Source organism: Anomaloglossus baeobatrachus, chromosome 10, assembly GCF_048569485.1.
Source record: "Anomaloglossus baeobatrachus isolate aAnoBae1 chromosome 10, aAnoBae1.hap1, whole genome shotgun sequence".
In the NCBI taxonomy this organism is placed as follows: Eukaryota; Metazoa; Chordata; class Amphibia; order Anura; family Aromobatidae; genus Anomaloglossus; species Anomaloglossus baeobatrachus.
Window position 1 is genome coordinate 57935513 of NC_134362.1, and position 72089 is coordinate 58007601.

At 46.8% G+C, this 72089-nt stretch overlaps 1 protein-coding gene across 1 annotated transcript; it reads right to left on the reverse strand.

The window, feature by feature from the left end:
* Window positions 1–23618: 23618 nt before the first annotated feature.
* Window positions 23619–54440, reverse strand: LOC142254342 (protein spinster homolog 1-like). Its single transcript, XM_075325387.1, has 9 exons — window positions 54252–54440; window positions 52208–52350; window positions 51964–52116; window positions 51652–51841; window positions 51376–51441; window positions 50949–51047; window positions 46690–46861; window positions 26415–26493; window positions 23619–24333 (listed from the first exon to the last, which is right to left on the reverse strand). The coding sequence occupies exons 1-8, from the start codon at window positions 54438–54440 to the stop codon at window positions 26456–26458; spliced, it is 1050 nt and encodes a 349-aa protein (XP_075181502.1). The 3' UTR covers window positions 23619–24333; window positions 26415–26455.
* Window positions 54441–72089: the final 17649 nt, after the last annotated feature.

A 72089-nucleotide genomic window follows, 5' to 3' on the forward strand; every position in this document is an offset into this window, starting at 1 on the left:
TTTTCTTTATTATTATAGCGTCATTTATTACATGGCGCTTTACATGTGAAAGGGGTAAACATAATAGGGACAAGAACAATAATCATAAACAATACAAGGCACAGAGAGGTACAGGAGGACTGAGGTCCCTGCCCGCGAGGGCTCACAGTCTACAAGGGATGGGTGAGGATACAGTAGGTGAGGGTAGAGCTGATTGTGCGGCGCTGTATTAGACTGAGGGCTACGGCAGGTTGTAGGCTTGTCGGACGAGGTGGGTTTCAGGTTCCTTTTGAAGCTTGTCAAGGTAGTCGAGAGTCTGATATGTTGTGGTAGAGAATTCCAGAGTATGGGGGAGGCACGGGAGAAGTCTGGGATGCGATGGTGGGAAGAGGAGATGAGAGGAGAGCAGAGAAGGAGATCTTGTGAGGATTGAAGGTTACGTGCAGGTAAGAACCGGGAGACTAGGTCACAGATGTAGGGAGGAGACAGGTTGTGGATGGCTGCTTTATATGTCATGGTTGGTGTTTTGAACTGGAATCGTTGGGCAATGGGAAGCCAGTGACGGGATTGGCAGAGAGCAGTGGTCGGGGAGTAATGGGGGGAGAGGTGGATTAGTTGAGCATCATAGTGTAGAATAGATTGTAGGGGTGCGAGACTGTTAGAAGGGAGGCCGCAGAGCAGGAGGTTGCAATAATCTAGGCGCGAGATAATAAGGGCATGTACTAGGGTTTTTGCAGATTCTTGGGAAAGGAATGTACGAATCCGGAAAATATTTTTGAGTTGGAGGTGGCAGGAGGTAAAGAGGGGCTTGGATGTGTGGCTTGAAAGAGAGGTCAGTGTCTAGAGCAGGGGTGGGCAATTAATTTTCCCATGGGGCCGCATGAGAAATTGGGATGGTTTTAGAGGGCCGGACTAATATCATTAACTCAGTCTTACCCAATACTGTATATAGCATATATACTATCCCTTCATATACAAACAGTAAGTTATGGACTGTGTGACCCCTCATGGCCCTGCACGCACACATGCAGACATGTCCGTTTTTTCTCCGGCAGCACGGGTGTCACACGGATTACACACTGATGTGATCTGTGTGACATCAGTGTGACAAGTACCAGAGAAAACACGGGTCTTTTAAATAAAAATATTTTCTATATTTACCTCTCCTCAGCGCTGCTGTCTCTGGCTCTGCTGCCTCCCACTCCTTATCGCCGGTAATTATAGTCACTGAATATTCACTGCAGTGAGCAGCTGGAAGCAGGGACAGTGCTGGGGACCGCATCGCTGGGTGAGTATACAGGTGTGTGTGTGTGTGTTGAGAAACTGGGGAAGCCGGAGCATTTCGGGGACTTGTCACAGTTCCCAATGAACTCTGATGAACCCGTGAAGCTGTAGCGTGGGTGTCGCAGGGGGTCCTCAGAGTTCATTGGAAACTCTGATGACCTCCTGGAGGTCATTGTGCTTGCAGAATACTCACCTGTCCCCGCGGTGATGTCCTAAGCGGTGCTGTGCCCGGCGCTGTCACCGCGATGCTCCGGCTTCCAGGTCCTGAGCGTGGTGAATAATCAATGAATGAGCAGTGGTCAGGAGCGGGAGGCAGCAGAGCCGAAGAAAGCAGTTAAATATGGAAAATCTTTTTATTTCACAGACTCATATTTTCTCCGGTACCTGTCACATGTATGCAAACAGGCACCGGAGAAACGCAATCAGGCCCTGTAATGGCGGCACGCCGCTGCAGGGGGCGGGGAGGGAGCGCGTGGTACCCGATGTAACTCCAGTACCATTAGCAGTTTCGGGCTTTTCTCTGCGCTGATTCTAGGTTCCAGACCCGCTCTAGTTATGTCTGAGCTCCATACGGAGCCAATGTCGGGAGCTCCACAATCAAGTGTCTGCTCTCAGCAGCAGGGGCGGACACCGACAGCTCCTGTGCAAGAAATTGTATCTGCCCCCCCTTCTATGGCGACAAAGCTGCATATATTATAAACACACACACACACACGCATATATATTCATATATTTATATATACATACACTATATATATATTTATATATATACATATATTATATATGTATACACACACAAATATATATATATATATATATATATACATACATATAATACATATACATACATACATATATATATATATATATATATATATACACACACACAGACACACACGCACTATATACATATATACACAAACAATCCCCATATACTACATCACTACACCCCTATATACTGTACCTGTAATATACATCACTACATCCCTATATACTGCACCTGTAATATACATCACTACACCCCTATATACTGCACCTGTAATATACATCACTACACCCCTATATACTGCACCTGTAATATACATCACTACACCCCTATATACTGCACCTGTAATATACATCACTACATCCCTATATACTGCACCTGTAATATACATCACTACATCCCTATATACTGCACCTGTAATATACATCACTACACCCCTACATACACCTGTAATATACATCACTACACCTCTATATACTACACCTGTAATATACATCACTACACCCCTATATACTGCACCTGTAATATACATCACTACATCCCTATATACTGCACCTGTAATATACATCACTACATCCCTATATACACCTGTAATATACATCACTACACCCCTATATACACCTGTAATATACATCACTACACCTCTATATACTACACCTGTAATATACATCACTACACCCCTATATACTGCACCTGTAATATACATCACTACACCCCTATATACTGCACCTGTAATATACATCACTACACCCCTATATACTGCACCTGTAATATACATCACTACATCCCTATATACTGCACCTGTAATATACATCACTACATCCCTATATACTGCACCTGTAATATACATCACTACACCCCTACATACACCTGTAATATACATCACTACACCTCTATATACTACACCTGTAATATACATCACTACACCCCTATATACTGCACCTGTAATATACATCACTACATCCCTATATACTGCACCTGTAATATACATCACTACATCCCTATATACACCTGTAATATACATCACTACACCCCTATATACACCTGTAATATACATCACTACACCTCTATATACTACACCTGTAATATACATCACTAAACCCCTATATACTGCACCTGTAATATACATCACTACACCCCTATATACTGCACCTGTAATATACATCACTACACCCCTATATACTGCACCTGTAATATACATCACTACACCCCTATATACACCTGTAATATACATCACTACATTCCTATATACACCTGTAATATACATCACTACACCCCTATATACTGCACCTGTAATATACATCACTACACCCCTATATACTGCACCTGTAATATACATCACTACATCCCTATCTACTGCACCTGTAATATACATCACTACACCCCTATATACTGCACCTGTAATATACATCACTACACCCCTATATACTGCACCTGTAATATACATCACTACACCCCTATATACTGCACCTGTAATATACATCACTACACCCCTATATACTGCACCTGTAATATACATCACTACACCCCTATATACTGCAAGTGTAATATACATCACTACACCCCTATATACACCTGTAATATACATCACTATGTCGCGGGCGGGGAGGAGGGTGTCGGCACTGCGCTCACCCCTCTGCTCGGGTCCGGCTGCTGCTTCTCAGTGGTGGCTCGAGCGGTGGGCCGGATCCCGGGGGTCTCGAGCGACGCTCCTCGCCCGTGAGTGAAAGGGGATTGGGTTTTGGGATAAAGTATATTGTCCGTGACGCCACCCACGGTTGTGGTGATCTGTTGACACCACCGCTGCTCTGTATGGGGATCCCGGGAAGGATGGTAAGGAGCAGCCAGTTGTTGTGTTGCCCCTCCGTGGGTAGGGGTTGGTGATCCCGGGGCCCAGTGTGGAGGTGGGAGATGCAGGGCTTGGTGGGGTGCAGGGACGCAGGGGCAGCGCTGTGCCTTGCGGCACTGTGGTACTCACTCAGCCTGAGACGTTGACACAGTTTTCGGTAAAACACACGGCTGGAAAGACGGTTCCCACGGACGGCTGCACTTGCTCTCCCAGTAGGTGACGGTGATGTCCCTTTGTCCTGCACCTAATGTTCCTGTGTTGGTAGCGATGGGTTCCCACCGGTAACCCGCTCCCCGGCTTGGATATGGGCCGGAGGAGCCCTACTTTGCCCGCAGACGCTGGCCCCGAGCAACTGGTGCCCTGGCGGTGGCGGTGTTCCTCCTTAATGGTTGGACTGTTGTCTTCAATCGGGACTTGGTTGTTTGGAGACAGACGTCCCCTTCACTGACGGATTTGGCAAATTATGGCGACTCCTAGCCTTGCTGGGGTCCGAGAGGCCCCTGCCCTGGTGCTGACTGTCCTTCGTATACTGCTCCAGACCGCCGGGCCACTACCCGTCCGCGGTCCTTCCAGCAACCTCCGAGCAGTCCCCCGCCAGACAATCACCGCCGTTGCTGACCTTGCTGACACTGTCCTGCACACAGCCGGACCAACTTCAGGCTTTACTACTCTCACTTTTACTCTTTTCCTCTTTTCTCCACTACTACTTCACTTTCACTTAGCTCCTCTACCACCTCCTTCTACTTCACTCCCCTAAACTTATCTGCCTGGTTCTTCCCGCCTCCAGGGCTGTGTACTCCTCGTTGGGCGGAGCCAACCGCCTGGCCCACCCCCTGGTGTGAACATCAGCCCCTGGAGGAAGGCAACAAGGATTTTTGTAGCCTTGGTGTTCCTAACTGGGGTGTAGGGTGTGGTGGTGTGATGACCTGTGACCCCTGGCTTGCCCAGGGCGTCACAACTACACCTCTATATACTACACTTGTAATATACATCACTACACCCCTATATATTGCACCTGTAATATACATCACTACACTCCTATATACACCTGTAATATACATCACTACACCCCTATATATTGCACCTGTAATATACATCACTACACCCCTATATACTGCACCTGTAATATACATCACTACACTCCTATATCCACCTGTAATATACATCACTACACTCCTATATACTGCACCTGTAATATACATCACTACACTCCTATATACTGCATCTGTAATATACATCACTACATTCCTTTATACACCTGTAATGTACATCACTACATCCCCATATACATCACTAGACCCCTATATTATACACCTGTAAAACTACATTCCCACATACTACATCACTAAACCCAAATATTAATCACCAGTCACTCCCCTCCCCCCATTGTCCCCTCTGGTTACTAGTCACCACTCACCTCTCCCTCCTAAGGACCTCCGTACGGGATCCCACTGACATCCTTCTTCTCTTGTATGGCCCCCCACTGAGCTGCTTCCTCTCTCCATAGCGGCCCCGGCTGCTGCAGCTTCTTCTCCTGCCGGGTGGGAACTTTTCAAATGACACACGCGCGCCGTACTGACGACATCAGGGCGCGTGTGTGTGTCACAAAGAAAGTGCCAGCAGGGAACAGAGGAGAGATTCCTGCGTTCCACTGCCTGCACTGACTGTGCGGAGCTGCAGGATCGCTCCCTACCCGGCACGCAGCGTGTTATGAGGGTGATCTGACCACGGGTCTTCCGGAGCCTAGAGCTCCGGACAACAGGTCAGATTGCCCTCATCACTGATCGGCCAGCAAGGACGCCCTGAGCCAGGCGGGCCGGTCACAGAGAGTAGGCGGGCCGGATGTGGCCCGTGGGCCGCCCCTTGCCCAGGTCTGTCTTTGACGGTCGTTGGTTTCTGCCATTTTTTGATAGCAGTGACCTTTTCAGGGTCTGGGGCCACACCGTCCGCACTGACCACATGCCCAAGATACTGAACCTTCGGCTTCAGCAAATGGCATTTTGAAGGCTTTAGTTTCATACCAAACTTTGACAATGCTTCAAACACCTCGGCCAGGTGCTCCAGATGTTCCTCATACGTCTTGGAATACACAATGACGTCATCAAGATATATCGGTACAGTCTCAAAGTTTCGGTGCCCCAGGCAACACTCCATCAGTCTTTGGAACATGCCTGGTGCATTGTAGAGTCCAAACGGCATGCTGTTGAACTCACACAGACCCATCGGCGTCGTGAATGCGGTCTTCTCACGATCTTCTTCTGCCACGGACACCTGCCAATACCCACTGGTAAGATCTAAGGTGGAAAATAAATTAGCAGCTTTCAGTGCAGCAAGTGATTCCTCAATGCGAGGCAACGGGTAAGCATCCTTGTGTGTTATGCGGTTTATCTGCCTATAGTCAACGCACATCCCCATTGTACCATCTTTCTTTTTTACCTGGACAAGTGGGGCTGACCAGGGGCTACAACTATCTCTAATAACCCCAGCCTCCTTCATTTGCCGTAACATATTTTTAGCACACTGATAGTGAGCTGATGGTATAGGCCTGTATCTCTCTTTTATAGGTGGATGGTCTCCCGTGGGTATGCGATGGTGTACCCCTTTTATCCACCCAAAGTCTAATGGATGCTTACTAAAGACCCGTTCATATTCTTTCACCACCCGATAAACTCCATGTCTTTGGTAAGAACGGGTGGAATCAGTGCCGACATGAAGCTTCTGACACCAGTCCTCCAGCTGTCCCTTGGAGCTGTTGTCCTCCTCCATGTTGGACGGGGTCAAGGGTTTCACTGCCTGAATTGAGTTGTTGTTGACAGTGAACAACTTGTAGCATATCTGGGCAGCTTTACCTCTTCCTCTCCACAGTTTAAAACTCGTACAGGTACCCTCCCTTTGCGTACATTAACTACCCCCCTGGCTGTCAGGACTGTGGGCCTACTATCTGAGTACATGGGCTCTACCATTGCCTTGTAATCCTGCCCTCTGAGGCCTATCGCTGCCCGTCACCAAATCATTACTTCACTTCTTGGGGGTAACACAATGGGGAATGGGTCGCTTACCCCTACACTGCCGATCTCCCCACCAGACAACTCTACCTGTTGTTTCTGCAGGAGGGCCTTGATCTCTTTCTCTAGGACCCTCTGCTGCTCGGTGCTGGCAGTTTCTGCAACCTGCTGGAGCAAGAAAAGAACTTCTCCTAGACAATTTTCAATAACATTAGTGCCTAGTATCATTGTTGGATTTCTTTCACGACAATCAGTATCCACCACAATAAGTCCTTGGCCCTTTAGTTCCTCCCTCCCCACCTTTATCGTTACCTCCTTGAACCCTACTTGTGATACTGGCTGTCCATTAGCAGCATATATAGTAAGGTCTGGGTCTGGGCGAGTGAGCTCAGAATCGGGCCAAAATCTTTTGTAAAGGATATGCGGGATTGTTGTCACCTGCGAGCCAGTGTCCAACAGAGCAAGTGTGGGAATGCCATCTAGCACGATAGATAGGAATGGCCGTCCTCTCACATATCTATCGCGCCAGTTCGACGGGCCTGGTCGTTTTACTCCTGGGCATCGGCCCGCTGCCCCAGGGGTCGCTGGTTTAAAAGACATGACCTGGCAAAGTGGCCTGCCTTGTTGCAACGGCGGCAGATAGGCTGTCCTGACGAATCGTAGCGGTCATTGGGTCTTCCTCTGAGCGGCGGGTTTCTCCTTCCTCGCATCCACGGGACGTCCTCGGGGCTGTCAGCCAACTTGATCCTCCCCGACGACTGCGGTTTCTGCTGGAGTTGCATGGCCTTTAGGAGCATGGCCACATCGTTTGTCAGCTGCTGTACCTGGGAGCGCAAGTCATCAGAGGCTCCAGGTGTTACAGTCTGTCCATTGATTTCTGCTAGATTTAAGGAAGGGGGCGCCACCTCTGAGGGAGAGGTGATAGCTTGCCGCGGCTGAGGAGCGTGGTCTGTAGTCACAGGGACTCGCAGTGCTCTAATGGCCCTGTTCTTCAGAGTTACAAAGTCCAGACTCGGGTGCTCCATGACCCATTGACGCAGCTGTGTTTGATGGATTGGTGAATGTAGCCCCTCAAGAAACTATTCAATTAACATTTTATCTTCCTCTCGTGCACTTTCAGGGTCTACCTGCTTTACAGCCGGCAGCACCTCCTGAAGGTTCAATGCATAATCCCGTATGCTATCCTGTGGCCTTTGTTTGCAGTTGTAAAACCTCATTCTTAAGGTCCAGTCACACTAAGCAACTTACCAGCGATCCCAACAACGATAGGGATTGCTGGTAAGTTGCTAGGAGGTTGCTGGTGAGATGTCACACTGCGACACTCCAGCGATCCCACCAGCAACCTGACCTGGCAGGGATCGCTGGAGCGTCGCTACACGAGTTGCTGGTGAGCTTACCAGCAACCAGTGACCAGCCCCCAGCGCCGCGTGGAAGATGCTGCGCTTGGTAACTAAGGTAAATATCGGGTAACCAACCCGATATTTACCTTGGTTACCAGTGCACGGAGCTACACGTGCAGAGAGCAGGGAGCAGCGCACACTGAGCGCTGGCTCTCTGCTCTCCTAGTTACAGCACACATCGGGTTAATTACCCGATGTGTCCTGCAGCTACATGTGCACAGAGCAGGAGCCGGCACTGACAGTGAGAGCGGCGGAGGCTGGTAACAAAGGTAAATATCGGGTAACCAAGGACAGGTCTTCTTGGTTACCCGATGTTTACATTGGTTACCAGCCTCCGCAGAAGCCGGCTCCTGCTGCCTGCACATTTAGTTGTTGCTGTCTCGCTGTCACACACAGCGATCTGCGCTTCACAGCGGGACAGCAACAACTAAAAAATGGCCCAGGACATTCAGCAACAACCAACGACCTCACAGCAGGGGCCAGGTTGTTGCTGGATGTCACACACAGCAACATCGCTAGCAACGTCACAAAAGTTGTTCGTTAGCAGCGATGTTGCTAGCGATGTTGCTTAGTGTGACGGGGCCTTTAGCTCAGCTACAGTGCGAGTTTCAAAAGCAGCTTTTAAATTAGCAAATATCTGGGTTATTGTCCTTTTATCTGTATTTAGCCAGGATTTAACCTCACGCTCTGCTACACCTGTCAGCTGCCCCAGCAAGACTGACACTTTTTGCTTGTCAGTCATAGAGTATATATCCAGGAGATTGCATATCTTTTCTCTAAATTCAGCTATGGTATTGGGTTCCCCAGCATATAAGATAAGTTTACCCAACTGGGATTCAAATAACTACAGGTCCATGAACTAATTTGTTGGTCGAATGCACTGGGTAGCAGACCTAAGAGGCTACCTGTAGTACTCCCTCCCCCCTATTTTTTTCATATATTGTTAGAGGGGAGCGAGTGCGTAAATATTCCGATTGCTGGACATAGAAAAAATCCCCAATCATACTTAACATTTACTAGTGTTCTGACTATGCACCTAGTATGATTGAACCACTTTGACTTCAGCACCAATTATACCCCTTTGGGCTTTGGGTCAATTTTTGGCACACAGTTAGGTTTTAGGGTGTACTAGGGATAGCCAACGTCGAGCGGGGGTGCCCAAAACTGTATGGCGTATTAACCTCCGCGGCTAGGAAGGATACAGACTAGGGATTCATGACCTGGCCCATATTTATACATCATAGCGATATCCCTTTTACGAGTTAAATCATCTTGGGCTATACCTCACCCTCCTAGATTAATACTCCCTTTAAGTACATCTAGTTTTGCACGACCGGGTGTGTGCTCACTGACCGATATAGCTGCATATGAAAAATATGGCTTGATTTAACTATTTTAATATTTATAAATAAAAATTGATTTGAGAGAAATTAGTCTTTCAGTCTATTAACAGTATTTTTCTCTAATTATTCATAAAATTGGTGTTCATTGTTCTGCGTACTCACTCAGTCCAGGAAGAATGACACCGACAGATTGTAAACCAGAATTCTGAGTACCTCTGCAGCCAGGATGGAGCATGTTGGGATCTGTGTCCTTGGTGTTGCTTGTTGGCCCGTTGCCTTTTCCTTGGCACTGTTTTGTCACTGTTGGACCCTCTAGCATAGAACTAGTCGGGTCCCGCTCACCCGTAACGGAGTGAGCTTGCTCTCAGGGTTCACGCTCGGGATTTTCTGGACTGTATGTGGGAAAGTCCTAATCCCATTAGTGCGCTAGTACCCCGATTTTGGAGCAGGTGAGGGATGAATCTTGAAGGCTTCACCCCCATCGGGCAAATTACCGGGCTGCGTGAAGCTACTTCCCAGCCTAGGGTCCACGTACCCCGTCATGCCCTGGCCCCTGCCCGGTGATGGCTCAAGGCCGCCAGCTGCCCTCCACAGCAGATCCGTGCCCCTTGACACGATCCCCTGTGACTGGGGTTCCAGCTCCTACCAGGCCCAGACCAACGTCTGCCACCTAGGATCTAGGAGCCCAGCTCCCACCCGTGACCTCTCCTCTCAAGAGTCACTACATACTGTCCTACTTTTGACACTTCTCACCTCCCCTTACCAATCCCCCAAGTGGGTGGCCCTATTCCCTTCAGGCCCCCCAATGGTGTGTCTGGTGGGTATGGTGTGAAGTGTTTCCCAGGGTTTTGATTGGCTAGGTTGTTAGCAACACCAAAGGACCAGGATCCGTAACCAAGGAGGGCGGATACTGTGCAGAAGGGCAGAGTGCACAATACCCTGTGACGACCTGATAAGCCAGGGCGTCACATTGATGTATGTAGAGACGAAAAGGGACACCCCTGTCTCATGCCATTTCAGATTTCCAGTGGCTCCGAAAGGGCCCCATTAATCTTTACTCTGGCAGTCGGTACCATATATAAAGCTTTTACTCTCATCAACATACGTTCCCCCAGACCCATCCTTTCCAGGACCAAGAACATAAATCCCCACTGCACCCTGTCGAACGCCTTTTCGGCATCTACCGATAACTTCAGGCCAAGGGGTCACAAAGAACATATCTAAACACGGTGCACGGAGGAAGATCCGGGCCACTTAGCAACACCAGAGGGGACGGGTCCCGGACGAGCTCCCCTCAGCAGCAGCGAACCCAGAGACTGTCTTCACCCAAGTATCAGCGTCTGCTTACTGACTACACCCAAGTTAACATCCATCTGAGTGTGTACGCTGCCCTCCCCTGCGTCCGGCCTGCACGACCATCCTTAATCCTCCACCATCCAGAGTCCCGGGGCCTCCCCTACCCGTGGAGGGAACGTCCTCTTTCTGCCCCGCTCCATCTCTCCCAGATACTCCCATCGGCAGCGGCGGTACTCCCCTTACCGCGAACCACGGGTGGCATCACAAACTCTTATCCCCTGTAAATACACCCCTTTTACATTTCAGCAGCCGCAGGACCCCGGGTCCGGAGACCCTCTAGCCACAGCAAACTCCTGGACCCGAGCAGTTCGACTGCTTGCAGGGGCGGCACACCTCAAATTTCTGGCGTCACGAACAGGATACGGACTCGGCCCACTAACCTGGGTGACATGCACCTTAGAATTCAAGCTGCGGTGTCAAGATCCCGTTCCCGCCATTTTCCGCCATCTTTGGGCAAGATGACGGCAGCAAGGGACTGGTCACCAGAGCGCACTGCTCCTGGGACCGTGACCTGGATAGAGCAAGAAACAGAGCAACTCTGCAGGAGGATGTGTGATGCCCTGGAAAAACCAGGTAGTCACAAAAGTGTCCATCCTCCTTGTTACCACCAAAACCCACACTCAGGTACAACACACAGCCATAAAAGCCTAGCGACCCCCTCATGATAATAAGAGCACACCAGTGGGCGGGATCAGGCGGATGAGAACGCCCACCTAGGGGTCCTGAGGTGTCAGAGGCGGGAACACAACAGTCGAGTTTACACAGGGCAAGTTAGGAGTTCAAGTGGAAGTGTGGAGGAGGAGAGAGTGGAAGGAAAGTACAGACTGTGCAGTGTAGTCAGGGGTAGGGGCCCTTGGACTACCCGGCTAGGTGGCAGACAGTGAGCAGGGCCACAGACAACGGAGATCCAGTCGCATGAGACCTAAAGTGGACCAGGGCAGGGTTGTAGCCTGCCGGTTCCGACAGCGGGAATCCGGTCCGGAGGCCGTGCATAGTCGGGGTGCCTGGACCCTAGGACGAGGAAGGTTGCATGCCCCTTGTTAATTCACCAGCAGAGGATGAGGTTTCAGGCCTTGTTCTCCCGAAGCCCAGAGAGCGAAACGGAAGCCCAACACGGGGGATAGGGTGTCCGTCAGAACCCACAGAGATCTCAAGGGTCAAATTTCGCGGGCCACAGCTCCCAAATTCATACAGAACCAGGAGTGGACTTCGGCAGCCGGTCACTGGCAACTTGGTTTACTACTGGACTTGTGTGAAATTACTGAACTGTGAGTACACCATTGTCCCCCGGTCCAACCCGGCGCACCACCTGCAGCAGCTATCACTCCCGTGTACCGACACAGGGCCCCGGGACTACACCTCCCCTACCCATGGAGGGGATCCCATCTAGCTGCCCTGTTCCACTAGCCCTGGGCGCCCCATCACCAGGCAGCGGCGGTGTCACCATCCCTCACCACAACCCACGGGTGGCGTCACAGACAAAATCCCCTGTAAATACCCCCTTTACGACGGTTATGAGGACGGACGGCCGTGCGAGCCCGGGTCCGGTCACCACTCGAGCCGCAGCAGTAACCCGGATCCGAGCAGCCCCAGAAGCGGCAGCGCCCCCCGCCTGCAACAGATGCAGACGCAGTTCCTCTATATCCTGGATCACTAGAGGGAAGAGATGAGGAGCCTGGCAGTGGCAGTGCGAGCCCATGAGATAGAAGTCCCATTCGAGGAGTGGGTAAGCAGCTACCCAGGCCCCGGTTGACCCAGGCTTACCCAGCCGCGGGATCCGGTCAGTCTGCAGGCTGCAGGCCTTGCCACCTGACCAGGTCACGACAGCGGTTGTCCCAGCATCGGCCCGACTAGACCCGGCCGCATCACCGGGCCCATACCCCGATACGGAGCACCTGGACTCTGCAACCCCGGCTGTGGAACAGCCGGTTTCTCTACCCACCATAGTGGAGTTGGAGCCTGTGGAGATGCCAGCTCCGGTGGCTGCCGAGGCCGCAGGAGTTCACGTACAACCGATGCCAGTGAGGCAGGCAAAGCCGGACGCCGACGCCCCTTACTGGGAAAGACATCAGCAAAAGTTGCACCTGGAGATTGCTACTCGAGAACAGCAGCAGCGGGGCATTGCTGACCACACACGCAGAGAAAAGGAGCACCTGAGGAATGCCACATTCTGTGTCAGAGGGCCGCGGTACTGGGGCCTGGTGCAACGTTTTGACCCCGTTCAGGGCTGGGGGTTCAGTAGCAAAGCAGGCCTCCTGGCAGGGATGTTCATCTGCCGGAGAGATGTGGAGGAGAACCTCCCATGGGGCCACCCGGGCCGCAACCTGGAGTAGGTAGATGTGGTGTCGTACTGTCGGCACTGTGGAAAGCGGGGCTGGTACGCCCTTAGGTAAAGAGGCTGGTGATGATCAATGAGGTTATGCCGGCCTCTGCAGTGAATTATGAGCACTAAAGGTAGCGGAAGCCGGCTATCTAGTTTAGCTGTGTTTTTCCTTTGTTATTTTTCTAAGTTTGTTATTTTTTTGAAAAGGATAAGTAATGTTTATATGCTGCAGTAATAATATGAAAAATGCTGATTTACATGTTTTCTAATGAACCGAATAATTCACTTGATTCACAGTGTTTGCACCCGGTGCATGGACTCCGTTATATTTTCCCCTTTTAGTATAAAAAATTGGACCTTGGCTGCGGGACTGGCAGCAGCCAGCATGAACTTGTGCCTTTTGTATACAGTTGCACCTCTTGTGCCTACCAAAGTTGTCCTTTTAAACATTCCGGGACTTTAACCCTGTCACGGACCCAAGTAGGAATGCGGCGGGTCAGGTTTGATTGGGTGGCGGGTTGAAGGGATCTGGGATATTGGAACTGGACTGTTGCAGGTAGAGGCTGCAACGGAGTAGGTTGAGCCTCCCACTACCACCACAACTAGTAGCATTCCATGGGTTTTAAAGATGAACTCTAAGGGGTACTTTGCACGCTGCAACATCGCTAGCGATCTCATTAGCGATGTGAAATTCTAGATCGCAAGTGCGATCTTTTGAGATCGCACATGCGTAAAATGACCTATGTGCGATCCCGAAAGATCGCACTTGCAATCTAGAATTTCACATCGCTAACGAGATCGCTAGCAATGTCGCAGCGTGCAAAGTACCCCTAAGAGTTTCTAGTTTGTAACATTAAAGTGATGTGCCTCCCCTGTGAGGGATGGAAACTGTGATTTAAAAATTGTTACCTTTTTTTTCTATTTCAGAAGCAGTTAATAAACCTCTATGTGTACTGTAGCTCGAGGACGAGCTACGTTTAACCAAGGGGGAATGTGATGCCCCTGGCCTATTCAGGGCATCACAGGGTACTGCACTCCTTTTCTCTCTTGTGCAGGACTCAACCCCCCATGGTTCTGGGATCCTAACCTCGGTGTTTTTCCCATCAGCATTCAAATCCTAGCCGCACCTCACACCACACTCTGTCAGGCACATCAGTGGATTGCTAAGCTGGAATAGGGCTGCCCACCTAGGGGTCAGGCAGGCTGGTGGGAGGGACATAGTCCAATCTGTAGTAGCCCTCAGAGAGTGAGGAGCTGAGGGAGTTGGAGATCCCTAATGTGTGACCGAGTCTAGGTCGCAGACGGTTGTCTGGGACCGGAGGAGTCAGAGACCCGGTCGCAGGGTATTGAGGCTGGGTGACTAGATCTAGTCTTGGAGGACGGTCAGCAGCTCGAGTCTAATAACCAGTCCGGGACCGAAAGCACGGCAGGGTACTGGACCCTAGATCAGGGAGTAGCTTCACGCAACCTAATAATTAACCTGGGAGGATAGTATCTTCAGTAACTGTCCCCACGAGCTCAGAGATCGAAGGCATCAACACAACGAGGGGTTAGGGCTTTCCAGCTTATGCGGCCCACTGAAATACCAAGTGTCAGCCATCGAGAGCACAGCTCCACTGCTTAACCTCAGGGAGAGGGACCCCGACAGCTTCAGGCCAAGGGGTCACAAAGAACGTTCTAAACATGGTGCACGGAGGAAGGTCCGAGCCACTTGGCAACACCAGAGGGGACGGATCCCGGACGAGCTCCCCTCAACGGCAGTGGTACACAATGACTTGGTTCATCTCTGTGTCAGAGTTTGCTTACTGACTGCACCCACGCTAACACCAATCTGAGTGAGTACGCTGCCCTCACCTGCGTCCGGCCTGCACCACCATCCTTAATCCTCCACCATCCAGAGTACCGGGGCCTCCCCTACCCATGGAAGGAACGTCATCTGGCTGCCCTGCTCCATCTCCCCCAGGTACTCCCATCGGCAGCGGCGGTACTCCCCTCACCACGAACCACGGGTGGCATCACAAACTCTTATCCCCTGTAAATACACCCCTTTTACATTTGAGCAGCCGCAGGCCTCCGGGTCCGGAGACCCTTGAGCCACAGCGAACTCCTGGACCTGAGCAGTTCGACTGGTTGCAGGTTCGGCACAGAGACCAGGGAAAGATATTAGAAGCAAGAAAAGGAAAGAGAAAACAAAGAACAAATAGATAGGGTACAGTACCCTAGTTAAAGGGTGTGCGTTGGACAAATGGCATTGAACCGCCATTAGCACAAGAGGGATTCAAGGAAACCGAAGACCCTCCCCGCCACCATGTTAATAGCTAATTTTTAATAAGTTTAGATCATTCTATATAAAACAAAACCAGGAAAACTAGATATATTATAATATAATACATAAACCTTTAGGGATTAGAATTTTATTTTCATTATAAGCCCCTCTAACTTTGCAAATAAATTTATCTTAATTCCCAATATAAATTGTTAGGTAGCCTATTTCCCCTGGAGAGGAACACAGAGGCTACAGACTGCCCAGGCCATAGGCAGGGAGAAAACACCGCAGAAAGGGAAATTTCCTTGGCGCACCCTCCTCCCCAGGACACTCGACCAGCCCCCACCCCCACCCTCATCCAGGGTCGTGCCATGGAACTTTATAGATTCTAAATGAGATACCCTAGAAAAAATCATTATAACCTCAGTAAAACAGAAGTAAGGGGTACTTTACACGTTGCGACATCGCAAACCGATGCTTGCGATGCCGAGCGCGATAGTACCCGCCCCCGTCGCAGCAGCGATATCTTGTGATTGCTGGCGTAGCGAACATTATCGCTACGGCAGCTTCACATGCACTTACCTGCCCTGCAATGTCGCTCTGGCCGGCGAACCGCCTCCTTACTAAGGGGGCGGGTCGTGCGGCGTCACAGCGACGTCACACGGCAGGCGGCCAATAGGAGCGGAGGGGTGGAGATGAGCGGGACGTAAACATCCCGTCCACCTCCTTCCTTCCGCATTGCAGCCGGGATGCAGGTAGGAGATGTTCCTCGCTCCAGCGGCTTCACACACAGCGATGTGTGCTGCCGCAGGAACGAGGAACAACATCGTACTGTCGCTGCACCGGCATTATGGAAATGTCGGACCCTACACCGATGATACGATAACGATGCTTTTGCGCTCGTTAATCGTATCAAAAAGGCTTTACACACTTCACACACGCGTCACTTTCGATTTGACCCCACCGACATCGCACCTGCAATATCGTAGTGTGTAAAGTACCCCTAAGTCCTCTAGGACTATATTAATATTAACCATCAACTATAACTGTAAGGGACCGATGAATAGTCCCTGTATCAATATATAAAGGTACACTATGTATAAGAATTAGAACCTGTAATGGATTGGATCCAAAGTCAGGACCCATACCCGGAGTCCATCCAGAAATTTTAGAGGTTTTGCCCATTGTGGGCCCCTGAACCTTAAAAGGATAGACACATGAAACCAAACGTCCTGTTTCAGGTTTCAGGTTCCACCTCCCTGGGCACTAACAGATTTCTGTTTCCCAGACGTGAGTCTTACAAGGAGAGTCCACGGGTAGATGAAGGCTCACTTGCCACTCTGGCAAAGATATCATGGGGAGTTCAAATACGCTCAGGAACCTCGCCAGGTCCCCCAGATTCCGGAAGATAGACGATTTTCCTTCTTTATAAGCTGTCAGCTGAAAGGGGAAACGCCAGGGCTACGGGATATTCCTCTCCTTTAACTGGGTCAGGAGGGGGCGCAGGGCTCTTCTCAGCTGTAGTGTGCTGTCCGGCACGATCTGTATCTGTGAACCCATAAAGGTAATAAGGCCTGATTGTATCCTGCAAATCACGTCCCGTACTCTTGTACTTTGGGCCGGTCTGGGGCCCAGAGCCCTGTGTATATGATCTAATTCCACTGGACCTTGGCTTTTATCCCCCAAAATCTGGGCAAAGAGCTGCTGTACTGTAGCATCTATATCTGGAGTACTCACTGTTTCGGGCAGGCCACAGATCCGTACATTGTTTCGCCTATTCCAATGCTCCATATCCTCTAGGCTTGAGGAGAGCTCCTCTAATCTGTCAGCCTGTCTGTTCACAGTTTCACACTGGAGAGCCATATTTGCAGCCATGACCTCCTGTGTTTTTCCCACTTCCTCTACTCTGGCATTGAACTCTGTCTTCAGCATTTGCAGCTCTTTTTTGTAGGTACTTTCCAGCCTGTCAGCAAATTGGTCCCTTTTTGTCGGCTGTGCATTGATGGACCTGCTGCTTATTGCCTGGAGACTGAGATCCCCTTCACCCTCATCTGCACTGGATAATTCCTGCTGTGAGCCATGGCTTATCAGCGGTGACTGCGAGATCTGCATCGTGGATCTCTCTCCCTGAGAGGACGCCGCCATCTTAGCTCTGGTGTTGTGCAGCGTCGCATGAGTGCTCTGGCTGAGGAAGCGATCCATGTCTCTGGTCGGTCCTCCTGACTTCTCCTGAGCTCCGGTACGTTTCCTGGTCTTGCCCATGTGTCAGTGAGTCTGCCACAAGAAGATAGTGGCTATTTGGGGGAAGAGTTGAAGCAGAGCTCTCTGTATATGTGTCCTGCTCTGCCATCACTTAGCCACGCCCCCCTCTCAGTGTTACTTTGGTATCAGACACATCTACCTCTCTGCGCCACCCCTCATCCCCACCTTCAACCTCATTATTTTAGGCCTCGTTCACATGTCCATGTTTCCGGTATGTGTGACATCCCTTTTTTTCACAAATGCCACCTATTTCCATTATAACCTATGGTGATCTTCACATGTCTATGTGAACCACACAGATACATATCCGTTTTTTTCTGGCAGCATGAATGACAAGGGCCAGTGTCGCGGGCGGAGGAGGGGACGCTGCGCTCTCCCACTGCTCGGGTCCGGCTGCCGCTGCTGCTGCGGCTACTGCTGCTCGGTGGTGGCTCGAGCGGTGGGCCGGATCCCGGGGACTCGAGCGGCGTTCCTCGCCCGTGAGTGAAAAGGGGATTTTTATTGTGGGGGTTTTGATTATTGTCCGTGACGCCACCCACGGTTGTGGTGATATTCGTGACACCACCGCTGCTCTAGACGAGGATCCCGGGAGCGGTGACAGGGAGCAGCTTAGTTGTTAGTTCTCCCCTCCGTGGGTAGGGGGTTGGTTGTCCCGGGGTCCGATGATGGGGTAGGCTGGATGGCAGGCGGGTTACGGAGCCTGGCGAGGTGCAGGGTCGCGGGGGCAGCGCTGTGCCGCACGACACGGTGGTACTCACTCAGCCAATGATGAGGACACAGTTCTCGGTAAAACACACGGCTGGATGGACGGGTCCCACAGACGGCTGCGGTGTTGTTTTCTCCCGGCAGGTTGATGGTGACTGCCTTTCCCTGCACCTAGATACGGTAGATGGTTCCAATGGGTTCCCACCGGTAACCCGCTCCCCAGCTTGGATATGAGCCGGGGGAGCCCCTTTTGCCCGCAGGCTCTGGCCCTGAGAAACGGTTGCCTTGGCGGTGGCGGTGTCTCCCTCACTTTGGTTGGACTGTTGCCTTCTGTCGGGACTTGGCTGTTGGGAAACCCAGGAGGTTCCCTTCACTAACGAATTTGGCAAATTCACGGTGACTCCTAGCCTTGCCAGGGTCCGTAAGCCCCTGCCAGATGGTGCTGGCTTCTCTTTGCGTACCGGTCCGGTACCGCCGGGCCACCGCCCGCCCACGGTCCTTACGGTACACTCCGATAGGCCACTCCTGCAGATGGTCACCACCGTCTGCCAACCTTGCTGGACGTGCCCGGGCTCCAACCTGGACACCTGCAGTAGCTCAACACGCTTTTACTCTCTGCACTTAACTCTGCTCCACACTCAAGCTCTGCCTGAGCTAAACTGACTACAGTTTCCTGCCTCCAGGACTGTGAACTCCTCGGTGGGCGGGACCAACCGCCTGGCCCACCCCCCTGGTGTGAACATCAGCCCCTGGAGGAAGGCAACAAGGGTTTTGTGTCTGACTTTGGTGTGCCTGCTGGGAGTGTGGGGTGTTGTGCTGTGTGGCCCCTGGCTTGTCCAGGGCGCCACACCAGCACAAGTCTACACGTACAGCACAAAGATGTCATCCATGTGCCGTATGTGTTTAACATGGAAAGTATAGAAGAAGCTGTGTAATATTTTCTTTAGCCATATCAGAAAAACACATGCCACACGGATGACACATTGATGGCACACTGATTGAAAACACTGAGTACACCGGTACTAGTATTTCAGGTATGTGTTATTAAGCATGTGTGAAGGGGACCTTACACATAGGGAGCAGTAGTCCAAAAATGCAAAGCTTTTACAATATCTCCCAGAGTAAATATTTTTCCGTGAACTCAAGCACTAACGTTCTCTAACTAGTTTGACACGGATAGATTCTGGTTGTCCTGGAGCAGACAATGCCACAGTTCCCACTTGTATGACGTTCATTTCTTAATCAGTGGTGGTCTGACTGCCAGCATCCCAAATTATTCTCAGAAGAAATGAGGTACAGGACTAGTTAAGTTGAGTAGCACCTTAAGAGATTATGACAGCAGGTAGACCGCTTCCCCACTGTGCATGGATCTGTAACTGTTTTATCCATATAAACAGTCACATTTGCAAATAAACCCCATTGCCATTATTTTCTGTATCAGTGGGACCCCCCACATCCCATTCTATAAAAATCTAAAGGGTGCTTTACACGCTGCGACATCGCTTGCGATTGCTAGCAATGTCGCGAGCGATAGCACCCGCCCCCGTCGTTCGTGCGACATGTGTTGATCGTTGCCGTAGCGAACAATATTGCTACGGCAGCGTCACATGCACATACCTGCTTAGCGACGTCGCTGGAGACACCGAACAATCTCTCCTTTAAGGGGTTGGTTCGTTCGGCGTCACAGCGACGTCACTAAGCGGCCGCCCAATAGCAGAGGAGGGGCGGAGATGAGCGGCCGGAACATGCTGCCCACCTCCTTCATTCCTCATTGCCGGTGGACGCAGGTAAGGAGATGTTCATCGTTCCTGCGGTGTCACACATAGCGATGTGTGATGCCGCAGGAACGACGAACAACCAGCGGCATGCACCACCAACGATATTGTGAAAAGGAGCGATGTGTCAACGATCAACGATTTTTGACGTTTTTGCGATCGTTGATCGTCGCTCCTTTTAGTCACACACAACGATATCGCTAACGGCGCCGGATGTGCGTCACGAACACCGTGACCCCGACCATATATCGTTAGGGATATCGTTGTGTGTAAAGTACCCTTTACAGTGGGAATATCATTGTCTGATGGGACTGCAGCATGTAGACAAAAGTTATGCTTTCTGTAGATGTAGCATTATATACAGCTGATGGACAGCGGCAGTGCATATTATATGAGCGGGAGCAGGAGATCAAAGGCTCCCTCCCGCAGCTTCACCAGCTCCCAGCACCGCTCCAGAGCTGCCCCCATCTCCCCTTGACCCTGCAGTATATATATATATATATATATATATATATATATATATATATTATATATATATATATATATATATATACCCCCCCGTATATTCTTTTTATAAGATGCACCCCCTACTTTCCCCCAAAATTTGGGGGAACAAAAGTGCGTCTTATAAAGCGAAAAATACGATAAGTGATGCCTGTACCTATAGGCAATATATCATCAGCCGAATCACAACGAGCCAAAGTCTTGGTACACCTGAGCCTGATTGTAAGCACTGCTATTCTTTCCTAGGAGACCAACCACAGCTGATGTACTGCGGAGGTGAACACTAACCAAGGTAATGATCAGTAAACGATAAAATTAAAATATCTCCTTTCTTGAGAATGGAAACCAGCCATACCACACTCCTGAGACCCCACAGTACTGTCATGGCTCTCAAAATATTTAACCCATGTCTTATCCCACCCAACGCATAATGTAATGACGTAGTCAGCAAACGTAGCAGAGTTCAGATCCGGGTCGGGCAGCAAGGTACAAAAACAGTAGGCAGAAGGGTAGTCAAAAACACGCAGAAGTCAACACAGGAATCACCAACAGAATAGGACGTAACAGGAGCCAGGAAAATCAGAACTATATCTGGCAGTGATCATGTTACAGGAAGGGAAATAAGAAGGGTGTGGTGTCTTCCCATTGGCTGTAGCTGAACGCTGGCAACCTCAGCTGAAAGACACATGCCACCCACAGTCAGCCAGCGGTACTGCAGATCCCAAGCTAACCCAGCCCAGTGGATGATCGGAGCCTGCGTCCACTGGTGCCGCTGGCATCGACTTCTCTCCCATCACCAGCACCATCCACGGCAGGAACACGGCGTTGCCTGGCGATCGGAGCAGAAGTCGCTGGAGGAGACTCCGGCGGTGACGTAACAACACTGTAGCTGTAAAAAGCCACGCTTTTGCTGATCAAACCGTTCTCGAATGTAACTCGAGCTGCCGAACTTTTAGCAAAAAGCTCGAGTTCGAGTTCTATCTAGAACACCCCCCAAAATCACTCGAACCGCGAACTGGAGAACCATGAACTACGAACCGCGCTCAACTCTAATCACTACTACAAAATTTTTATTTTGTTTCTCTCACTGAGAGCAATCAATAATGTAGTCTCATAAACATTAGATTTTTACCATTTGTTGGTGCTGTGTCCAACCCAACCCACTGTCTTTTCCACTGCCTGCATCACTTACATTGTACCGGGTGGGGGTCCGAATATTGACAACCCTTATGATGAACTGTTTCAGGAGAATGAAATAAGCCAGAAAACCAATCTAAACAAGGAAGGAATCTACAGCGCTCACACGGGAGCCATATTGCCTGCAAATAGCTGAGCAGAAGGAGTGCCAATAGTCAGATCTTCAATGATCTAATATTGATGGCTTATCCTAAGGACAAACTCTGCACTCGAAGGACTTCACTCTGTGTTTTTGCATAATTTACCTCTTTGTAGATGAGCGGATTCTACTCATAGAGGCTTCCACTTAACAATAAAACCACATATAGTTCACCCAGGAAGACCTAGCAGATTACACATTTCACAAGTTGCCTTGTTATTTTACCTGAAGAAGGCCATTTTTTTAAAGATTTTAATCCGAAACACGTTGTAATATTTTTTAGTAGCAAAATAAAACTTCTTCTGAAAAACTACATGTAGAAAGGCAACACACACTATTGTGCATTGCAGGCGGTTGTTCTTGCTAAGAATTTTTGGTAACAATAACTTTCTTTAATGCGACCTGAACCCATACTTGATTGAGCTCCTCTCATCAGCCTAAGGGCACATTCAGACGTCTGTGCAAATCGGTCCAAACTCTGACCCCAATGCATTGACTGGCCGCAAGTCTCATGGGCATATACAAGATTGCTAAGTTCGGTCAGGAGGCACGAGACCAGTCCGTGCATTGCTGTCTGAGATCACAACAGTTTGCAAGGACGGCTGAAAGTGCACTAAGGCTGTTTATATTTATTGCTGGATACTACCTACCCTTTACATTTATCGCTTCTAGCTCAGGAGAGGCACATCTGATAAATATTAGGTTTAGGGTCCTATTAGACAGAGGTCGTGGCAAATGGACTCTCATGAATTGGCCAATCTGTGCACTAAGTACCTTCATTTTCTAAGTATATTTTATATAGCAGTAATGCACTTCAAATATTATACAATCAATGCTTCAAGACATCTTCGTGCTTACAGAGGCTGCTGTATTCTTTTGTTTGTATATTATGCACCTGATCACACTTGCTTTATTCTGTTTGGATGTACTGGTCAGTTGTTGTTTTTTTAAGCTAAAGTTTTTATTCTTATGACTTTGGGGTTTATTTGACTTTTTTATTGTTTTTTATATAAAAAAAATAGGCAAAGCGATAAACCCCCCACCCCAGCACGTCTCTCTTTTTTATGGTGTACACTACTTGGGATAACCATCGGCACCCCGATTGCAATGTAGGGGCAGTAATGGAGGTATAGAGGAAGCCTCTTCCCTCTGTCCACCATCTAGATGGGACTGTCGCTATTGACCATAGCATCTAAAGGGTTAAACAGTTGGGATTGGTGCTGGCAATTGCAGCTGATACGCACTCATTGATTTAATGGGTTAACCACCACTTGCTTCTATTAAGAGCTGTGAAGATCCATACAGAGGATCAGGTACAAAGCTGTCATTATACTAAGATGTCAAATGTAAGAATTCTCATCAGAAGCCAGAATAATATTTAATTATTTCTTTATAATATTTTTTTTATCAGTATGTCTTTAGAGTGTGGGAGGAAACCGGAGTACCCGGAGGAAACCCACGCAAACACGGGGAGAACATACAGACTCCATGTACCATGTTGCCCAATAGTCGTCAGTATGGCCCTGATCATGATAGCGCCTCATGACGTAGATATAACTTAATATAAAAGTCACTTGATCCGTGAACATGTTTCACCACGGAAAGTCAGGTAATTGGTGAGAACAGAAACCACGCCTGGAATCTGTCTCTTGATGCAGCTGGAAACTCACTTATTCTGTGAGTACTTCTGTCTGCAGAAAGTCCAGTAAATGTCAAATCCATTGATTGAGAACAGAAACCGAGCCCGGAATCTGTCTCTTGATGCAGCAGGAAACTCACTTTGTTCCGTGAATACATCTGACTGCGGAAAGTCCAGTAAATGTCGAATCCAGTGGTTGAGAACAGAAACCGAGCCCGGAATCTGTCTCTTGATGCAGCAGGAAACTCACTTTGTTCAGTGAATACATCTGACTGCGGAAAGTCCAGTAAATGTCGAATCCAGTGGTTGAGAACAGAAACCGAGCCCGGAATCTGTCTCTTGATGCAGCAGGAAACTCACTTTGTTCAGTGAATACATCTGACTGCAGAAAGTCCAGTAAAAGTCATATCCATAAGTAAGCACAGAGACCGAGCCCGGAATCTGTCTTTTTTTCTGATGTGTTGTTGGAATAGTGATCACATCCGGCTGGATTAAATATTCATTGATGGAAGATGATCAAACCTTTCTTTGGAATAGTGATCTGCAGAAAAAATAAATATGAATGATTATGACTGAAGTTGGAACAACTGAATATCATATATAAGTGGCACACAATGTACTACTGGCTATTGATTGATAATCTTGTGGATTCTTAGACCCAGAATGCATCATATTGGCTGGCATTAAGCATTTCATGGATATCTAAGAAGTACAGATCAACCAGCCTCTGAGAATCATATCAGAGAGCCAATATTCGCACTGAAAGCTCCATGAAAATAGATATGGATAATCAAATCAGTGTCATCCAATCCTATTTAGAAAGCATCAGTCACAGCAGGGATAGCAAAGAGAACAAAATTGAAGACCTTTAAAACACAAGTATCGCCAATTAAAAAGACCATCAAAAACCTAAAAACGAACCAAAAGTTTTTAGGTAAAAAAATCGCCCATCTAGAAGATCAGAATCTGCAAAATAACTTAAAAATGAGGGGAATTCCAGGAGGTATCCAAAATGATAGACTGCAAGTAAATCTAAAATATCTCATAAAAAGTGCAATTCCTCAACTGAGAGATTTGGAGCTTACAATAAGCTACTGAGGTCAAGATTTATACGTAATGAACGTAATGTGAAATTGTGTTTGCATTTCTTCCTTACTAAGGACTTACAAATAACTTAAAGAGAAATATGATTTTGCCAGGTCCATACCAAGACATAAGAGTCTTCATGGACTTATCTAAAGAAACTATATCCATAAGGAAATTTTATGGGGAAATCACTACAATTCTCCAACCAAAGGGGATAAATTACTCATGGGGATTCCCCGCTAAACCTTTCCTTTCCTATCAAAGTAAAACAGTCCCAATACTAGCTTCATTATGATGGAAAGAAGATACTCCAGGACTTAAATTACGAGATCCCGTAGAACGCTCCCGACAAGGCCTAAATAAACCTCATATTTTCCATGTATTACAACTAATGATGACCCTTTTTAAGCTTTACATCCCTTCTTGGATCTTACAATTTTAGGAATTTGCTCAGAAAACAGCAATATTTATTCTTTATCTCCTCTACAAGAAGTGAATTGAAGGTGATACCATGAACTTTTGCTTTCATGGGAGAAAACCAATTTTCCAGTCTAGTTGCTTCCTCCAGTAGGACTTCAAGGCGTCTTTTATTTGGTTTAAAATATTTGTACACGTTTTATCTGTTCTGTATTTTAAACCCCTTTTTCTATTTTCATATCAAAAATGTCAGATAAAAACGTTAAATTTCACATTTCAATTTGTAAGATTAATAATAATGTTTTTACATTAGTTAATGTTTTCGGACCCAAAAAGGAACAAATCACCTTTCTTAACAAATTTGTTGATAAAAATAATGAAGTTCCGAAGGGAGAGTTGTTACTTTTTGGTGACTTTAACATTGCTCCAAACGGTTACTTAGACTCAAATTCTCAGCCAGGAAACTTATTCCAAAGATTAAATAATTAGATTCTCCAGAATCCAACCATCATCTCTAGGATCCAACCATCATCTCCAGAGACTGACCATTTCTCACATTTGAAAATGCAAAACCCCGACTGTCGCCCTTATTCATTCTCGTCTGGACTACTGCAACTCTTTACTGATCGGTCTCCCTCCAACCAAACTTCCTTCTCTCCAATTCATGCTGGATGCGGGAGCCAGGGACGTATGTTTGTCCAGCCGCTTGACCGACACCTCCACCTTGTGCCAGTCATTACAGTGGCTGCCCATCAGCTACAGAATACAATACAAACTTATTTCTCACCCATATAGCTCTCCATGGTTCTGCACCACCGTATATCTCATCCCTCAACCCACCCGCCCTCTCCATTCCGCAAATAATCTTAGATTAACATCCTCCATAATGCGAACATCACACTTCCGTCTCCAATACTTTTCTTGTGCTGCGTCAGTTTTCTGAAATGCACTACCCCAAACAATACAATTAATATCCAGCCCCTATGTTTTCAGGCTTGCGTTAAAATACCAAATACCTCTGCAAGGGAGTTCACACACTACTCCGACATAAAACCCTGTCTAGAATTGATGTAAATATGGGTGAAAAGACATGGTGTGAACATTCCCATCTTATCTTACCTTTAAATTTTCCATCAGGTTCAACCGTAAAAAATTCTAATTTATGGAGATGTAACTATCACCTCCTCGAGGACACAATCTATAAAGACAAAATAGAAACAACATAAAAAAAAAATTATATAGAAAAATTAAACAGAAGGATTATCTATATATACACTAAATTATTCAGCAATTAGAGTCACCAATTGGTGAGTCTATGGGGACAATACTCACAAGTTAGATCAAGAGCCAGCACCGGTGAGAAATTAATATAAAACTTAACTTTTAATAATACTTTCAGTAAAATTGCGTGAAATCTAAAAAATACAGTTCAGATTGCCCTATAGGCAGCCAGGGTACCGTATTCAACCCTATATCAGGTAGCCCCTGGGTAATTGCCACAAGGGGATAACAATTATGTGTGTGAGGAATAATGCTCAATCTATTACTCAATGCAGTAACGGTAACCGAGGGGGGGGGGACAGTGGTCCAACAAATGACATACACAGTGTCTATATCAACCCCATATCCGTTAACAGCAGAGTATAGCTTATTGCCTTTTTACTGATTAATAAGGCACATCAAACACATAAGAAAAAAATTGGAATGGTCTCACCCATTTAGATGATCCTCCAAGATTTCAGTCAGCATTTTCATACAGGAGGGGTCACGGCAAGGGCTGGATGTCGGGTTTTAAATAAAGCTTACCCTAACAAAGCCCCTTTGACTCCCGTCCTTACAAGGACGGTCCACAGCTGAACCTATGTCCTCATATATAAACAGCCCCACATGCCTCCCGACGCGTTTCGTCACCAAAAAATGTGACTCCTCAGGGGACCGGGCATACAAGAATTGCGGGCCGGATGTGCTGTGGCACCTGCAGAGTCCCACCACCAAATGCTGCAAACCGTTAGCCCCAGAGACTGGCAGTTTATGTATATACAAACAGGGCCCAGCGGCCAATCCAAAGCGCCTCCACTTAGGTGCACTTAATCAACGTAATTGATCAGTTAAGAATGAACTCACCGCCCCTTGTGTTCTCCTAATCGGGTCCCGCTGGATAACACGTGTCATGGCGTCCCCTTCTCCTTCATACATTGCACACCCGGTGCGTGTATCGCATATCCGGGTTGTGGGCATGAGAGTGAGGCTTGTAACGCATCACGTGGTACATTCGGCACCTCGTGATCAATGACGTAATCCACTATGTCATGCGCAGATGCTGCGCTGTAGGAGTGTTAGACAGAGGGAGGTTTGAGCCTTATCACGTGATGTAAACAACACCACGTGATTCTACACGTGATCGGTCGCGTCAATACTGAGTCACAGTAGACGCTAAGGTTTACAGAGTATCGCCCCCCGATCCACCCAATGGGGCCGGCAGGGGAAACAAGACCACCCGCCATAGGCCGCCCTCCAGAATGCGGCCATATTGCGTGCAGCAAAGAAACGATCCCAGGCGTCCATTTCCCCTGTATAGTGGGAAGGGGGGGGAGAGTCCATTATACTCTACAGATGTATAATGGGGCACCCAGTTCACAAAAACACCACTCCTTACGATAAGGAAAAATCATCCCTAGATCAATCATAGGGGTGGTTTGTACACAGACTGACATGAACGCTTCGCCACCCTTTCAATACATTCCTATAGCGTGGAAGAAAAAATCCATAGGTAAAAACATGATTGGAAATACTACCAATATCCCATTACAGCCCAATAAGCCTTCAAACGGTACCAAATATTAAACCTAGCTATCAGATCCCATAGATATATAGGGCTTCAAAATATGGTTAAGTGGATCCCATATTTACATACGATGTTCCACGAGGAGATATATATACTACTAAGGATATACTAGCAATCAAGGAGGGGGGGGGGGGGGAATTTACACATGTCAGTCAGGTGGAGGTCATCATTTAGGGGTACCCAAAAAGTATGACTTCGTGGTGAATGTGTCAGAGGTTGATGTATTTTTTAGATATATATGTTGGTGAAAAAACTTTTTCACCATATTAGTGTTGGTGGCCATATCCAGACCACATTTTGTCCAGTATAATATTAGGCAGAGAGGGCGGTTAGCAAGAATTTGAAAGTTTGTTACAAAGACAAGGGTGTAAACCAAATGTCCCAGAGGAAGCAACCCAGGGCGGTTTAGATGTAGCAGCCATACAGTAGTTGTTCGTTGAGGCCCCGGGGTGTCACAGTATCCATCCTGAAAATCCACCTGGTCTCGCGTTGCAGGACCAGGCGGTCCCAGTTTCCTCCCCTATTGGGTGGGTCGACTTTATCAATGCCGACGAACGAAATCACACTTTTTTTCCCCCCATGTACATTATTTACATGACGAGCCAGGGGGGTCTCCCTCCTATGTTCCATGTCACCCAAATGGTCCCCAATACGTCGTCTAAATTCTCTGATAGTTTTCCCGATGTATTCCAAACCGCATTCACAGGTGGCTTTATAGATGATTCCTCGGGAGCGACAGTTTATGTAATGACGTATTTCAAATTTCTCATGGGTGACATTAGATTCAAAGTTTTTGGAGGGTTTTACAAATGGACATGCTACACATCCGCCACATCTATAGCTACCCTTGATGTTGGATTTCAGCCATGTTTGTTGTTGGGACGCCTGAAAATGGCTATGGACGAGCCTATCCTGTATGGATCGTCCCTTTTTGTAGGTGACACGTGGGTATTCACCGATTTTATCCTCAAGGTCCTTATCCATTCATAGAATGGACCAGTGTCTTTCCAGGATGTTCCTTACCTCATGAGAACCATTAGAGAAGGTCGTGATGAACCTAATCAATCCTTCATCATTTTTTGTAGGGGCTGGGACCAAAAGGTCTGCTCTATTCATTTTTTTGATGTCGTTATAGGCTTTCCTTAAAACTCTGTCTGGGTAGCCTCTATTTAGAAACCTTTCCCTGAGGTCATTGGCCTGTTGATGGAAGGAGCCCTCATCCGAGCAGTTCCTACGCATTCTAAGATATTGCCCCTTGGGTATTCCCTTTTTTAGGGGGGTTGGGTGATTACTTTCCCATCTTAGAATGGAGTTAGTAGATGTTGGTTTTCTATATGTACTCGTTTTGAGGGTACCTCCCTCTGTTCTTTCGACCAAAATGTCCAAAAAGGGTAAGATGGTATGGTTAGCCTCATAAGTGAAACGTAGTCCAATGGGGTTGTCATTCAAAGAAACCACAAACTTCTTGAGAGCACCTTCCGAGCCACGCCATATTATGAATACGTCATCAATATAACGTGCCCAGAGTTCTACCCTCCGGATGTCCTCAACCTCGTCCTCGCCGGTGAATACCATGGTCTCCTCCCACCAGCCCAGGAGCAGGTTGGCATACGAGGGGGCACAAGGGCTCCCCATCGCAGTGCCCCTGCGCTGGTGGAAGAACCTGCCGTCGAAGACGAAGTAGTTTCTGGTTAGGCAAAACTCGAGTGCTCTCAAAATGAAGGAATTGTGCTCAGTGAACTGACAACCCCTAGTGGACAAAAAGTATTCAACCGCCTGCAGACCTTTTTCGTGCGGTATGGAAGAGTACAACGCCTCCACGTCGATACTTGCCAGCATGCAGTCATCGTCCAAGCATATCCCCTCAATCTTCCTCAGGAAGTCCGTGGAGTCCCTGGTATAGGACTGTAAAGATGTAACAAAAGGACGCAGGACGATGTCTAGATACTGGCCCAGGTTCTGACAGATGCTGTTGATACCTGAGACTATGGGTCTACCCTTTATAGGATCTAGTCCTTTATGCACCTTCGGTAATCCATAAAAGGTAGCAACCACAGGATTCTGTGGTAGAAGAAATTCATACTCCCTTTTATTAATGGATTTTGACACAAGTGCCTGATCCAATAGAGATTTCATCTCCGACAGGAAGGTTTTAGTAGGGTTTTCCCTCAAGATGCCATAGCCCTCTCTGTCTTCAAGGAGGTCAAGACACATTCTGCGATACTTATCGGAATCCATGACCACCACATTGCCGCCCTTGTCGGAGGGCTTGATGACAATGTGGCGGTCCTGCTCCAAACAACGCAGAGCCCCAATCTCTTCCTCGGTACAGTTAAATGATGTAAAGGGGTTTCGCTGTTTCAGTTTCTTAAGGTCTTCAGTTACTAAGTTAACAAAAATGTCAACAGTAGAAACGTCACCCTGTGGTGGCGGCATCTTGGTGCTCTTATTTTTGAGCTCAGTGAAGGGGCCTTCCCCTCTATGATTAGGGTTTTCTGCGGCTAGTGAGTCAAGTAGCCTGACATCCGGTAACATGTCGAGTGGAATACCCAGCTCCTCACAGGTTTTATCATCCTGTCTGCAATAATGTTTTCTCCATTTAAGCTTTCGTGCGAACAAATTAAGATCCTTGACACACTCAAACAAATCAAGATCAGAGGTAGGCACAAACGAAAGGCCCCGTTCAAGAACGGATTGTTCCAACTCACTGAGGGGTCGGGAGGACAAGTTGAGGACCTGCATGCCTATTTTGGAAATTGGCCCCTCCCCTCTGTCCGGCTCCTCAGTGAGTATTCGCGGTCTAAAAAATGAGGCCCCTGTGTAAACTGGTTTCCTCTGCCTCTATTAGAGAAAGAGCCCTTTCCCCTTCGTCCTTGCCCCCCCCTACTGCTCCTGGTGTCACTCTCGGACGCCTCTGTATCAGAGGACGAGGGGTCTACAGGGATCTCGGTTTGTAGTGTTTTATTATTGAGAAAAATGTAGGCTCTATTCTCTCTAAAATCCTGTAGATCGCGAACAAATTGTTTGTGTTTCCTTTCTTTAACGTTGTGCTGGAATCTCTCTATATCGTTTTGTAGTGTCAATTCCTTCTTAGAAAAATCTGCTTCACTAGAAAACTTTTTTGCGGAGTCTATCAAGTCTCTAAGGTTCTCGTTCAAGTGTGAGAGTGTATTTTTTTCCTCCTCTAAGAGAAGTCTCATAAATCTATGCGCACTTTCAGTGGCTTCTCTCTCCCACTTTTTGATGAAATCTGGACTTTTAGACCTATTGCCGGGATTCAGGGTTATTCTAAGACCCCTCGGTACTATGTTCTCTTTTAGGTAATTTTCTAGGGTCTGCACCTCCCACCAAGAGATGACCTGGTCCTTGTACAGTCTGGTCAGATCTTTGAATATTAAACTGTATGTGGGGGTGTATCTCTTTGTTATAGTGACACGCTCAGAAAACACTTCTCTTGCCTCCTCTAACCAGCTATCGGTCTTCAAGCCATCGGTCAAAAAACCTGCCATATTATGTTTTTCAAAATTATTCAGCAATTAGAGTCACCAATTGGTGAGTCTATGGGGACAATACTCACAAGTTAGATCAAGAGCCAGCACCGGTGAGAAATTAATATAAAACTTAACTTTTAATAATACTTTCAGTAAAATTGCGTGAAATCTAAAAAATACAGTTCAGATTGCCCTATAGGCAGCCAGGGTACCGTATTCAACCCTATATCAGGTAGCCCCTGGGTAATTGCCACAAGGGGATAACAATTATGTGTGTGAGGAATAATGCTCAATCTATTACTCAATGCAGTAACGGTAACCGAGGGGGGGGGGACAGTGGTCCAACAAATGACATACACAGTGTCTATATCAACCCCATATCCGTTAACAGCAGAGTATAGCTTATTGCCTTTTTACTGATTAATAAGGCACATCAAACACATAAGAAAAAAATTGGAATGGTCTCACCCATTTAGATGATCCTCCAAGATTTCAGTCAGCATTTTCATACAGGAGGGGTCACGGCAAGGGCTGGATGTCGGGCCCCATTGGGTGGATCGGGGGGCGATACTCTGTAAACCTTAGCGTCTACTGTGACTCAGTATTGACGCGACCGATCACGTGTAGAATCACGTGGTGTTGTTTACATCACGTGATAAGGCTCAAACCTCCCTCTGTCTAACACTCCTACAGCGCAGCATCTGCGCATGACATAGTGGATTACGTCATTGATCACGAGGTGCCGAATGTACCACGTGATGCGTTACAAGCCTCACTCTCATGCCCACAACCCGGATATGCGATACACGCACCGGGTGTGCAATGTATGAAGGAGAAGGGGACGCCATGACACGTGTTATCCAGCGGGACCCGATTAGGAGAACACAAGGGGCGGTGAGTTCATTCTTAACTGATCAATTACGTTGATTAAGTGCACCTAAGTGGAGGCGCTTTGGATTGGCCGCTGGGCCCTGTTTGTATATACATAAACTGCCAGTCTCTGGGGCTAACGGTTTGCAGCATTTGGTGGTGGGACTCTGCAGGTGCCACAGCACATCCGGCCCGCAATTCTTGTATGCCCGGTCCCCTGAGGAGTCACATTTTTTGGTGACGAAACGCGTCGGGAGGCATGTGGGGCTGTTTATATATGAGGACATAGGTTCAGCTGTGGACCGTCCTTGTAAGGACGGGAGTCAAAGGGGCTTTGTTAGGGTAAGCTTTATTTAAAACCCGACATCCAGCCCTTGCCGTGACCCCTCCTGTATGAAAATGCTGACTGAAATCTTGGAGGATCATCTAAATGGGTGAGACCATTCCAATTTTTTTCTTATGTGTTTGATGTGCCTTATTAATCAGTAAAAAGGCAATAAGCTATACTCTGCTGTTAACGGATATGGGGTTGATATAGACACTGTGTATGTCATTTGTTGGACCACTGTCCCCCCCCCCTCGGTTACCGTTACTGCATTGAGTAATAGATTGAGCATTATTCCTCACACACATAATTGTTATCCCCTTGTGGCAATTACCCAGGGGCTACCTGATATAGGGTTGAATACGGTACCCTGGCTGCCTATAGGGCAATCTGAACTGTATTTTTTAGATTTCACGCAATTTTACTGAAAGTATTATTAAAAGTTAAGTTTTATATTAATTTCTCACCGGTGCTGGCTCTTGATATATACACTAAAGTATTCAACCTCACATATCCTATTACAACGTGATAAACACACTATAAAATTATGCTAAGGTGATACTTTACTCCAATGAAACTCCACCAAGTTTTTCCTTCTCAATCTCCTCTATACTGGAGAGGCCGTGATAAACCGGGAGACATTTTACACATATTTTGGAGTTGTCCAGTATTAATGGAATTATGGAAAGAAACTTTGAACTTTCTCCTATGAATTTCTAAACCAAATGTTACACTTATTCCACAATTAATATTATTCTCATGAGGTCTAGAACAAATCCCAAAATTATCATAAATCCCTAACTAAAACATAACATTTAATGATACTCTTAAAAGGTACACAACCACAATTCAATTTGATAAAACAAACCGGTGCACAGTAGAGAGAGGGAAACTCAATCTCTACAATATCCACTCCCTCCTGTACCCTACCTAGCCGTGGAGGTTGGCACCCTATAGATACAATATGGCTCCCCCACTCACCGACAGCTGTCCCTGCTATTGCCCTGTAAACCCCCACAATCAAAGATAAAGTGCAGTGTGGATAACATAAAGTGATAATGTGCAATAATTGGGTTCACAAAAGCCTCCTAAAGATTCAGGAGGTCACCAGTGTTCTCAATGAGAACCTCTACAAATGCGTTTCCCCAAACTTGGTTCATCAGGAGGCTGATAGTAAGTTAATGTGGCTAGATACCCCAATAGCAGCCCCCATGCTGCCAGATTTTCATGATGTTTCAAATTCTGACAGATTTCTTGTTATATCTTTTTTGGTGAGCAAACGTTTCATCACAACACAATGGAAGCAAATAATATTGCCATCAATATCACAAGTAATAGAAAGGATATTAATTTCACACTATATATATATATATATATATATATATATATATATTTATATATATAGATATATATAATATATACCGTATTTTTCGCTTCATAAGACGCATGTTTCCTCCCAAAAATTTGGGAGGAAAATGGGGCGTGCGTCTTATAATCCAAATATAGCGGTACCTGGGGGTCCTGTCTGTGCGGTGATCGGGCGGCCGGGTGCCTGTGGTTGCGTGCAAGCAACTGGGTACCTGTGCTTGCGTGCGGTGGCAGCCGGGTACCCGTGGCTGCGTGCGGGCGGCGGCCGGGTGCTGTGTGCGGGCGGCGGCCGGGTGCTGTGTGCAGGCGGCCGGGTGCTCTTTGCGGGCAGCGGTCGGGTGCCCGTGCGGGCGGCAGACGGCTGCCGCCCTCACACAGGCACCCGGCTGCCGCCCGCACGCAAGCACAGGTACCCGGCCACTTGAACGCAGGGTGGGCGGGCAGCCTGCTGGCTGCCACTCTGTACGTGCGGGGCGGGTGGCTGTGCAGCAAGTTACCCAGTTTGCCCGCGTTCCCAGTTTCAAATGATGGCGCCGGGAGCGGGCGCGTGCGCAGATGGAGCTCTTGGATGAGAGCTCCATCTGCGCACGCGCTCCTCCGGGAGTCAGCGCTTGCACAGATAGAGCCCTTGGATGACAGCTCCATCTGCGCATGCGCCACTCCAGGCGCTATCATTTGAACCAGGACCGCGGACACTGGGACACTCCCTGCACGGGCCTGCTGCACGACTCACCCGCCACTGCCGCCGCTGCTGCTGCTGCCTCTACCACGGGCCCCGCGGTTCCTGCCACCACGGGCCCCGCGGCTCCTGCCACCACTGGCCCCGAGGCTCCTGCCACCACGGGCCCCGCGGCTCCTGCCACCACGGACGCCACCGCACCTGCCACCATGGATGGCACCTGCCACCACGGACCCCGCTGCCACTGACCCGCCGTGCCTGCCAGCACAACCTCTGCCTCCTGTGACCCCGCTTCACCATTACTGCTGCCCCCCTCCGGTAAGAGAACACCGGAGTATAAGACGGACCCCATTTTTCTTTTTTTTACCTTTTTTTATGTCTAAGTTTGGGGTGCGTCTTATAATCCGGTGCGTCCCGTGTGTATATACGATGTATATATATATATGTATATAAAATATTTTTTTTATTTACTTACACAGTATATATATATATATATATATAATCAATTCAATCTTGCGATTAGGGAAAATGTTTTTAAAAAATATATAGTGATGAATTAATGGTTTAAGTGTTTTGTTTTTTCTTTACCCAGGATAAACCCACAACTTAAAAACTAAAATAGATGTATTAATAGAATATACCAGATATGTACCAAATTAAATGTTTGCAAATATGTAAAAAAATGCAAAATTGCAATGCTAGGTTTATTACTAATAATAATGACCAGACTTGACTTTACTTTCTTCCCTGTAACTTCCCATTGTTACCCTATTCTTCCCTCCTTTTGTCCTCCCTAATTTATATTTCTTCTTAATTTTTTTTTTTTTTTGTAAAATTTGTAAATGTTAAACAAATTGAACAAGATGACCCTGAGATTTGCCATTTTTTTAACCTACAAAAAAGAAAAGCCAAAAGGCGAACCCTATCCACATTTACAATTATATTTTTCAAAAATACAACAGAAATGGTGTAAGAATGGAAATAGTGTTGAAAACAAGCCTCACCTGACAATTTACATATAAATATAATAATTGGCTACAACCCAAAATTTATCACTAATAATCACTGTATATATAGTCACAATCAGTAGAAAAATATATGCATATAATTTATGCATTACTCCATGTAGATCATATATAGATAATATATGATCTACATGGAGTAAAGCATAAACTACACATTGATTAAATAAACCTCATGCTGCCAGAAATAATGTTAGTACATACCGTATCCATCTGGTCTCAACGAGAATAACAGTTTTGCCTCTTTTTTTATAAAAGTTTTAGGTTTGTTAGTTTTTAATGGTTTTATTTCTTTTTCAGATGCCTATTTCCTTTTTCTAAATTCTGGCACTTTATGTGTACATCCTGACTTTGGTGGAGAATTTATAGCTTTATTAATCAGCTATTGAAGTGGATACATCTTGATCTCATCGTTATTGAAATGGCTGTTATATATGATGTTAAATATTGTATTTTGCATTAAATTGATATGCTATATACCTATACTTCTGTCCGGTATATATTTTGGATGAATCCTCGTAGTATATGTTAACTATTTATTGTGGAAAAAGATAAGATTATGTATGTAATTATCAATTATTTGTGTGAGGATACTTTCCAGGATATATGGATACAGGTTGAAAGAAGTTCATTATATGTGCGCTTATTCTTAGCCATTGCCTTACATGTATGCATACATTGGGGTGATTGATCTATTATATTATGGTCTTTTTATTATTTCCTTATTAGTCATGTTATTTATTAATACATATATGAGCACTCACCATCTGTAGAGGGCCGCTGCACGTTCGCGACTCTGTGCTGTGGGCTGCCGGCCTGTCGCGTCTATGCGGGTCATGTGATTTTGAGTAATTTGACTCATTCACGTGGCTCTGACGCGGCCGCAGACTCGCGTCCCATGTTCTCATGGCGCCGTGCACGTCATTAATGCGGTTTGCTCCAGATTGGATGGTGGCCGTATATAAACCCCATCCCCTCTCATCCTAAACACCGCCCCCTGACGAAGGTTTTCGAAACGGCCGCCGGGCTGTTGCCGTGCCTCCCTGCCAAACTCCTCTTGCTGTCCAGCTGACCACACAGGTGATTATTATCCTTAGAAAGTCCACTTGTAATGATTTTTTACAAGCGGCATTTATTTATTCTCTTCATGATTTTCATCTAGTGATTTACATTACTGCTGATATTTTCTCAAGCTTTATTTAATAGCTATACTGGTGACATTCTCCAGTCTATTGATTAGTGGATAATTAGACACCTTCCTCCTTCTTTTTGAGCTAACATTATTTCTGGCAGTATGAGGTTTATTTAATCAATGTGTAGTTTATGCTACACCAAGGGCCGTATTTACCATTAGGCACCCGTGGTCCAGTGCCTGGGGTGGTGGGTTGCGGGGGGGCGGCGCCAAGGGCGAGAGTAAAAAAATAAATAAATTTTTTTTTTGTTTTTAAATTTCCCTCCCCAGACTCATTACCATAACCGGAGTCTTTGCGGGGGGGAAGGGGGGGAGGGGGTTGGGGGGTAGTTAGTTGGCCCCGTTTTTAATTTGTATTAGGGTCTTAAACGCTAATACAAATCATCCTCCATACCTGCTCTGCTCCCTGCTCACCGGCACTTCCGGGGTTAGGAGCTGCAATCAGCTCCCTGGCCTGGCGCGCTCACTGGTGACGTCACGGGCAGCGCGATGAGTCACCGCTGCCGGCTTCTCTGGAGACTGAGTGCCGCTGAGGAGAAAAGTCACCGGAGCCGGGAGGTAGGCGCTGTACAGCCGAAGATAGCGGCGGCAGCAGCCGGCGGGGTGTAATCTGCATGGGACAGGGGCAGCCATAGGGGGCGCTCTATGGGAAAAAGAGGTGCATGGGGTGTAATCTGTGTGGGGCAGGGGCAGCAGCCATAGGGGGCGCTCTATATAGGAAAGGGGGTGCATGGAGGGGGATCTCTATGGGGCAAGGGGCAGCAGCCATAGGGGGCGCTCTATATAGGAAAGAGGGTGCATGGAGGGGGATCTCTATGGGGCAAGGGGCAGCAGCCATAGGGGGCCCACTGTATAGGAAAGGGGGTGCATGGAGGGGGATCTCTATGGGGCAGGGGCAGCAGCCATAGGGGGCGCTCTATATAGGAAAGGGGGTGCATTGAGGGGGATCTCTATGGGGCAGGGGCAGCAGCCATAGGGGGCGCTCTCTATGGGAAAAAGAGGTGCATGGGGTGTAATCTGTGTGGGCCAGGGGCAGCAGCCATAGGGGGCGCTCTATATAGGAAATGGGGTGCATGGAGGGGGATCTCTATGGGGCAAGGGGCAGCAGCCATAGGGGGCCCACTGTATAGGAAAGGGGGTGCATGGAGGGGGATCTCTATGGGGCAGGGGGCAGCAGCCATAGGGGGCGCGCTGTATAGGAAAGGGGGTGCATGGAGGGGGATCTCTATGGGACAGGGGCAGCAGCCATAGGGGGCGCGCTGTATAGGAAAGGGGGTGCATGGAGGGGGATCTCTATGGGCCTGGGGCAGCAGCCATAGGGGGCGCTCTATATAGGAAAGGGGGTGCATGGAGGGGGATCTCTATGGGGCAAGGGGCAGCAGCCATAGGGGGCGCGCTGTCTAGGAAAGTGGGTGCATGGAGGGGAATCTCTATGGGCCAGGGGGCAGCAGCCATACGGGGCGCGCTGTATAGGAAAGGGGATGCATGGAGGGGGATCTCTATGGGGCAGGGGCAGCAGCCATAGGGGGCACTCTATATAGGAAAGGGGGTGCATGGAGGGGGATCTCTATGGGGCAGGGGCAGCAGCCATAGGGGGCGCTCTCTATGGGAAAAAGAGGTGCATGGGGTGTAATCTGTGTGGGGCAGGGGCAGCAGCCATAGGGGGCGCTCTATATAAGAAAGGGGATGCATGGAGGGGGATCTCTATGGGGCAGGGGCAGCATCCATAGGGGGCGCTCTATATAGGAAAGGGGGTGCATGGAGGGGGATCTCTATGGGGCAGGGGCAGCAGCCATAGGGGGCGCTCTATATAGGAAAGGGGGTGCATGGAGGTGGATCTCTATGGGGCAGGGGCAGCAGCCATAGGGGGTGCTCTATATAGGAAAGGGGGTGCATGGAGGGGGATCTCTATGGGACAGGGGCAGCCATAGGGGGCGCTCTCTATGGGAAAAAGAGGTGCATGGGGTGTAATCTGTGTGGGGCAGGGGCAGCAGCCATAGGGGGCGCTCTATATAAGAAAGGGGATGCATGGAGGGGGATCTCTATGGGGCAGGGGCAGCATCCATAGGGGGCGCTCTATATAGGAAAGGGGGTGCATGGAGGGGGATCTCTATGGGGCAGCAGCCATAGGGGGCGCTCTATATAGGAAAGGGGGTGCATGGAGGTGGATCTCTATGGGGCAGGGGCAGCAGCCATAGGGGGTGCTCTATATAGGAAAGGGGGTGCATGGAGGGGGATCTCTATGGGACAGGGGCAGCCATAGGGGGCGCTCTCTATGGGAAAAAGAGGTGCATGGGGTGTAATCTGTGTGGGGCAGGGGCAGCAGCCATAGGGGGCGCTCTATATAGGAAAGGGGGTGCATGGAGGGGGATCTCTATAGGGCAAGGGGCAGCAGCCATAGGGGGCGCGCTGTCTAGGAAAGTGGGTGCATGGAGGGGAATCTCTATGGGACAGGGGGCAGCAGCCATACGGGGCGCGCTGTATAGGAAAGGGGATGCATGGAGGGGGATCTCTATGGGGCAGGGGAAGCAGCCATACGGGGCGCGCTGTATAGGAAAGGGGATGCATGGAGGGGGATCTCTATGGGGCAGGGGAAGCAGCCATAGGGGGCTCTCTATATAGGAAAGGGGGTGCATGGAGGGGGATCTCTATGGGGCAGGGGCAGCAGCCATAGGGGGCGCTCTATATAGGAAAGGGGGTGCATGGAGGGGGATCTCTATGGGGCAGGGGCAGCAGCCATAGGGGGCGCTCTATATAGGAAAGGGGGTGCATGGAGGGGGATCTCTATGGGGCAGGGGCAGCAGCCATAGGGGGCGCTCTCTATGGGAAAAAGAGGTGCATGGGGTGTAATCTGTGTGGGGCAGGGGCAGCAGCCATAGGGGGCGCTCTATATAAGAAAGGGGATGCATGGAGGGGGATCTCTATGGGGCAGGGGCAGCATCCATAGGGGGCGCTCTATATAGGAAAGGGGGTGCATGGAGGGGGATCTCTATGGGGCAGGGGCAGCAGCCATAGGGGGCGCTCTATATAGGAAAGGGGGTGCATGGAGGTGGATCTCTATGGGGCAGGGGCAGCAGCCATAGGGGGTGCTCTATATAGGAAAGGGGGTGCATGGAGGGGGATCTCTATGGGACAGGGGCAGCCATAGGGGGCGCTCTCTATGGGAAAAAGAGGTGCATGGGGTGTAATCTGTGTGGGGCAGGGGCAGCAGCCATAGGGGGCGCTCTATATAGGAAAGGGGATGCATGGAGGGGGATCTCTATGGGGCAGAGGGCAGCAGCCATAGGGGGCGCTCTATATAGGAAAGGGGGTGCATGGAGGGGGATCTCTATGGGGCAAGGGGCAGCAGCCATAGGGGACGCGCTATCTAGGAAAGTGGGTGCATGGAGGGGGATCTCTATGGGACAGGAGCAGCAGCCATAGGGGGCGCGCTGTATAGGAAAGGGGGTGCATGGAGGGGGATCTCTATGGGGCAAGGGGCCGCAGCCATAGGGGGCGCGCTGTATAGGAAAGGGGGTGCATGGAGGGGGATCTCTATGAGGCAGGGGGCAGCAGCAGAGGGAGCGCTCTGTATGATAAAGAGGGTGCATGAAGTTGGCTCTGTGTGGGCTCACAGCATGGGGTGTGATCTGTATGGGGCAGGGGGCAGCCTGTGGGGTGGAATCACTGTGGAAAAGGGGGCAGCATGGGGTGGGCTCAGTATGGAAAAGTGGGCAACGTGGGGTGGGCTCAGTATGGAAAAGGGGGCAGCATGGGGTGGGCTCAGTATGGAAAAGGGGGCAACGTGGGGTGGGCTCAGTATGGAAAAGGGGGCAACGTGGGGTGGGCTCAGTATGGAAAAGGGGGCATCGTGGGGTGGGTTCAGTATGGAGAAAGGGCAACATGGCTCAGTATGTAGAAGTCTAATGAGAGGGAGACAGTTCGAATAGGGGGCAGCATGTGGTGCAGACAGTTTGGCGATCATAGTTCCTAAGTGAGGAGGGTGTAGTGGGTGTAACTCATGAGGGGAGACTGTGTGGTATATAAAGGGGCCAGTGTGGAAGCCATGTACCATAATATAGACAGTGTGGGGGTCATTTTTTTGTGCAGGGATTAAAGTGAGGGACAGTTATTTATTTTGGGGGCTTATTTAGGGAACAGCATGGTTGATTATTTTTATAATGACATGTTATTTTTAAGGGCACTGTGTCGTGATGTGCTGCAGAAGAGCAGAGAAGATGGAGGTCTGCAGAGATGAGCTCTGGATGTGAAGTCATCATGGCGCCAGGACCTGTGAGGTACCAAGGTCTGAAGCTGGATAAATGCAGGTGATGGCTAAACACATTGGCTAAATGCAGGTTTTAAGTGATCGCTGATCTATATCCAGCAGATGGTCAATGGTTTAACAGCTGCTGAGCCTGTGACCGCACTTTCATGTGCACAATACGATCTTTACCATGATCGTCCTGTGCACATAGAATAGCATTGTTCTTGGCAGCATGTGTTCACAGGACAATGTGCGGCCAAGAAAGATATTTAAAAGCGTCTGTCACCCTCGAAATGCCAATTAAACTGTACAAACATTTTTTAGGGAACACAGCCCATATAAAAATCATGCCAGGTAGAAACAGTGTAACCTAACAATAAAAAAATCTTCTATTTTATTTATTTATTTATTTATTTTGCAGTGAGGGGGCATTGTGCACTTTTGGAGTGGCCTATGCCATAAACAAAAGTGAATCTTTTATCAAATGTTAAGTTGAGCTGTATACACCCGGTGTGATTTCTGTATGGGCTGTGTACACCTGGTATGATTTCTGTATGGGCTGTATACACCTGGTATGATTTCTGTATGGGTTGTATACACCTGGTGTCATTCCTGTATGGGCTGTATACACCTGGTATGATTTCTGTATGGGCTGTATACACCTGGTATGATTTCTGTATGGGCTGTATACACCTGGTGTGATTTCCGTATAGGCTGTGTACACCTGGTGTGATTTCTGTATGAGCTATATACACATGGTATGATTTCTGTATGAGCTGTACAGACCTGGTGTCATCTCTGTATGGGCTGTATACACCCGGTATGATTTCTGTATGGGCTGTATACACCCGGTATGATTTCTGTATGGGCTGTATACATCTGGTATGATTTTTCTATGGGCGACGTTCCCTATTATGAAAATTTGTGCCGGGTGACCGGGTGATCGGCATTTTGTGGGTGACAGATATTTTGCTCCTGCATCAGGTGATTGACAGTTTGTTGAGGTAGATCGATAATCTGCAGCAGTGTAAACACACCTTAAAGAGCGACTTAATGTTTCAGAAATTAATTTATATGTTTTAGGCTACTTTCACACATCAGTTTTCTGCATTCAGGCACAATCCTTTTTTTTCCTGATCCAACGGATCCGGCAAAAAAATGTAAAAACCGTAACCACCGGATTCGGTTTTTAACGGATCCGTTACGCCGGATGCGTAAATAAACGGATCCGTTGGATCCGTTTTGCATCCGTTTTTGCATCCATTTTGTCCGTTTTTTTGCTGGATCCGTTTTTTCAAAACATTGAAGCATGCTCAGTTTACAAAACGGATCTGGCAGCCGCATTCGGTTTTTGCCGGATCCGGCGTCCATAGGCTTCCATTGTAAAACACGCCGTTTCGCGCCGAATCCGGCGCAATGCGTTTTTTTTGCCGGACAAAAAAACGTTACAAGATACGTTGCCTCCGGCCGCCGCTTTAATTAATTTTGCCGCATCCGGGAAAAAACGGATGCAACGCAAAGCCATCAGGCACAATTCGGTAACAATGCAAATCTATGGGGATAAAACGGATGCGGGACTGGATCCATTTTACCCGTTTTTTCCCGGATTGTGCCTGATGGAAAAAACCTGATGTGTGAAAGTAGCCTTAGGGTAATTAATTTTGAACAGATCTGAGGGGAACCCGGTCCCGAGTCCCCCACAATTGCTCCAAAGACCTATTAGGAAAGTGCAGGAGAGCAGACAGAGCAGCGCGGATTCAGTAGAAAATCAGAGTCCTGTCCCTGAGCCGTGCACTTCACCTATGGGGGTCTCAGGACACATTACTGCACCAGTCTAAGAATTAATGGACTTTTTTGATGACTCTTCTTTTGAGAATCCTAGAGCATGGTGCATGCTGGGATACTCGAAAGAAGCGTAATCATGGGGCAGAGGCTGCAGTCACTACCACAGCCTCTGCCCCTCCCTGAAATTAAGCGTCATCAAGGGACAGGATAGGAAATTATTAATGCAAGTATATTAAAAAAAAAATTATATTTTGGCACCAAATAGATAGGGATTTAGAATGAAAATTACTTTGCCTTCGGACCAAACCTTTAAGTTACTCTTTAAATGTTTACTAGTGCAGCTACTAGCAAGTAATCAGTACTGTGGTACCTAGTTTGATGATAGTTGGTAACAACAATTTCAATCATCTCCTTACCATTGTTAAGGTATACAAGTTTATATGATAGGGGCTAACCTGACATTGAAAGTGATCGCTGTATAACGGTGATGTGTCATGTATTGACGGTTGTTCTCGGGCTGTATTTCTGTACTGACAATTGTTCTGGTTATGCCGTCATGTACTGACAGTTGTTCTGGGGCTGTATTTCTGTACTGATGATTGTTCTGGTGATGTAGGCATGTACTGACTGTGGTTCTGGTGATGTATTCATGTACTGATGGTTGTTCTTGGGAAGTAGTTATGTACGAACGTAGGAGCGCAGCATGTAGCATTTTTTGAGCGTCGGAATCCTTTTTTTTTTTCTACTGCGCATGCTCAGCTCTTGTGTTTAATAATTGAAATCAATGTTTCTTTCTCTCTCTCGGCGGCCGAACGATCAGCTGATTGCCTGGCGGCCGGATTTTGAGATCGATCAGCTGGCTTTTGAGAACGATCATCTGATCGCTCGGCTACTGTGAACAATCAGGTGATCGCCCAGCGGCCGGCCGCCGGGTAATCAGCTGATCGTTCACAATAGCCAGCCGCTGGTAAAACGGTAAAAAAAAAACAAAAAACAACGGATCGTTGTTTTGCAGCATCAGTCACATCAGTTGTGCCATTATCTGCAACGCATCCGTTGCATAAGTCACACAACTGATTGTGACCGATGCAAAACAACGCAAGTGTGAAAGCAGCCTTACCAGTAGGGGGCGTTACAACTTAAAGTGCCTAGGGCAGCCTGAATGCCAAATACGGCCCTGGCTACACCCCATGTAGCTCATATATTGTATATATACTGTATATATGCATATATTTTTCTATTGATTGTGACTATATATACAGTGATTATTATTGATAAATTTTGGGTTGCAGCCAATTATTATATTTATATGTAAATTGTGAGGTGAGGCTTGTTTTCACCACTATTTCCATTCTTAAACCATTTCTGTTCTATTTTTGAATAATAAAAAATATAATTGTAAATGTGGATAGTGCTCGCCTTTTGGGTCTTTTTTGTTCCTTAATTGTTTAGCGAATGTCCTAATAATATTATGTCCATTGATTCACGTACAATAATATATTAAGATGTTTGAATATTAATCATGTTGCTTTCACTACATTTATGTTCGGTTTTTTTAACCTGTTGTAAATACCATTGCTTTCCTCAATCTGACGTTGTTCGTCGTTTGTTTTTGGGATTCTCAATTCTTGAGAAATGGCCCCCTTTTCTTTTGATGTAAATCTAGTTTTGTTTTCTATTTTCCAAGTGGGCGTGACCCTCAAAATTATCTTTTTAAGAAAAGAAAAAACTTGATGACAACACCCAGTTGACTAAAATATTAGATAAATTTACAGGGAAAGGAGGGATATATAACAGGAACGGGGAGATACGATAACAAACAAAGAAAAACATCGGGGGTTCAGGAGAATAGCAGCATTTATACTGGGTAAAATAAATGCACATTTATGGCAAGTGACAGGTTCACTTTAGCAGATTCCACCAAAAATACAAAGCAGCTTTTTATCAATTATTATTGCCAAATACAGTTGATGTCATATCATCAGCCCCATAATTAGGAGGGAAGGATGACATTTAGGATAAAACTAACTATGTTATAATAATGAGTTAACAGCAGCTTTGTTGTTTAGAGGTTATCCGGCTTATTTTGCCTTTTTCTTGTTATTACACTATTGGGCTACATTGGGGCAGGTAAGTAGATAGCGACTACCTACCTGCCCTGCTGTCAGCCCCTCTCCCATGGCTCAGAGCTGTCATGTGACCGCTACTGCCGTGATTTTGCTGCTTCCTGTGATGTCACGACGACAAGTGCAGGAGCATATGCTCGTCTTGCAGACGGGCATCACAGCCGACATCCTGTAGCCGCCCCGCTGGGCAGGTACAGTGTGTGGCGTCCCTGCCCCCTTTCCCTGCACCCTCCCACACATCCCATAGTGCAGGGGTCTCGCTGCCTGTACGCTGCATGCTGCTGGCAGCGCGCTGGCTAATGCCCCCCTTGCTGAACACTGGCTGTGCTGGGGCCCGTGCAGTAAGCGCTGTATATCAGATGACTGATTCCCGGGCGCTCTACAGAGCCTCTGTATACAGTGATGATCAGTCGCTGGCCAATCAGAGGTAGCAGCTGATCCGTGGAAAAGCTGCATAGAGAGTGCATCTCTGCACAGCGCCTGGGAATCTATCCTCTGATATAAAGCGCTGACTGCAAGGCCCCCTGCACAGGCAGCGATCATCAAATAGGCTGTGGGCACAAGAGGCACAGGGCACCGAGGGAACCAGGACAGGTGAGAAGGATTTGTGTTTGTTTTTTGTGTGTATGAAAAATGGCAGACTAGGGGACAATTCTACAGGACAGAACATTACTACAAGAGGAGCAGGAAAGGGGCCATTACTACTGGATGGGCACTGGGCAGAAGGCTGGGGCATATTACTATTAGATGGGCACATTACTATATTATGGGGACATTACTATAAGATGGGCACATTACTATATTATGGGGACAGGGATGGGCACATTACTATATTATGGGGACAGGGATGGGCACATTACTACATTATATGTGCAGTGGATGTAAGGTGATTGGGCTGTAACAGATGAGAGAAGCAGGATCACTGCTCTGTACTACCAATGATTGGAAATACAGAGCAGTTATATCTCATCTGTGACCGCACAATCCCCCCACATCCACCGCACATATAATAAAGTAATGTGCCCATCTTTTCTGGAGCGACGAGAGGTCAGTGCTGGGCAGAATACTGACAGACAATGAGTGTGCAGAGGACGGGGCTGGACAGTGAGGCCGGGCAGTGCCAGCTTTGACTGTGAGGTTTGACATAGGAAGATGTCATGTTTGGTTGAGCTGCATGTAAACAAAGTGTGTGCAGAGAATAAAGGGATAATTCAAGAGGAACAAAAGTCAAAAAACAAAAAAAATAATGAAGGGGTGATTTATATGACAATACAGCACAGATTAGCTTACAAAATATTTTGGAGTTTGTCGGACAACTCCTTTAACCGCTTCTGTCTGTTAACTCAATAGGTTAGGGAGATCGATATATTATAAAGATGCTGGGTGTTACATTTACTGATTATAAAGCTAATGCGCGTGGATAATGAACGTATTTCTGCACATACCTTTATCCTCCATCTCTGCCTTCTGACGATCTTTTTCAATATAGAAGGAAGCTAGTAGAAAGAATCCTCCTCCGAGGGTCACCACAAAGGGACAAGCCATGAGGGCGTACTGCAGACTGTGAAAACTCCAAAGAGCTGAGTCTGGATTTTGTCTATTAGTGAGGTTGGATATCTGAAGATAAAAGGAAATAAATAGTTATGTATGGTTAATGAAAGTGAAAAAAAAACATAATTGGCTGCACACATTAAGGCTATGTGCGCACGTTGCGTAAAAACATGCAGTTACGCTGCGCTTTGTAGCGCAGCGTAACTGCATGCGTCCAGCGTCCCCTGCACAGTCTATGGAGATTGTGCAGGGGCCGTGCGCACGTGGCGTCTAAGAGCGCAGCGCTTCGGCTACTGCCGAAGCGCTGCGCAAAAAGAAGTGACATGTCACTTCTTTCCTGCGCTTTGCCGGCAGCTCCTGCTCTGTCTATGGCAGGAGCTGCAGGCAGAGCGCATGGAATCGGCGCTCACTACGGACATTTCTGCAGCGATCTAAAGCGCACATGTGCTCTTCAGATCGCTGCAGAAATATCTGCAGGGCTAGTACGCAACGTGCGCACATAGCCTTACTGTGATATCTGTCAATGGATACCAAGGAAATCTGGTGCTTATAAAAAGAGCAGGTGCCTCACTGCAGATGGCGGAGGAGCTTCCAACCTCCCAACTATGAACAGAACTGGTCCAAGTGTCCTCAGCCCCAGTACTACACATTGTCTGGAGACAGGACTCATGTGGCATCCTCCTCTAGCACATACTCTATGACATGACTCCGGGACATCTTGTCATTGGAGTTGTGCCGCTGTTCACACAAGGGATAAATAGGTTGCTTGTGCATAGCTTCCATACATAGATTCTCTGGGTACTACATGTGTGTGGATACTGCTAGTGTGTCCTGAATTGTCTACTGTCATAGAATTTGCCAAATAAATGATCATTACATCATGAACATTCATTTGCAGGACACAACGTTCCTACGAGCATTCGTTCATATTGCTAAATATGACCACCCTAATGCAAAATAAATTAGCCAATTGCTTAAAGTGGTTGTCCAGGACTATTTTATGTTTTTTTGTTACTTGTTGGGCCCATAGTAAAAAAAAAACCAAAAAACAGGCAACTACCTGGCTCTTCTACCCGACGTCAGCTCTGAGGATTCACTGACCGCTCCAGCCGGAGATTGTGCTGCTCCACGTCAACAGAGCAGCTCCGTTTCTTCCGGGCAACTCTTTTGATGGAGCGTGACTGCCGACCTCATGCCAGTTGACAGACGGCTCCCCACAGTTAGGTAGTGTGGAGACGGCTGTCAATCAATATGAAATCAGCAGTCACACATTGTTGACAGAGCAGAGAGGAAGAGAAGACGCTGCTCTATTGATATGACATCAGCGGAAGCCACTGAATCATGGATAAGAGCACTCTGTGCCGGTCACTATAGGCATGTAGCATCTACCGTATTTTTCGGACTATAATACGCACTTTTTTTCCCCCAAATGTTGGGGGAAAGTGGGGGGTGCGTCTTATAGTCTGAATGTAGGGCTGCGGGAATGAGGGTGCTGTGGTGGAGCGAGTCATCGGCGGCACGAGCAGGCTGTAGCAGCCTGCCGTGACCACGTGGGCCCGCTCATTTAATATGCACGCCCATCATCCCGACCATCATCTCAGCGCTGAAGCAAGTGCTGACAGGTGGGCGGGGTGATGGGCGGGGAATGCGCTTATATTAAACAGACTGCTTGCATGATCACCCCTGGCAACTACACCCTGGAGTGATCATGTGCGGCTGTATTCACTGCCCCCCACACATCATCATCAGCGCGGGGTGCAGTGAATCAGTATAACTCACCATCCACGATCCCTGCAGCACCGCGATGTCCTCCTGTCTGTGCCGGCAGTGTGGAGACTAGCGGTGCACACAGCGATGACGTCATCGCTGTGCGCACGTGTCCACACGCAGCCACCTCCGGCACAGAAAGGAGGACATTGCGATGCTGCAGGGATCGTGGCCGGCTCAACACTCCAGCGCTGCTGCTGACACAGACAATGGAGGAGCGATGCTGCAGGGAGTGAGGTAAAGGGTAAGGTGAGAATGAACGTTTATTTTTTTTATGTGCCACAGAATGCGGGCCGTATACCAGGAGGGGGGTGTATAGCAGAATGAGGGCATATAGCAGGATGGGGCATATAGCAGGATGGGGGTATATAGCAGGATGAGGGCATATAGCAGGATGGGGGTATATGAGCAGGATGAGCGCATATAGCAGGATGCGGGTATATGAGCAGGATGAGGGCATATAGCAGGATAGGGGTATATTATGAGCAGGATGGGGGTATATGAGCAGGATGGGGGTATATTATGAGCAGGATGGGGGTATATTATGAGCAGGATGAGGGCATATAGCAGGATGGGGGTATATCAGCAGGATGAGGGCATATAGCAGGATGGGGGTATATTATGAGCAGGATGGGGGTATATGAGCAGGATGGGGGTATATGAGCAGGATGGGGGTATATGAGCAGGATGTGGGTATATGAGCAGGATGTGGGTATATGAGCAGGATGGGGGTATATGAGCAGGATAGGGGTATATGAGCAGATGGGGGTATATGAGCAGGATGAGGGAATATGAGCAGGATGGGGTTATGTGAGCAGGATGGGGGTATATAGCAGGATGGAGGTATATAACAGGATGGGGCCATATAGCAGGATGGAGGTATATAGCAGGATGGGGCCATATGCCAGGATGGGTTATATAGCAGGATGGGGCCATATGCCAGGATGGGGTATATAGCAGGATGTGGCCATATGCCAGTATATAGCAAGATGCGGCCATATGCCAGGATGATGGTATATAGCAGGATGGGGGCTATACCAGGATGACGGACATATACTGTATATATAAGGCAGGAGGATTATTACCAGGATGGGGTACCTTAGTAGAGAATTTGGGGACATTACCCTCATAACAGTATCAGCAGCAGATCCTCGCCCCATAGCAGTGTCATGACCACATTTTTTGCTTAAAATTTTATTTTCCTCCTCTAAAACCAGGGTGCGTCTTATGGTCCGGTGCGTCTTATAGTCCGAAAAATACGGTAACTCGTAATAAAGTCTTAGTTAATTCTTAAGCCCATAGTAAAAAAAAAATAGTGCTTGATAACCCCTTTAAGTAAGTTATGATAAGGCCAAGTTAATTCAATATCAGCTACATCTGTATATACTGTTAAGGTGCTTTATGTAGACATGGAGGCCACCACAGCGGTACATAAAGTACTGTACCAATCAGACCTCATTGCATGGCTGCAGTCACATCCGCTATACATGTCCAAGTGGTGCCCGTCTTTTTCTTGATTCTGTTTTAAAAACTCATTTGTGTCTCTGGTCTGTGAGACTCAGATTGTGTCGTATTCTCAGACTCAGCCATTAAAGAGTAACCATCATCATATTAATATATATATATATATATATATATATATACATATACACACATTAGTACACGCAAAAAAACCCAACTTTATAATAGATCTTATCAGATAAATCTGTTTCTTTCTCCTCCATACAGTACATTTCTAAAATTCTTAGTTCACACATAAAATGTTTATTTGGTGAAAACAGATTTTGACATTCCTAAGATAGAAAATGGCCCTTGCTGCCTATTAGATTCTATGTAGATGGGAGGAGCTCTTCCTCTAACTCCTCCCCCTCTGCATAGAATGTTATAAGCACCAACTGTCATCTCCTGTCCCAGTAATGTTAGAATCTCTCTTCACTGAATACAGATTTTACTGTGGAATTGAGAATTTTGAGAATAAATGATCAGTTCGGGAAGAGGAAAAAGTTAATTTATCTGAAAATATATATTCCAATACTTCATATTTTCATGTGTACTATTGATTTCTGAAATAAAAATAAAAACTACCATTACTTTATAATGTCTATAGGAATCTGGTAAAAATAGATGGACAAAGGAAGACATACTTTGGACTTCAGTTTTCCATCTGTGTTTCATCCATTTTCCACTGATCTATTATTTAGAGTCTATGAATAAATAAACGCTCACATACTTTACCTTCTTAATTTTTTTAAAAAATGGGTGTGAAAAAATGGATGCAACATGGATGACACGAGAGAAAAATGGTCTGTTTTGCAAGGATGTAAGAAAGGATCGGATGTGTGAATGAAGCCATAAAGTGATATGAATATATGTAACAAATACTTACCCCTCCGATGATAACGGGGCTTATGGCGTTCCCCAACAGGTGGGACATCACCATGGACATGGCCTGTGCTGTTGTTCGTCTTGCGGAAGACACCACATACTGAAAGAAGAGAATATTCTGGGTGAGTAAAAGGAAGACACTGAACCCAACGAGACAAGAGAACGCGGACAAAGCGAACATACATAACATGTAAACACAGTGCAGTCATCCTGGAATGAGAAAGGGGCCCCGAAACGCGTTGTGTACTGAGACTTTTATAAAGACGTCTTTAATCACCTGGCATCAGGTCTATTTTGGATTTTAGTTGGGAACAAATACTTGGATACAGTCAGGATTATGGGGCATTAGATGGATGAAACAGAACATACAGACTGACTACATAAATGTAAGTTTAGCTATGATAAGTTTAGAGGTTTTCTCCACTCACCAGTCGAATATCAGACGAAATGGAAAAGTTCATCATAAGTAATATTTCTCCGATGAATATCAAGACCTGCAGAGAGTAAAGAACAATATAATATACACTTTAGTTTCTTGCATACTTTTCTATCCTCCATATATTTTGCATTTTTAATCCATTCATCCCCCAGTTTCCATTCATTCATAGATCGCCCCCGCTATGGTCTATGATTTCTACAGCTCAATACATTGCTCCTATATCCCAGACCCAGTAACGGTATCAAAGCAATCATCAGGTACTTACATAAGTGGCCACAAGGCTAATATTTGCCAAATAAATAGCCAAGAAAAGGAAAATGGCAGAGCCCAGCATACCAAACCCGCAAACTAATGGGTCAGCCCGAGGGTTGTATTTCTTGTATCTTTTGGCTATCTCCACCCCTGCTACAACTCCAATGATGCCAGCGACGACTGTAACAATGCCGAAAATCATACTGCAAAGAAGTAAAGAGATGAGTAAAATAGAACGAAGAATGAAATATAAAAAGAACATTGTTGTAGGGGGATATTAAATTCCCTCCAGTAATCGTCAAGTTAAAGTCTGTGAAACTTGTACCTGTCATTGTAGTTGCAGTGGTCGGTCTGACACGGCGCGTTCTCTTGTAAGATATTCCGGGCCTGCAGCAGGAACTTAGGAGCCCAGATGTCGATGGCACCGGCTGTAAAATTTACAGTTGACTTCCCAAGTGTGCAAAACATAAAACTTCGGCTGAAAAAAGTGAAAAAGGAAAAAACATGTCAGTAACGCAGAAGTCACGGGGTAGATCCCTGACATCAATCAATGCACATAACACACTTACTTCTTTGATATCAGTTTCACATCTGAAAACCATGTTTTGAGGCTGAAGGATTTGCTGTTATTTCCCTCTGCAGCTCCTCTGGAAGGTTCCTTTACTAAGAAGATCATTAGCAGGACTCCTAAAATGCCCAGAGCAGGGCAGATCTGTGTAGACGAAGAGAGATACATTAGATATTACATACACACTGGTGTCATCACAAAAAGGGCATGACCATAGCCATGTTTAATGAACTGTTGTGGAAGTGGATCCATTAAAGAGAATCCACCAGCAGGTCTTAAGGGGGCTTTACACGGTAGCGATATCGCTAGCAATTTCTAGCGATATGAAGCCTGTAAGTACCCGCCCCCGTCGCGCATGCGATTGTTTGTGATCACTGCCGTAGCGAACATTATCGCTACAGCAGCGTCACACGTACTTACCTGGTCGGCGTCGTCGCTGTGACTGCCGAACAATCCCTCCTTCAAGGGGGAGGGACGTTCGGCATCACAGCGACGTCACCGCAACGTCACTAAGCGGCCGGCCAATCAAAGCGGAGGGGGGGAGCTGAGCGTGATGTAAACATCCCGCCCACCTCTTCCTTCCGCATTGTGGCCGGCGGCAGGTAAGGAGACGTTCCTTGCTCCTGCGGTGTCACACACAGCAATGTGTGCTGCCGCATGAGCGATGAACCACAACGCAAAACAACCCTTACCGATTTTTGAGTTTGGGACGACCTCTCCATGGTGAACGATTTTCACCATTTTTGAGTTCGCTTAAGGTCACAGGTACATGTCACACGCTGCGATATCATTAATGATGCCGGATGTGCGTCACTAACAATGTGACCCCGACGATAAAACATTAACGATATCGTAGCGTGTAAAGCCCCCTTTACTCTGCACATCTGAGAGCAGCATAATGTGAGGAACCACGATTCCATTGATTTGTCCCTTACTGGTCTGTTTGCTGTACTTTTGATAAAATTTTCTCTGCTACAGGTTTAGCAGATCTATGAATGTTGAGCTCTGTATAACCCCACCTACATCAGTGATTGGCAGCTTTCTTTGTGTACACTGTAATTAGCCAGAAAGCTGCCAATCAGTGATGGGGACAGAACAGGAGGACTACATGGCATAAGACGACTAATCCTCTCCTTATAATCTCCTGCTGGTAAAAACAACTACAATGAGCAGTAAGTGACACATCACTGGAATCAAGTCCTCTGACTCTACAGATTAAATAAGCAAACCCCTGCTGGCAGATTCCCTTTAAAAAGAACCTGCCAGGTGCAATATGCACCCAGAACGACGAGCAACTGTGGGTGCATATTAGTTATTCCTGCCTAGTAGTCCCTATATACACTAGCATAGCTAAAGAGATCTTTAGAAATAGTATTTGTAAAGATAGTTTCTTATATGCTAATGAGGTTAGGGACCATTCCCAAGGATGTTACTTCCCTTGACTAGTCAGCCCCCATAGCATGGTAGCACGCCCCTGTGTGCATACTAACATGCTAATGAATGCGCAGCGATGCGCACATACCTCACTGTTTATGGCAGCCGGCGGATGATGAATGTGGACTGCACATGATCCGGAGTCCTTCCGATCATGCGCACTATAGCTCACTGAAGCTGGGGAACTTACACCTGGCATCAGTTTAGTGCGCGTGATCGGAAGCCTCGAGTACTCCGAATCATGCGCACTGCGCATCCATCCTCCACCGACTTCCATCAAGAGTGAGGTATTTGCAGCGAAGCTACACATTCATTAGCATGCTACCATGCTATATGGGCTGCTACCATGCTATATGGGCTGACTAGCCAAGGGAAGTAATGTCCTTGGGACTAGTACCTAGCCTAATTAACATATAAGAAACTATCTTTAGAAATACTTTTTCTAAAGATCTCTTTATCTATGCTAGTGTATACCGGGACGGTTAGGCAGGAATCACTAATATGCACCCAGAGCTGCCTCACCTCACCTCACAGGTTCACTTTCATAGCCTATAGGAATTATAATTAAGATTCACAAATTTTCCACAAGATCCCTCAGACCTATTACTTACCCGTATGGTCCAATGCCAGTTACCACCGAGTGCACTTGTCACTGTGGATCCAATTATGTAACCAAGGCCCCTGTAATAGGGAAAAATAAAGTTGTCATCATTTGTGCACACATATAAATGTGTTTTAGACAAACATACAAATATGTGAATTTCTTTCTCTGGCTCCTCCTTCAACTCCTCCCCCTCCATAGACTTCTATGAGCAGCAAATGTTCCCTGATCCCCCATAGAGATACAAACTTGTCTTGTCATTGCCGACAGATTTTATCAGTAAATTAAGGAGGAAAAATAAGCATATTCCCTGATGCATCTACAGAGCACAATCCCACCCGAACATAAGTCCATAGCAAATCCACCTTGTCTGAATTACTCTAAGACAGTTCAGCTATGATTCCTATCTTAAAACAATATAAATAGGTCTACACTCACCTGCCTAAAGGTGCTGCCAAGTTATAGATGTACAGCATGCGGCTGCGCTTGTCTCCCACAAAGACGTTGGCAATGATTGAGGGGGCAATTGTTAGGAAGCTTGCCGCTGCAGCTCCTAACAGTGCTTTAAGCACTAGAAATTGTGTAAAATTCTGTGAAAATACAAATAAAAATCAATGATTATTTAAGAAAGTTTTTTTTAGATTCCTGAAGAAATACCATAAAAGAAAGATTTCCAACATTCCCAAATTTTTGACCCACTCCGGCTTTTGGTTTGCAAATACCAATGAAAAATACAGATCTAAAGTTTGAGGCTTTAGGGCTCTTGTAGAAAAACATGGATCACAGACCGTAATGCACAGACAGCGATGCTCAGACCCGCGGCCTGATGATGATCGGACAGCGATCCACAGATGTCTGCATGTTTGTATTGTGAGTGAGCCGTGTGTACACTCTTGTAAGCGCCATACTAACGGCCATATTATTTGTCGCCATAAAAGCTTGAGCAGATTTACCATTTGCATTTTTTTTTAGGTAAGGTCTTTTTTGTCTCAGTTAATTTTTTGGGCCAAATTCTTCAAAATTGTGCACACAGTTCATGAATTTTTGAGCAAATCAGTCATTGTTATTATCGTTAACCTTTTTTTGCTACTTTTTTTAGCACAAAAATGCTCTAAAATGACACAACATTTAATTAAAAAAAATTCAGCGATACATATTATCCCTCCGGAGTGGGAGACTGGGATACATTCGACAAAAAAATTGTTAGCTTTTTAAAAAACATCTGGAAACCCCCACACAGCCTCGCACATCTATGAGGCTGCCATGCTTGGTTCTCGAGACGCAGAGTCCATGATAGGACCACGATCTACAGACGAGGGAAGGGGCCTTAAGACTTTAAGATTCTACCAATTGGGTTTGTATTCAGCTTACCTCATCGGGAGTGAAGGAACTGCAGAACTCTATGACGGACCAGATGGCCATCCCTACACACATGATACATTTCCTGTTGTAGCGGTCACCCAGATATCCAAAGACCAGAACACTCAGCACATAGCAGCTCATGAATGCTAAAAAGGGAAGAAAAAAACAAGAGGTTGCAGTCAATAGAAATTATGTTTACTCTTTTTATATTTGAGGATTATTTAAACTTTTGCACTTAAAAACTTCTCCCATCCTCATCACTTTTTACATTATTGGTAACTATAAAGATTTGGAGGCGGCCATCGTGTGAACTCTACCAAAGTGGAACCTTATGATGTCAGGAGATTCCAGTCTGGAATTATTGTTGTCCTCACAGGTGACCTATAGGATAGGATTGTATATTGAAATTTTACCTATGTTGATCAATCCGATTCTGCTGTTGTCAGTCTTGAAGGAGGCTTGCAGATATGGAAGAATCGCTGGAAGAAGAAAGAGCAGAGAATGAAGGTTATTGTAATCAGAGAAGGAATAGAGGTCACAGCCACTAATGAGCCTTCTCATTGGGAAGGAAGATTTATTCCTTTTTTACTGTATAAGTATGGGCCAGATGACCCTTGCCGCCTGACATAACACGGTGTACGGCTACCTACCTGTGCCAATAAAAGTAGCCATGATGGTGACTAGATGTAAATAGAATAGAATCAGTAGACTGATGATTGAACGGGTGGATGAAATTCCAGTCCGCGGGAGCAGGTCTTGCTCTTGTGGGTCCACTCCATTTGCCACATCATGAGATCGATGTGGTGTTTCTTGCGTGGAATTCTCGAGAAGGGCCATGTTCTCAACGCCCTGCAAACAATGGAGAAAAACACAAGATGGTAAAAATATAGCATTGGTCTCAATCCAGAAAAGAACTCTAACCTTATACTGAGCCGTCATCTTAGAGGTCTTAATATTTGATGACTTTACCTCTGTCTGTACTGTATCAACCCCTCCACAGACCCTGATGTAGATGTACATCACAGGCAGGGCGCTCCATACAGGGTATGTGCCATCGCCTGCCCCAACAGCAGCAACCAGAGCGCCGATCACTGCTGTTTAACCATATAGATGCCACTGGCAATAACAGCAACAATTACTGTAAATAGATTGTTCACTGACACTCATAGCCTCCCCTCCCCACCATGATGCATGAGCCTCCATGGAGACCATCTTGGTCCTACTATGGGATGGGTTTCATAAGGGGGAACATCAGTTTCATTATAGACCACATCACAATGAAAAACTTGAGGATGGAGAATGCTACTTCTATACATCTCCAGATGTACACGCTGAGTGTTCTAGTCCTATAGAATGATGAGAAACTCATATAACAGGAAATGCTGACACGTCTAGTCCTATATTTTTCTAGAAGTGCATGCTGAGTGTTGTGGAACTGTAGTATGATATATATATATATATATATATATATATATATATATATATATATATATATATATATATATATATATATATATATATATATATAAAAGTATATATATATATATATATATATATATATATATATATATATATATATATATATATATATATATATATATATATTTGGCCAAAATTAAGAGACCACTGCAAAATTGTCAGTTTTTCTGATTTTTTCTCTTTATAGGTATATTTTGAGTAAAATTTAAATTGTTCTTTTATTCTATAAATTACTGACATTGTCTCCGAATTTCCAAGCAATACATTTTGTATTTAATTTCTCAAAAATGAGAAATGGTCAAAAGAACAAAAACAATGCATTGCTTTCATACCTCAAATAATGCAAAGAAAACAAGTTCATAATCATTTAGAAACAACAATACTAATAGTGTTTTACCTCAGTAAGAGTTCAGAAATTAATATTTTGTGGAATAACCATGATTTATAATCACAGCTTTCATTCGTCTTGGCATGTTTTCCACCAATCTTTCACACTGCTTTTGGCTGACATTATGCCCCTCCTAGTGCAAAAATGTAAGCAGTTCTTCTTTAACTATCCATCTTCCTCGTCATTACATTCCAGATGTTTTTAATGTGGTTCAGGTCTGGAGAGTGGGCTGGCCATAACAGGATTTTGATGTGGTGGTTCTTCATCCACACATTGATTGACCTAGCTGTGTGGTGTGGTGCATTGTCCTGCTGGAAAAAAACAATTTTCAGAGTTGAGGAATATTGCCTGAGCAGAAGGAAGCAACTGTTTTTCCAGGATAACCTTGTATGAGTCTTGATTCATACGTCCTTCGCAAAGTTTATTCTGCCCAATTCCAGCCTTGCTGAAGCATCACCAGATCATCACTGATCCTCCACCAAATTTCACAGTGGGTGCAAGACACTGTGGCTTGTACGCCTCTCCAGGTCTCCATCTAACCATTAGATGATCAGCTGTTGGTCAAAGCTGAAAATTAGACTCATCAGTGAAGATTACTTTACTCTAGAAATTGGGCAGACTAAACCTTGCGAACGACATATGAATAAAGCCATATACAAGGTTATCATGAAAAAACAGTTTCTTCTTTCTACTCAGGCTATGTTCCCCACTCTGAAGACTGTTTTTTCCGTCAGGACAATGCGCCATTCCACACAGCCAGGTCAATCAATTTGTGGATGAAGGACTACCACATCAAAACCCTGTCATGGCCAGCCTAATCTCCAGACCTGAACCCCGTGGAAAACCTCTGGAATGTAATCAACATGAAGATGGATAGTCACAAGCCATCAAACAAAGAAGAACCACTTACATTTTCGCACCAGGAGTGGCATAAGGTCACCCCAAAAGCAGGGCAAAAGACTGGTAGAAAGCATGCCAAGATGCATGAAAGCTGTGATTAAAACTCATGGTTATTCCACAAAATATTGATTTCTGAACTCTTCCTGAGGTAAAACATTATTAGTATTGTTGTTTCTAAATGATTATGAACTTGTTTTATTTGCCTTATTTGAGGTATGAAAGCATTGTGCATTTTTTGGTTATTTTGACCATTTCTCATTTTCAGAAAATACATACAAAATTTATTGCTAGACGTTGCCAGTAGTTTATAGAATAAAAGAACAGTTTACATTTTACTCAAAAATATACCTATAAAGAGAAAAATCTGAAAAACTGACAATTTTGCAGTGGTCTTTTAATTTTTAACAGAGCTGTATATATTAAACAAATGCAATTCTGGCATTTTGTTATATCTCTCAACGATTTATCCATAAAACCAAGAGAAAGAAAATGACAGACTTGTATGGGGGGGGGTTTCTTGATTTTTTACTGTCATTTTCCCCAAAACTTTGTATGTCCCAAAATGGTGTCTACAAAATTGTCAACTCACCGTGGAACAAAACAAGCCCCAGGCTCATAAAATAGTGAAACAAATATTTTTTTTTACACAGTTCTGAAATTGTTGTAGCCACTTGAGTAATAATAATAATAATAATAATAATAATAATAATAATAATATATTTTGTGTTGCTGTAATCACACTGAATCACATTTCCAGATCAATCTTACCACAAAATGAACCTGGTAAAAAAAAACCCACAAAAAAAGCTGCTAAATTTTTTTTTTTTCACCATTTCACCTCAGTTGTATTTTTTTCCCATTTTTCTATATAATATGAACAGTGTTTTTCAAAACAACAATTCATCTCACAAAAGATCAAGCTTCACATGGCTGTGTGGATAGAAAAATAGAGATGAAGAGGAAATATTGGCCATGTTCTGAAAGGGTTAATGGCAATTTCCAGGAATCTCTACATGTCCCTCTATAATCCTCTGCAGGTCGTGTCTCCCCCCTGCAAAGACCCCCATTACTCATTACACTAAGTGTCACGTACCTTTCCCTCTGTCCACCGGAGGTCGCTGATGATAATAATATTATTATTAATAATAATAATAATAATAATAAAAAAAATAATAAGAATAAATATCTATCGCTTTCTATAAGAAATTTTGCAAAACACAAGTCGTGACTGCAACACACAATAGAAAGTGACCGGAATGATTCCATCACTCACTGTGACACACAGGGGCCGATTGTGACATCATCATTCTGTCACTGAGGGTTCTAAGCCATTGTGATGTCAGCGTGTGGTGTAAGTATGTGTGTGTGTGTGTGTGTGTATATATATATATATATATATATATATATATATATATATATATATATATATATATATATATATATACATAAAACCAAGAGAAAGAAAATGACAGACTTGTATGGGGGGGTTCTTGATTTTTTACTGTCATTTTCCCCAAAACTTTGTATGTCCCAAAATGGTGTCTATAAAATTGTAAAATTGTCAACTCACCGTGGAAAAAAACAAGCCCCGGGCTCATAAAATGGTGAAACAAATATTTTTTTTTTACACAGTTCTGAAATTGTTGTAGCCAATTGAGTAATAATAATCATAATAATAATAATAATAATAATAATAATAATAATATATTTGGTGTTGCTGTAATCACACTGAATCATATTTCCAGATCAATCTTACCACAAAATGAACATGGTAAAAAAAAGCACAAAAAAAGCTGCTAAATTATTTTTTTTTCACCATTTCACCTCAGTTGTATTTTTTTCCCATTTTTCTATATAATATAAGGTCAAATGAACAGTGTTTTTCAAAACAACAATTCATCTCACAAAAGATCAAGCTTCACATGGCTGTGTGGACAGAAAAATAGAGATGAAGAGGAAATATTGGCCATGTTCTGAAAGGGTTAATGGCAATTTCCAGGAATCTCTACATGTCCCTCTATAATCCTCTGCAGGTTGTGTGTCATCCCTGGGAAGACCCCCATTACTCATTACACTAAGTGTCACGTACCTTTCCCTCTGTCCACCGGAGGTCGCTGATGATAATAATATTATTATTATTAATAATGATAATAATAATAATAATAAAAAAAAAAATGTCAGCGTGTGGTGTATGTATGTATATATATACATACATATAAACATATATATAACTAATATATAAAGCTGAATGTGTGTGTGTGTGTGTGTGTGTGTCCGGGATTGGAATCTGCAGCTACAGCCACAAAATTTTGCACACTCACACTTCTGGACCCCGAGAGGGTCATAGGTTATGTTTTGAGGGGAAATTTTAACCCCGCGATTTACAGTTATCCACCAAAAAACCTGCCTCCATTAAAGCGAATGGAGCTGGGAGCCACAGTGCAGCCAGAACTTCAGAAGAATGCGCAGCCACGCCCTTAAATGGAATGTTGGCGTTTCACAATGCAGGCAGGGAAAGAGGCAGACACAGACAGGGTAAGAAACAGACATAGACAGGGTAAGAAACAGACATAGACAGGGTAAGAGACAGACACAAAGAGACAGACAAAGAGACAGACTGACATGGAAACAGACAGACAGGAAAAGAGAGGGAAAGAGACAGACAAACAAAGGTAAAGAGACAGACAAAGAGACAGACAGAGGGAAAGAGGGAAAGAGACAGACAGGGAAAGAGGTGGAAAGAGACAGACAGGGAAAGAGGGGGAAAGAGACAGACAGGGAAAGTGACAAAGATAGATAGAAAGACAGGAAAAGAGATAGATAGACAGACAGGGAAAAAGATTGAGACAGACGGAGAAAGAGACAGAGATAGTCAGAGACAGACAGGGACAGAGACAGACAAAGATAGAGAGAGAGACATATAGTGTATTTTTTAGGTTTTTGCACCCAGTTCAGACTTAGAATGGTGTTCCAGACGTTATTTCTTAATTGATCTGTAGTCTTTCGTTTGTGAACCTGGCCTCACCACACCTATTGCCAGTCCACATTATATGCATATATAGCCTGGGTCTCAGCTTCCCAACACGGTAAGTTTTTTAACTCCATGAGAGGACACACACTAGCTAGGGACCCCAACGTAGAGAAATACTTTGGCGTAGTGTTGGGGCTCTGTTGCATTGATCAATTCAATAGCTAAATTTCTCTTTATTCATATGTTCATGGCAGTTATGCAGATTCCATTTTTCATATTTTCACTCTTACATATAGCTATTGGATTTTTCATGTCAGTATTCACACAGCAGTTTCTGCTTTTCATATATTCCCCTTACATCAGACCTGGGCAAGGGGCGGCCCACGGGCCACATCCGGCCCGCCTACTCTCTGTGACCGGCCCACCTGGCTCAGGGCGTCCTTGCTGGCCGATCAGTGATGAGGGCAATCTGACCTGTTGTCCGGAGCTCCAGGCTCCGGGAGGCCCGTGGTCAGATCGCCCTCATCACACGCTGCGTGCCGGGCAGGGAGCGATCCTGCAGCTCCGCACAGTCAGTGCAGGCAAAGGAACGCAGGAATCTCTCCTCTGTTCCATTCCGGCACTCTCTCTGTGACACACACGCGCGCCCTGATGTCGTCAGTAGGGCGCGCGTGTGTGTCATTTGAAAAGTTCCCGCCCGGCAGGAGAAGAAGCTGCAGCATCCGGGGCCTCTATGGAGAGAGTAAGCAGCTCAGTGGGGGGCCGTGCAAGAGAAGAAGGATGTCAGCGGGAGCCCGTACGGAGGTCCTTAGGAGGGAGAGGTAAGTGGTGACTAGTAACCAGAGGGGACAATGGGGGGAGGGGAGTGACTGGTGACTAATATTTGGGTGTAGTGATGTAGTATGTGGGAATGTAGTTTTACAGGTGTATTATATAGGGGTCTAGTGATGTATATGGGGATGTAGTTATGTATATTACAGGTGTATATAGGAATGTAGTGATGTATATTACAGGTGCAGTATATAGGAGTGTAGTGATGTATATTACAGATGCAGTATATAGGAGTGTAGTGATGTATATTACAGGTCTTTATGGGAGTGTAGTGATGTATATTACAGGTGTAGTATATAGAGGTGTAGTGATGTATATTACAGGTGCAGTATATAGGGATGTAGTGATGTATATTACAGGTGCAGTATATAGGAGTGTAGTGATGTATATTACAGGTCTTTATGGGAGTGTAGTGATGTATATTACAGGTGCAGTATATAGGAGTGTAGTGATGTATATTACAGGTGTAGTATATAGAGGTGTAGTGATGTATATTACAGGTGCAGTATATAGGAATGTAGTGATGTATATTACAGGTGCAGTATATAGGGGTGTAGTGATGTATATTACAGGTGTAGTATATAGAGGTGTAGTGATGTATATTACAGGTTTAGTATATAGGGATGTAGTGATGTATATTACAGGTGCAGTATATAGGGGTGTAGTGATGTATATTACAGGTGCAGTATATAGGAGTGTAGTGATGTATATTACAGGTGTAGTATATAGGGGTGTAGTGATGTATATTACAGGTTTAGTATATAGGGATGTAGTGATGTATATTACAGATGCAGTATATAGGGATGTAGTGATGTATATTACAGGTGCAGTATATAGGGGTGTAGTGCTGTATATTACAGGTGTATATATGTCACGCTCCCCTGGTCCTCTGCTCCGCTTCCCGGCTCACCTGCCACGCTCCCCGCTCTCCAGCCTCCATCGCCCGCGCTTCCCAGGCCTCCTGGTCCCCGCTCCCAGTGCCCGTCGGCTTCCCAGCCCCAGCCCGGCTCTGCTGCTTCCTCCTCTCAGCTTCCTGCCCTGGCTTCTGGCACCCGGGCCGCGCGCATGCGCATTAGGGCGCGCGCGCGGTCACTGACCCTTTCTTAAAGGGCCAGTGTCCACTGACAGGAAATGAAGCACACAGGTACGGGGTATAAAGGGGTTCAATGTCCAAGGGGGCGGGGCCTGATCTTCGTGTTTCCCAAGCTAGGAGTCAGGTCTCCTTGTGTTCCTGTGAGATACTTACCTCTCTCTCTTCTAGAGCCGATCCTGCATTGCCATCCGGTCCTGCCGTATCCCGAACCCCGAACGCTGCCTATCTGCCATCCTGACAGTCCGTACCATCTCTGTTCCCTGCGGTGACCCGTCATCTCGCTCCAACGGTTCCGGACCCCGCCTGACATCATCCCGGCTTCCGAACCTGAGCTCCGTCACCCGGACCACCATCAGTGACCCCGTGGTTCCAGGGACTTCTCCATTGTGCTCTTGTGCGCAGACTGTTCTGCTACCTATAGTGATCCGGCTACCGGACTCCTTTCCCTCATCGGGGAGTTCGGCCCAGTGGATCCACCTCCCGGGTCTGCCCATCCACCTGGCCCTAACAGTAAGATCAGGCCATGGATCCCGCCGAAGCACTAGCGGCCTTGCATGAGGAACTCCAACGCCAGCGTGAAGTCCAGACCCGCATGCTGAACTTTTTGACTTCCGTGGACGCCCGCTTGAACACGCTACAAGCATCGGTCACATCTTCAGCACCTCCGGCCTCCACTAGTCAATCCACGGCTCTTGCTCCCGTGGCAGCCTCCTCGGATGCTTCCAGACTTCGTTTGGCCTCACCACCCCGGTACGCCGGAGATCCCAAGACCTGCAGGGGGTTTATAAACCAATGCTCCCTCCATTTCACGCAGCTGCCGCATTTGTTTGCCTCCGACCAAGCCAAGGTCGCCTTCATAATGTCTCACCTAGAGGGCGAGGCACTGGCGTGGATGAACCCCTTGTGGGAGAAGGAGGACCCTATGACCAAGAACCTCCAGGAGTTCCTGCAGGCTTTTCGCGGCACCTTTGACGAGCCCGGACGCGCCTCCGCGTCTGCTTCATCTCTTCTCCGGTTACGTCACGGAACTCTGACGGTGGGTCAATACGCCATCCGTTTCCGCACCTTGGCTTCGGAACTCGGGTGGAATAACGAGGCCCTAACCGCCGCCTTCTGGGAAGGACTCTCGGGTCGAATCAAAGATGAGCTGGCTGGTCGTGACGTACCGTCCACCCTGGACGCCCTGATTACCCTAGCGACTCGAGTGGAAATTCGCTTTCAGGAGCGGTCCAAAGAGGTGTCCCGTGAGAGACGCCCGGTACGGCATTCCTCTCCTCCGCAGAAGTCCGCCGTACTCCAGTCTACGGCATCTGGTGTCTCCGTCCATGAGCCCATGCAGATCGACCGTGTGCGACAGTCTGAACAACGTCGAGCAGAGCGGCTCGCCAAGGGTCTCTGCTTCTACTGCGGAGAGGGCACACACCTGCTACGCTCCTGTCCAGAGAGGCCGGGAAACTCCAAAGCCTAGGGTCGGTAGGAGAGGCCACCCTAGGTGCTGGGACTCTCTCAGACCCGGTTACATGGACTGTGCAAGTGACAACGGGAGAGACGCGGTTCACGGCTGAGGCGTACCTCGATTCTGGGGCAGCAGGCAATTTCCTCCAGCAGGCCACGGTGGACAAGTACCAGGTGCCTGTTACTCCACTCGACAAACCCCTCGTGATTGCCTCTGTGGATGGGAGACCCCTCTCTGACACCATCTCCTGGATCACCAGGCCGGTTGAACTGCGTATCGGTGCTCTGCACACCGAGAACATCGCTCTCTACGTCCTCCCACACATGTCACATCAAATCCTGCTGGGCCTTCCTTGGTTACGGACACACGAACCTTCAGTCAGCTGGGGCACTGGTGAAATCACTCGATGGGGCTCTTCTTGCCATGAGAACTGTCTGAAGACCATACAACCCATCCGGCGACCTCCGGTTCCAGAGTCCCTACCGGGACTACCCTCAGCCTATTGGTCCTTCGCGGACGTCTTTGATAAGAAGGAGTCAGAGGTACTTCCGCCACATCGTCCTTACGATTGTGCCATTGACCTGCTCCCGGGAACTACACCACCTCGAGGACGGATATATCCACTGTCTCCAGCCGAAACAAGGGCCATGTCTTCTTACATCACAGAGAGCCTGGCAAGGGGATTCATTCCGAGATCCTCCTCTCCTGCTAGAGCAGGCTTCTTCTTCGTAAAGAAGAAAGAGGGCGACTTACGCCCATGCATAGACTACCGGGGATTGAACCAAATCACCGTAAAAAACAAGTACCCCCTGCCGCTCATCCCCGAATTGTTTGATCGGCTCAGAGGAGCTCGTGTGTTCACCAAGTTGGATCTTCGGGGTGCCTACAACCTGGTCCGTATCCGCTCGGGGGACGAATGGAAGACCGCGTTTAACACTCGTGATGGGCACTATGAATACTGCGTGATGCCCTTCGGCCTGTGTAATGCACCAGCAGTCTTCCAAGAATTAGTGAACGACGTGTTCCGGGACCTTCTCTACGTCTGTGTGGTGGTATATCTGGATGACATCCTTGTCTTCTCTCCGGACCTCCAGACCCACCGAGAGAACGTGCAACTGGTTCTACAAAGACTGAGAGAGAATCGTCTGTACGCCAAGTACGAGAAGTGTGTCTTCGAACAGTCTTCTCTCCCCTTCCTGGGTTACCTCATCACCGATACCGGACTGCAGATGGATCCAAAGAAGGTCTCTTCCATTCTCAACTGGCCTCCTCCTTCTGGACTGAAGGCAATCCAACGCTTTCTGGGATTCGCCAGCTATTACCGCCAGTTCATCCCTCACTTCTCTGCTCTGACTGCGCCTCTCTCCGCCTTGACCAAGAAGGGGGCTAATCCAAAGGACTGGTCACCTGCGGCCGACGCCGCGTTTGGCTCCCTAAAGCGGGCCTTTGCCTCCTCTCCTGTACTCCACCGTCCGGAGTTAAACCGCCAGTTCACCTTGGAGGTGGATGCCTCCTCCTCGGGAGCCGGAGCAGTGCTCATGCAGAAGTCCTCCTCCGGGAAGATGGTGACTTGCGGTTTCTTCTCCAAGAGCTTCTCAGCGCCTGAACGCAATTACACCATCGGTGACCGAGAGCTATTGGCAGTCAAACTGGCTCTGGAGGAATGGCGTTATCTTCTGGAAGGAGCAGTGTACCCCGTTATAATTTACACGGACCACAAGAACCTGGAATACCTGCGGTCTGCTCAGCGACTGAACCCACGGCAAGCCAGGTGGTCCTTATTCTTTGCCCGGTTCGATTTCCAGCTCCATTTCCGACCCGCGAACAAGAACGTACGCGCTGATGCCTTGTCTAGGTCTTTCATGCCCATGGAGCAGGAAGAGGAGACATCCCAACCCATCATCTGTCCAAGTAAGATTATTCCGGTGGCTCCTGTCACCCTGGCCCAGATACCGCCCGGGAAGACCTATGTCTCTGAGACTGACAGGCAAAAAGTGTTACACTGGGGCCATGCCTCGAAAACAGCCGGTCATGCTGGCCAGAAAAGAACTTGGAGTGCGATTGTACGTCATTATTGGTGGCCATCCCTTCGCACGGACGTCGCCTCTTTTGTCTCTTCCTGCTCCTCTTGTGCCAGGAACAAGACGCCCAAACACCTGCCATTTGGCCGTCTTCTGCCTCTGCCTATACCCTCAGTTCCCTGGCAACACATTGCGATGGACTTTATTACGGACTTGCCATTGTCCTCCGGACACACAGTCATATGGGTCGTGGTGGATCGGTTCTCTAAAATGGCCCATTTCGTCCCTATGGCTGGACTGCCCTCTGCCCAGGAACTCGCGGACGCCTATATACATCACATCTTCCGCTTGCATGGCTTTCCATCACACATTGTGTCCGACAGAGGAACTCAGTTTACCTCCCGCTTCTGGAGGGCTCTCTGTAAACATCTGGGAGTAACTCTGGACTTTTCTTCAGCCTACCATCCTCAGTCGAACGGCCAAGTGGAACGGGTCAATCAGATTTTGACCTCTTTCTTACGTCACTACGTCAACGCCCATCATGACGATTGGTCCACGCTTCTTCCTTGGGCTGAATTCTCCCATAATCATCACGTCAGTGAGTCCTCCTCCAGTTCTCCCTTCCATGTCGTCTACGGACTTCAGCCTTCGGTCCCATTGCCTGTATCCTCTTCCTCGGATATCCCTGCTGCTGATGCGGTAGTCCGTGACTTTACAACCATTTGGGACTCAGTTAAGGCGTCCCTTGCACGTGCATCCCTGCGGATGAAGAGACACACAGACAAGAGACGTCTGGATCCTCCGTGTTTCTCCCCCGGAGATCTCGTCTGGCTTGCTTCCAAGTACGTCCGATTGAAGTTACCATCTTACAAGCTGGGTCCTCGCTACATCGGACCGTTTAAAGTCCTCGGCAAGATCAATGAGGTCTCCTACAAACTGCAGCTCCCGGCCACGATGAGGATACCCAACTCCTTCCACGTCTCTCTGCTCAAGCCGGTTGTCCTTGGTCCCTTCTCCGCTGCTGCCAGTCCGGCTCCTCCTCCTATTGCTGATGACGACATCTATGCGGTAAGGGATATCGTGGCCATGAAGACCGTACGGGGTCGACAGTTCTTTCTGGTGGACTAGGCAGGGTATGGTCCTGAGGATAGGTCCTGGGAGCCCAGAGAGAATGTGGGTACTCCTCTGATCCGTGCCTTCCTGTCCCGGTTGCGGGGAGGGGGGCGTGGGGGGGGGTACTGTCACGCTCCCCGGGTCCTCTGCTCCGCTTCCCGGCTCACCTGCCACGCTCCCCGCTCTCCAGCCTCCATCGCCCACGCTTCCCAGGCCTCCTGGTCCCCGCTCCCGGCGCCCGTCGGCTTCCCAGCCCCAGCCCGGCTCTGCTGCTTCCTCCTCTCAGCTTCCTGCCCTGGCTTCTGGCACCCGGGCCGCGCGCATGCGCATTAGGGCGCGCGCGCGGTCACTGACCCTTTCTTAAAGGGCCAGTGTCCACTGACAGGAAATGAAGCACACAGGTACGGGGTATAAAGGGGTTCAATGTCCAAGGGGGCGGGGCCTGATCTTCGTGTTTCCCAAGCTAGGAGTCAGGTCTCCTTGTGTTCCTGTGAGATACTTACCTCTCTCTCTTCTAGAGCCGATCCTGCATTGCCATCCGGTCCTGCCGTATCCCGAACGCTGCCTATCTGCCATCCTGACAGTCCGTACCATCTCTGTTCCCTGCGGTGACCCGTCATCTCGCTCCAACGGTTCCGGACCCCGCCTGACATCATCCCGGCTTCCGAACCTGAGCTCCGTCACCCGGACCACCATCAGTGACCCCGTGGTTCCAGGGACTTCTCCATTGTGCTCTTGTGCGCGGACTGTTCTGCTACCTATAGTGCTCCGGCTACCGGACTCCTTTCCCTCATCGGGGAGTTCGGCCCAGTGGATCCACCTCCCGGGTCTGCCCATCCACCTGGCCCTAACAATATAGGGGTGTAGTGATGTATATTACAGGTGTATATAGGGGTGTAGTGATGTATATTACAGGTGTAGTATATAGGAGTGTAGTGATGTATATTACAGGTGCAGTATATAGGAATGTAGTGATGTATATTACAGGTGCAGTATATAGGGGTGTAGTGATGTACATTGCAGGTGCAGTATATAGGGGTGTAGTGATGTATATTACAGGTGTAGTATATAGAGGTGTAGTGATGTATATTACAGGTGTATATAGGGGTGTAGTGATGTATATTACAGGTGCAGTATATAGGGATGTAGTGATGTATATTACAGGTGCAGTATATAAGGGTGTAGTGATGTATATTACAAGTGCAGTATATAGGGGTGTAGTGATGTATATTACAGGTGTAGTATATAGAGGTGTAGTGATGTATATTACAGGTGCAGTATATAAGGGTGTAGTGATGTATATTACAGGTGCAGTATATAGGGGTGTAGTGATGTATATTACAGGTGTAGTATATAGAGGTGTAGTGATGTATATTACAGGTGTATATAGGGGTGTAGTGATGTATATTACAGGTGCAGTATATAGGGATGTAGTGATGTATATTACAGGTGCAGTATATAGGGGTGTAGTGATGTATATTACAGGTGTATATAGGGGTGTAGTGATGTATATTACAGGTGTATATAGGGGTGTAGTGATGTATATTACAGGTGTAGCATATAGGAGTGTAGTGATGTATATTACAGGTGCAGTATATAGGAATGTAGTGATGTATATTACAGGTGCAGTATATAGGGGTGTAGTGATGTATATTACAGGTGTATATAGGGGTGTAGTGATGTATATTACAGGTGTATATAGGGGGTGTAGTGATGTATATTACAGGTGTAGTATATAGGAGTGTAGTGATGTATATTACAGGTGCAGTATATAGGACTGTAGTGATGTATATTACAGGTGCAGTATATAGGGGTGTAGTGATGTACATTACAGGTGCAGTATATAGGGGTGTAGTGATGTATATTACAGGTGTAGTATATAGGGGTGTAGTGATGTATATTACAGGTGTATATAGGGGTGTAGTGATGTATATTACAGGTGCAGTATATAGGGATGTAGTGATGTATATTACAGGTGCAGTATATAAGGGTGTAGTGATGTATATTACAAGTGCAGTATATAGGGGTGTAGTGATGTATATTACAGGTGTAGTATATAGAGGTGTAGTGATGTATATTACAGGTGTATATAGGGGTGTAGTGATGTAAATTACAGGTGCAGTATATAGGGATGTAGTGATGTATATTACAGGTGCAGTATATAGGGGTGTAGTGATGTAATATATGGGGATTGTTTGTGTATATATGTATATAGTGCGTGTGTGTGTGCATATATATATATATATATATATATATATGTATATGTATGTATATATATATATATATATATATTTGTGTGTGTATACATATATAATAGACTATATAATAATAATAATAATAATTTTATTCATTTATATAGCGCTATTAATTCCACAGCGCTTTACATACATTGGCAACACTGTCCCCATTGGGGCTCACAATCTAGAGTCTATATGTATATATATAAATATATATATAGTGTATATATATATAAGTATATGAATATACATGTGTGTGTGTGTGTATATATATATATATATTTATTAGTGTGTGTGTGTATGTGTTTATAATATATGCAGCTTTGTCGCCATAGAAGGGGGGGCAGATACAATTTCTTGCACAGGAGCTGTCAGTGTCCGCCCCTGCTGCTGAGAGCAGACACTTGATTGTGGAGCTCCTGACATTGGCTCCGTATGGAGCTCAGACATAACTAGAGCGGGTCTGGAACCTAGAATCAACGCAGAGAAAAGCCCGTAACTGCGAATGGTACTGGAGTTACATTGGGTACCACGCGCTTCCTCCCCGCCCCCTGCAGCGGTGTGCCACCATTACAGGGCCTGATTGCGTTTCTCCAGTACCTGTTAGCATACATGTGACAGGTACTGGAGAAAACACGAGTCTGTGAAATAAAAAATTTTCTATATTTACCTGCTTTCTTCGGCTCTGCTGCCTCCCGCTCCTGACCCCCGCTCATTCATGGATTATTCACCACACTCAGGACCTGGAAGCCGGAGCATCGCGGTGACAGCGCCGAGCACAGCACCGCTGAGGACATCACCACGGGGACAGGTGAGTATTCTGTAAGCACAGTGACCTCCAGGAGGTCATCGGAGTTTCCAATGAACTCTGAGGATCCCCCTGCGACACCCACGCTACAGCTTCACGGGTTCATCAGAGTTCATTGGGAACTGTGACGAGTCCCCGAGATGCTTCGGCTTCCAGGTTCTGAACACACACACACACCTGTATACTCACCCAGCGATGCGGTCCCCAGCACTGTCCCTGCTTCCAGCTGCTCACTGCAGTGAATATTCAGTGACTATAATTACCGGCGATAAGGAGCGGGAGGCAGCAGAGCCAGAGACAGCAGCGCTGGAGAGAGAAACAAACAGGGAATGAAGTCTTTGAGTTTGCCTAAATAACCATATACCCCATGGCCCAAAAATCACCAATACATAGGTTCAGTTTGCACATAAAAAGTATATGTTTTATTGGGTCAGGTATAAAAGGTATACCATGGGATATAGACAGTAGTAACAGGTAAAAACAGGTTAACAGACAAGGAAAGGCGAGCAAAAATCCCCATGTGGGGCTGCATGGAACAAGGAGAAGTAGATGGCAGAGTGTGCTAACTCCCTGGTAAGGTAAATGCACGTGGTTTACAGTTTAAATGAACACAAAGACCGATGTACTAGACAAAGTTGAAAGATCAGTCAGTGAATCAGCAAGTACATACATATTACCACAGCACAAAACCCAGCAGGGAGCTTTCCAGAATAAGAGGATCACATGCAGACACACATGGGAACCAGTCCCAACACGTGTTTCGTGAGATGACTTCCTCAGGGGACCGTGGACAACAAAGGATTAAGTGGGTTTTATATACTTGCCGTCGTCTCATGTCATTTGCAGCCCCTGTCGCGATTCCATGATGAAGGGACGCACGACGCTAGCGTGGGCGGCTACTCCAGCATCGCCTAGGCTAGGGCAAACCCCTTGGTGACGTCAGTTTACCCAGAAGACGCACAAAGGAGAGCAGCGCACACTGCGCATGCGCAGTCCCGCAACCAGGAAGCGCGACTGCAAATGCCATATCAGATGCTGGCAGAAGTAAGGGCAGATCGCGTTGCTATTCAAAGCAGGCTAAGAGCATGATTAAGATTTAATATGGATAGAAACTATGCATAAAGTATCACCACAGTAGTGACTAGAGTAATATATATTAGATAAAACATGTCATGTTATAATGATTTTA

Excerpts from the sequence above, each read along its gene's own strand:
- LOC142254342 (XM_075325387.1), bottom strand. The coding sequence starts at position 54,440 with ATGGAGGGGGAGGAGTTGAAGGAGGAGCCAGAGAAAGAAATTCACATA. Across the intron at positions 51,842-51,963 it reads CACTGCAACTACAATGACAG|TATGATTTTCGGCATTGTTA; the intron begins GTACAAGTTTCA and ends ACTTCTTTGCAG. Across the intron at positions 51,048-51,375 it reads TTTCGTCTGATATTCGACTG|TATGTGGTGTCTTCCGCAAG; the intron begins GTGAGTGGAGAA and ends CTCTTCTTTCAG.